Source organism: Trichosurus vulpecula, chromosome 8 (genome assembly GCF_011100635.1).
Source record: "Trichosurus vulpecula isolate mTriVul1 chromosome 8, mTriVul1.pri, whole genome shotgun sequence".
NCBI classification, from domain to species: domain Eukaryota; kingdom Metazoa; phylum Chordata; class Mammalia; order Diprotodontia; family Phalangeridae; genus Trichosurus; species Trichosurus vulpecula.
In genome coordinates, this window is record NC_050580.1 from 261,101,058 (window position 1) to 261,173,146 (window position 72,089).

The 72,089-nt window shown below is 37.6% G+C and overlaps 1 pseudogene; it reads right to left on the reverse strand.

The window, feature by feature from the left end:
- Window positions 1-14,668: 14,668 nt before the first annotated feature.
- Window positions 14,669-32,367, reverse strand: LOC118829921 (annotated as a pseudogene).
- Window positions 32,368-72,089: the final 39,722 nt, after the last annotated feature.

Genomic DNA, 72,089 nt, shown 5'->3' on the forward strand with positions numbered 1-72,089 from the left:
TCAGGTAGTCCAATAATTTTTAAATTATCTCTCCTGGATCTATTTTCCAGGTCAGTGGTTTTTCCAAGGAGATATTTCACATTGTCTTCCATTTTTTCATTCCTTTGGTTCTGTTTTATAATATCTTGATTTCTCATAAAGTCACTAGCTTCCACTTGCTCCAATCTAATTTTTAAAGTATTATTTTCTTCAGTGGTCTTTTGGACCTCCTTTTCCATTTGGCTACTTCTGCCTTTCAAGGCATTCTTCTCCTCATTGGCTTTTTGGAGCTCTTTTGCCATTTGAGTTAATCTATTTTTAAGGTGTTGTTTTCTTCAGTGTATTTTTTAGTATTTTTTTGGGTCTCCTTTACCAAGTCATTGACTTGTTTTTCATGGTTTTCTCGCATCCTTCTCATTTCTCTTCCAAATTTTTCCTCTACTTCTCTAACTTGCTTTTCCAAATCCTTTTTGAGCTCTTCCATGGCCTGGGACCAGTTCATGTTTTTCTTGGAGGCTTTTGTTGTAGGCTCCATGACTTTGTTGTCTTCTTTAGGCTGTATGTTTTGGTCTTCTTTGTGACGAAAGAAAGAATCCAAAGTCTGAGACTGAATCAGTGTGTGCTTTCGCTGCCTGGCCATATTCCCAACCAACTAACTTGACCCTTGAGTTTTTCAGTGGGGTATGACTGCTTGTAGACTAACGAGTTCTATGTTCCACGTTTGGGGGGGAGGTGCCAGCTCTGTCACACCCGTACTTCTCTTTCCCCAAGATCCCCCAGCCTGGGCTGGGCTTAGATCTTCAGCAGGCTGTTGCACTTCTGCTCTGATCCGCCACTTAATTCCTCCCACCAGGTGGGCCTGGGGCCAGAAGCAGCAGCAACTGTAGCTGCCCCACCTCCGCTGCCCCCGGGGCTGGAAGCCGAACCGCAAACTCCTTCCACTCCCGCAACTTTTCCAACTAACCTTCTCTGCAGTCTTTGGTGTTTGTGGGTTGAGAAGACCGGCAACTGCCGCAGGTCACCGACACAGGGCACCAGGGCCAGCTCCGCCCGGCTCCTGGTCTGGTTGTTCCACGCTGCTCAGGCTGGGCTCTGCTCCACTCTGTTCCCAGCTCCCAGCTCCGAGCTCCGTGTGGGATAGACCTCACCCAGAGACCATCCAGGCTGTCCTGGGCTGGCGCCCTGCTTCCCTCAGCTGTTCTGTGGGTTCCGCTGCTCTAGAATTGGTTCAGAGCCATTTTCTATAGGTTTTTGGAGGGACTCGGCAGGGAGCTCAAGCTGGTACCTGCTTTCCAGCTGCCATCTATAGAGGTATATTTTAAAGTTCCTCTGCATGAGAAATAGAGTTTAAATAAATTATACTTCTTAAGGTAAATAGTTAAAAAAGATAGTGTGGAGGTAGGAATGAGGACAGAAATGGCTTATTTTCAGCTCAACAGCAGAATAACTGAAGTTCTCCTTTTCCATTCCTAGAGGAGTATTCATTGATATAGGATCAACAATAATATTGAATATAGTTCATAAAAGAACAATGGTATTGGTGAAACATAACATTGGAGTGGGGAGTGATGTTCAGAATGTGAGTCAATTTGATGAAGTAGGATAAACTATGGGCTTTTAGTCAAAAGTTTAATTATTGGCTTTTACACTGTGCAACTTTGGGGGAGTTATTTAACCTCTACAGATCTCAATTTCCCATCTGCTATGAGAAAAGGATTGTCATGTCTGTACCATCTCTCTGAATGGTGTATCAAGTGAGCTTATAATTACAAAATTCTTTGTGCATAGTGTTATTTCAACATCACTAATTGTTGTGAAAGGTGTACTCTTAACATTTAGATGCCTAAATTTCAGAAAAAGGACTTTTTAAAACAAATCTTAACTTCATTTTCTACCAAAGTAGTTAGAAATTTTGTTTCTACTATATTAAACTTTCATTTCTGTGCTAAAACAATTCATTAAGGCATACTTACAAAACATGCAAGCTACTTGAAAGTTATTTACAGAAATGCAATCCATTAACCTTTGATATGGGAAAATTTATGAAAGTTGTTGGAAGAAATAACCATCTTCTGATAGCATATAATATATTTATGTCTGGATCTGATACTATATGATAAAATTGTGTCTGGATCCAAGAAATTAAAACATCCACATGTAAAGAATTTTAAGGCATTTAAACTTAGAAGTTTAAAACCTACTTAAACTGAGATGCCCATATTTCTGAGGAAAATTTGGCATTGAAATCAATTTTGGCTGATTATGGCAGAGCAACTCTCCTAAACGACAGAAGGCTGGGCAATTTAACAGGGAAAGCTGTTTGTATCCTGTGAGATTCCTGTAAATTAATTTTTTCCTTCTAAGGGAAATGTAATTTAAATGGACGTTCAGTATAAAGATGAAGTTTGCTGTGTTAGCACTGAACCTATGTGTTTAAACAAAAGAATCAACTCCCCACAGCAAATAGGACTCTGCCTGGGTAGGAGCTGACTCAATTGAGGATTTCTTTCCTCATCAGAACAAGAAATACAGTCCCAGAGCCCCATTATTAGGAAATGGATACTCCCACCCAATAAAATTTCCCTCACAATTAAGCTGACCTCTTCACCGCCGTGTCCCTGTTCCCAATAAATTCATTTACCCCAAGCATTGTTCCATCTCATTTTTGCTCTGCCCACAGCATCTTGTATCCTGGTTCAACAGAAAACAAGCTGAAATATGGTACCATTCCCATCTTTGCCTGCTCAGATTTTGACTCTTTTGTGTCCATTTCGGGAAATTCCTTTCTGAATATTCATCTGCCACTTACAGATAACAATGCACCTAATTCTCTGTTACATATTATTTTCATACTGTTCGGATCTAGGACTTTCTTCTGGTTTTCTGACTGATGCATTTCTTTAATATTAAAGTAGATATTATAGAATATTTTTCATCCAAGTATTTCCTTATACTAACTACTGATATTTTACTCTGTTCATACACTTGGCAGAGCCAAATGCAAAATGCATAGCAAATGCATAGCAAAATGCAAAATGCAAAATGGATGCATTTTATCTTGACATCAAAATCATTGCTGGGAAGGAGGATCTTTTCTGCCCACCCAGCTTCCTCCCTTTATTGTGGCAAACACAAACAAATAAGCAAACAATCTGATGACAGTGACCCCATCTGACATCATGGAAAACATTTTGTCCTTATAGTCCCTCACTTCGCTCTGCCATGAAGGAGGTAAATTTCGTCTTCTGTTTTCTGGGAATGTCACTGGATTTTCATTTCCTAATAGTTCCTTTTCGTGATCTTTTCATTTTCATTGCTGTGTATAGTATTCCTCTTATTTTCTTTATTTCATTGTAACAGTTCACAAAAATCTTGCCATTTTTTCCCTATAACCTCATATTTATCATTTCTTACTGCATGTATTTATTGCCATATGGATTTTTCGGCCATTCCCCAAAGGATAGGCACTCACTTTAATTCTAACTCTTTGCCACATTTATTTGTCTGACTTCCTTGGGGTAAAAGACAATTCCTTGGGATTGTTGGATCAAAGGGTATGACTATGTTAGTCACATTTCTTGAATAATGCAAATTGCTATCCAGAACAGTTGAATCAATTCCCAACTTCACTAACAGGGTTTTGGTGTTTCTTTCTTCCCCAAGTACCTGCACCACTGAGTACTCCTGTTTTGTCATATTTACCCTCCCCTTGCCAGTTTTTTTTCCAACTGCCTTATTCACCATTTTACCAGCATGAGATTAAGAACAAAACTTAAAGAGGATTGAGGGTTGGAGTTCAGATTTTCCTGGTGCCTCACTTTCTCTGTGTCTCCATGTTTTCTTCCTCATCTCTTAAAGATTTCCTCACAAACCCCTGCCATGCTAAGGTAAAATGGATGTACCAAGGATGTCTGTTTAGAGATACCCTCTGCAAAGTAATCTTTTCACCAGCAGTACCACTATTTTTCAGATGTTGACAGTTGTGGCTGGTTCAAGAGTCAGGAGGTCTAAGATTGTTCCAGAGCATTTTTGACTTGAAAAGCAGTGCTTAACAGTGTGCTATAAGCCTCAAGAACAGCAGGAACATCTTCCTTTGGCTAGTAATTACTGGAAAGAATTTCAATCTGCCAATTTCAGAGAATCTTAACATGTGAGCTGTTCCCACAGTGCCTTCAATCCTCCTTTTTTAATATTTCTGGAAACTAGATGAACCAATCATTATTTTGTCTAACATGAATCTCAGGGTCTCTCACACTTGGTCATCAAGTAGCTTGTCAATAAAACACACAATCTAGTGTTGTCATCAGCAGCTATATAAGTTCTATTTTGGCTTATCATTGCTGTGGTATTTGAGAAATACCTCTGTGTATTTTCTGAAGACAGCTAAGGAGTGAGGTACTGAGACAGCCAAGGGGAAAATATTCCCCTTACTTATTTGAATTTGTATTTGTCAATCTATTTTTGCTGTGAGATAAAATAAATCACTGGTTTTTGTGATAGAAACATGATTCATAGCTGAGTCCACTCTGCTTAATTAAGATCTGTTATGATCAGGAATATGGTAAAAATCTTTTAACCAACCTTGCAAATCAGTACACATTATTCCTATTTCTTTTTAGACTTATAATTTCTTTATGTTTTCAGTGAAGTAGGAAAATGTGCTTAGTACATAGGGGAATAGATGATGCCCTAAATTTGCTCTGCTATGTCTTCCTAATAGGTCCTTGTAGGAATATTTAATATCCTCTTGGCCTTTTGGGGTATGTGAGGAAGGAAAGAAGGAAGGAAGGAAAGAAGGAAGGAAGGAAGGAAGGAAGGAAGGAAGGAAGGCAAGAAGGAAGGAAAGAAGGAAGGAGGGAAGGAAGGAAAGAAGGAGGGAAGGAAGGAAGAAGGGAAGGAAGGAAGGAAGGAAGGAAGGAAGGAAGGAAGGAAGGAAGGAAGGAAAGAAGGAAGGAAAGAATGAAGGAAAGAAGGAAGGAAGGAAGGAAGGAAAGAAGGAAGGAAGGAAGGAAAGAAGGAAGGAAGGATGGAAGGAAGGAAAGAAGGAGGGAAGGAAGGAGGGAAGGAAGGAAGGAAGGAAGGAAGGAAGGAAGGAAGGAAGGAAGGAAGGAAGGAAGGAGGGAAGGAAGAAAACATAAGGCACCATAATAAACAATATACAAATGTTGTCTCTTGGGACTCTCACAAAAACCTGGGGCAGGGTCTATGCTCTAATTATCCCTACTTAACAGTTGAGGAAACTGAAGCAGGTGGAGGTTAAATGATTTGCCTAGGGTCACACATCTATGAAAGTGCCTGAATCCAGCTTAGAAATCAGGTATCCCTGATTTCAAGAGCAGCACCCCATCCACCACGCCACTTAGCTACCTCTAAAACATTAAGCATGTCATTGCTTCATTACACAGAGTTTGAAAGCTAAAAGAGCCTTAGACATCACCAAATTCTATCTCTGTATTAGGGATAAGGAAATTGGGACACTGAGAGATTGAATTGTTTTCCGGAAGTCACAAATCTTAATTGAAGAATCAAATGCATATACTAGCATTCTAAACGGTGTATTCAAATAATAAATAGAGAGTTCCTTCACACTTGAAGCTTAACTATTATAACATAACAAACTGAGGAAAATGTAATTAGAAATATTTAGTCAAAATTTTTAGAGAATGAGATTTTTTTTTCAAAAATCCTTTCTTCACAAAAGTTGTTTTGTGCTTGCCCAGGCTACTAGACAGACCAGTAAATCAATAGTTGTGATGCTTGGGTTCTATCCTTGACACAGGCATCATATTGCTGTGTGACCTTCATCAACTCACTTAACCTCTCTGTGCCTCAGGGTTCTCATCTATAAAGCAGGCATTGTACCATCTGTTCTCCATCTATCTCAGGGAGATGTCCTGAGGATTAATGAGATACTATCACAAAGTACTTTGAGCTACTCAGAGAAAGTGCTGCATAAATAGGAGGTATTATTGCCAGTCATAAAAATGGAAGGGGACATATTGGTATCCAGATTTTTGAAGTTCTTCAATTTCCTTAAAGTATTAGGTTCTTCTTTTCACCTTAAAAGTCCTGTGCTAATCCAGGCTAACCTGCATTTCTTTTCTCTTCTTTATCTATGGACTTCAGCCCCATCAACTCATCAGTGAACATCTGTTTCTGTTTTTCTACTGCCCATTTCCACACTGTTGGAACCCAATCCTTTTGCAGGCCCTGGAGCACCGGGGGAGCAATCTGGTCAGTAATGAAATGTCTGTGATTCTTATTAAAAAAAGTCTCAAACCGCCTCTCGGTAGTAAACTGTTACAATTACACTTTGTGGAATTGAATTTTTATTCCAACTAATCGGTTATAGAATGACTGGGGCATCACAGGCACTGTGTTTAATTCCAAAGGAATAAGACATGGTTGCTACCCACAAGATGCTTACAGTCTAGTTAATGGGAAAAAACAATATTCATGGACAAATGTAACAGAGCGTAACAAGAGATACAGATCATAAGAAACCGAGAAACAAAATAGTACAGGTCTACATAGACATTCTAGACCAAAGGATCTGAAACTTGAATGGAATTTAGAGCTTGTTAGGTCCAGAAGTTACCAAAGACACAGCCTATAGGATTACAGCTTGCAATATTCCCAAGTGTCACCCCAAACTAGATTAAAATGTAGTTAGAAAATGTGTAACTAAATAAAAATAGAATATAGATATTGTTGATATGTTAATATATAAGAGAATGGAATATAGATATTGTTAATAATATTGATAACATGTTAATTTGTTTTCTAAGTCAACATACAGCCCACGGAGAATGACTGGACCTGTTTACAGCTCATTATTGTACATTACTGTGCATTACTGTTGTAATTTTTCCATTTATCCTTCTGCATTTGTCTTTCTGTCATGTTTTTAAGTTAAACAATCATTAAAGTGAAGAGGTTTATATGAGAAGATGAGTTTGGTTTGAGGTATTTTGAGTTTGACATAATATTCATATAAAGGGGCCCAATAGGACCTTAAAAGTCCTGTGGAACTATTACTTAGATGTGATCCTAAACATCTCTTGTCAATTTGATGAATTCCCTAATTAACTTAATGAGATTGTGGAGCATAAGCCTTTATTTGGTGGCATCTTGAGGGCACTAACCCTTTAATGGTCTTTTAAAGCACATTGTAGACCAACTCAAAATCTTTCAAACTTCATTTTCACGTTTCTCTGTTTAGAATATGGACAAGAATGTGGCAAGGTGGGCCTGATCTTGGGAAGAAGAAAACCTATGTGTATGTAGTCTGTCTCTGCAGGAACATGCATTCTAGAGAAAAAAGGGTATGTTCTGTTGTAGCATGCTCTTTAGAGAAAGAAGATAGTTGTCCACATAGTTCCGGGGCAGTGCCATAATTGGAAAGAAAAAGCAGAGGAGATAGGTTGCAGATCCAATTAAAAGCTTGTTCTGCACGCTCAAAGTGCATTTTCCTTCTGGAGGGGAATCAGATCACAGGGTGACACTATGGGGCCTTGTGGGACAATGCAGTACCTTTTGAGGTAGGGATCTCTCAGAAAACAAAAAGATTGTCCTACAGGCAACCCTTAAGTTCAATCCATCCCCCAGCCCCTTCCCCCAAAAAAGCAAGCTGAAAGGTTGTTGGTAGTTTATATATTTATTTATGGTTTCCTCTGAGTACATCGTGTACCTTCTGTGTCTCTTTATGGGCTTCTATAAGTCCTTTGCATGTTCTATGCATTCTGCAGGGTAAAATAAAAGATGCCTCATAACTGACACCCTTATTATTAATCTTCATACCTATATATGATTTGGCCATTACTTTTGCCTACATTTGTATATTTCACTATAGTATCATCTGAGATACAGAAAAAAAATGAGCCTAACAGAGAAAATGACGTGTCTCGGGTGGTTCCCAAAATAAAACCAGTGTGTGCTTGCAGGCTTGATCTGCATCCTGTACTTCTGGTCCAAGTTTAGATTTGTTTTTGTTCCATGCATTCATTTACTCATTCATTCATTTTTCATGTATTTACTAATTTATTCATTCATTTAATTATTTTCCATTCATTTAGTTATTTTATCCATTTGTTCATCTATTTATTTCTTTCGCTTTCAAAGCCAGGTCATATTTTGACTCCAAGGGTCACAGTTTTGGAGCTTGAAGTTCCCTCAGAGATCATTTAGTCTCATCCCCCTCATTTTACAAATAAGGAAAACAGATCTAGAATATTTAAACAGCACAAATAATAAGTAGCCTGTTGAATATTTGGACCAATATCTTCTGACTTTGTATGCAGTAGTGATCTTTCTATTAAATTACATTGTTTCATATTAAGTGTGCAGGCAAATGATACTTACAGGTCTCTTTCATATAAGTTACTTCTCTATTTACACTTCTACTATAGCCTTTTAAAATCTAAATTTTCATCATTACAATAATCCTTGTTATATTTTATCGCGTTAATTTTGGCCCATTCTTCCAAACTGTTGGGGTCTTTGTGATTCATAACTGTCATTTGACATATTAGCTATCCTTTTTCCTTTGGTATTAGTTACAAATTTAATAAATATATGATTGGGGGAACATACCTTGCTAAAAGAACTTGGAAGATATGTGGTGTCTTGTAGTCGATAAACCCTAAGAAGAGATTAGATTTAGTACCAAACACTTGATCCTTTTCTTGTTGGACTCCAGATATCTTTGAAGGGAAGATCCCCACTGGTAACCTCTCATTAAATTGACATCACTATAAATCTATAGTTTCAGATATCATTTTAAAGTCAGCTATGAATCAGCTTAATTATCACCCAGATCTTAACTCTTAATTCGATAAATGTTCTATTGAAATCCAAATAAGCCAGTTTAGAGCATTTCCATAATCCACCAGGCTAGAATACTTATTTCAACATGATTTTGAAGTACTCAGCTCTAAGTGAACCCATTTTAGCTCCTAATGATTGCCAGTTTCTTTTTCAATGCTCATGAACCTTACTCCATTTAAGAATCTTGACAGATGATTAATTTTGAGTTTATCAGTCTGTGCTATTTTTTTCTTTATGAAAATGAGAGCAACATTTTATCTTAAATATTTATCAAGTGTTTTCTATGTGCATAATCCTCTTCTAAGCATATGAAGATAAAAAACACATCCATTTACTCTATAGAGCCACATCCTTTGTTTACCTAAATAATAAGTAGCCTGTTGAATATTTGGACCTGCATAAGATATATTCAATGATGATAATGATGATGACAATAGCTGCCATTTTTATAGCTCTTCAAGGTCTGCAAAATACTTTCACATTTATTATTTAATTTTATCTTCACAAAAACCCTGTGTGATGAAAGCTATTATTATCCCCATTTTATAGATGAGGAAACTGAGGCTGAGAGTCTAAGTAACTTCCCCTAGGTTATAAGCTAAGAAAGAATCCAAGGTTGAATTTCACTCAATTTCTTGATTCCTAATCCACTGCTCCACATTAGCTGCTTCATAAATAAAGTAAATGAACATCAATCTCCCTAAGCAAATCACCTCACCAACCTCTGGCCAAACTTACACACTAAAATTTTCTGCTTTACCATTTCCTTGAAACTTAGTAATTCTTAAACCCTTACTTTCTAATGCTTCTGTCCTATAATTTACGATTGTTTAAATTTTATAAGTTTCAAAGGTATAAGCGGAAGTAGGAATCCTTTCCTAGCTTAAAGATATTTTTGTTATGTTTGTTTTGTCCCTGATATGTTTAAAAGACTCTTTACTCCTCATTTTAGGAAATGAAAATGCAGCTAAGATTGTTATTTTCATGTAATGTTTAAAATGAGGGAGACTTAAAAGGCCCAGCAGCATAAGACTAAGTAAACTCCATAAAAATCACACAATCACCTTAGATATGAGAGCAAGGATACCCCACTCACAAAAGGCCAAAATATGAGCACAACAGAAATGAAAAGTATATTTCTATGATTCCTTTATGACATGTATTGGGATTTAATATCAATACCCAAGAATCATAGAATTTTTTTTTTATTTTGAAGTACATTAGAGACTACATAACTCAATGCTTTCATTGTTTGTACTTTTAGACGATGGATATGTTTGACCCGGAAGCCTTTTTCTATTTTATTATGGAGGAATATCAGTTATTATGAGTAACTGTAGTGAGCCTCTCTTTGTGTATACATATTTAAAATGATAGAGACTGAGCCTTTTTATTTATATTAAATATTTCCAAATTATATAAGAAAACTTAACATTCCCTTTTTTAAAAATTGACATCAAAATTCTCTCCCTCTCTCTCAACTCTTCCTTTTCCTTGAGAAAGTACATCATGGGCCCTTTGGAATTGCTTTGGATCATTGTTGTGATCAGAGTAGTTACGTTTTTCACAGTTGATCATCCTTATAGTATTGCTGTTGCTATGTACAATATTCTCTTTATTCTGCTTGCTTCACTTCGCAAAAGTTCGTGCAAGTCTGTTTTCCCAAAACTGCTCATCATTTCTTATAGCACAATAGTATCCCGTCACAATTATATACCACAACTTGTTTAGCCATTCCCTAGTTGAAGAGAATTCCCTTGATTTCAAATTCTTTGCCAATGAAAAAGAGCCACTATAAATATTTTTGTCCAAACAGGTCCTTTTCCCCTTTTCTTGGATCTCTTTGGGATACAGACTTAGTAGGGCTATTACTGGATCAAAGAGTGGGCACATTTTTATGACCCTTTGGGCACAGCTCCAAATTGTTCTCCTGAATAGTTGGACTAGTTCCAAACTCCACCGACAGTTTTTTAGTGTTTCATTTTTTTACGTCCTTTACATTATTTGTCATTTTCCTTTTCTGCCATGTTAGCCAGTCTGATGGGTGTGAGGGGGGTACCTTAGTTGTTTTAGTGTGAATTTCTCTAATCAGAAATATTTAGAGTATTTTTATGTTACTATTAAGAGTTGATTTCTTTTTTTCTAAAAGTTACCTTGCTATATACTTTTTTTGATTGTCATACTAATCTTTTTTTAATTAGATTTTTTTTTTAGTTTTAGTTTACAACACTTAGTTTTACATGTTCTTGAGTATCAAATTTTCTTCCCTTCCTTTCCCTCCCCTCCCCCTCCCCCCCAAGATGGCATGCAGTCTGATACAGATTCTACATAAACCTTCACATTAAACTTATTTACAAAATAGTCAAGTTGCAAAGAAGACTCATGACTAATGGAATGGATCATGAGAGAGAAGAAACAAAACCAAAAAAAAGAGGAAAAAAAAAGAGAGCAAATAGTTTGCCTCAATCTGCATTCAGACTCCACACTTCTTTCTCCGGATATAGCTAACTTTTTCCCATCATAAGTCCTTTGGAGATGTCTTTGAGTCTTGTACTACTGAGGATAGCCGAGTCTATCAAAGTTAGTCATCACAGAATCAATATGTCTGTGGTTGTATACAATGTTCTCCTGGTTCTGCTCCCCTCACTCAGCATCATATCATGTAGGTCTTTCAAGGTTATTATGAAATCTGTATCTTCGCCATTTCTTATAGCATAATAGTATTCCATTACATTCATATACCACAACTTGTTCGGCCACTCCCAAATTGATGGCCATCCCCTTGATTTCCAATTCTTTGCCACCACAAAAACAGCAGCTATAAATATTTTTGTACATACAGGTCCCTTTTCCACTTGTGTAATCTCTTTGGGGTATAGCCCTAGAAGTGGTATTGCTGGGTCAAAGGGTATGCACATTTTTATAGCCCTTTGGCCATAGTTCCAAATCGCTTTCCAAAATGGCTGGATCTGTTCACAACTCCACCAGCAGTATAACAGTGTTCCAATTTTCCCACATCATCTCCAGCATTTATCATTTTCCTGTTTTGTCATGTTAGCCAATCTGACAGGAGAGATGTGGCACCTAAGAGTTGTTTTGATTTGTATTTCTGTAATCGATAGAGATTTAGAGCATTTTTTCATATGCATATATGATATCTTTATTCATTTACTGCACTTACTGATATGCTTTCTAGTGTTTTTAATAGGAATGGATGTTGTATTTTTTCTGCATCTATTGAGATAAATCATATGATTTCTGCTACTTTTGTTGTTTATATGATCAATGAAGCTGATAGTTCTCCTAATACCAAACCAGCCTTGCATTCCTGGAATAAATCCTACCTAGTCATAGTATATTATTCTCATGATAATTTGCTGTAATCTTTTTGCTAATATTTTCTTTAATTTTTTGCATCTGTATTCATTAGGGAAATTGGTCTATAATTTTCTTTCTCTGTTTTGACTCTACCTGGTTTGGATATTAGTACCATATTTGTATCATAAAAAGAATTTGGTAGGACTCCTTCTTCACCTATTTTCCCAAATAGTCTATATAGTACTAGAATTAGTTGTTCTTTAAATGTTCGGTACACTTTGCTTGTAAATCCATCTAGCTCTAGTGATTTTTTTCCTAGAGAGTTTATTGATGGCTTTAATGATGGCTAATGTTTAATTTCTTTTTCTGAGATGGGGTTATTTAAGTATTTTACATTCTCTTCTGTTAATCTAGGCAATTTATATTTTTGTAAATATTCATTCATTTCTCTAAGATTGTCAAATTTATGGGCATAAAATTGGGCAAAATAGTTCCTAATTATTGTTTTAATTTCCTTTTCATTAGTTGTGAATTTACCCTTTTCATTTTTGATACTGATAATTTGGTTTCCTTCTTTCTTTTTTTAATGAAATTAACCAAAGATTTATCTATATTATTTTTTTTTCATAAAACCAGCTCTTGGTTTTATTTATTAGTTCAATAGTTTTCTTAATTTCAATTTTATTAATCTCTCCTTTGCTTATCAGAATTTCTAATTTGGTACTTAATTGGGGATTTTTAATTTATTCTTATTCTAGCTTTTTCAGCTGCATGCTCAATTCATCGATCTTCTCTTTCTCCATTTTATTCATGTAAGCATTCGGAGATATAAAACTTCCCTGAGGAACTGCTTTTGCTGCATCCCGTAAGTTTTCATAAGTTGTTGCATTATTGTCATTATCTTGGATGAAGTTATTGATTGTTTCTACGATTTGTTGTTTGATGCACTCATTCTTTAGGATTAGACTATTTAGTTTCCAATTAATTTTTCATCTATTTTTCTGTGGCCCTTTATTACATATAATTTTATTGCATCATGATCTGAAAAGGATACATTTAATATTTCTTCCTTTCTGCATTGGATTGTGATGTTTTTATACTCTAGTATTTGGTCAATTTTTGTGTAGGTACCATTTACCACTGAGAAAAAGGTATATTCCTTTCTATATCCCATTTAGTTTGCTCCAGAGGTCTAACATATATAACTTTTCTAAAATTCCATTCACCTACTTTATTTTTTTATTGTTTATTTTGAGGTTAGATTTATCTAGTTCAGATAGGGGGAGATTGAAGTCCTTCACTACTATAGTTTTGCTATTTCTTCCTGTAACTCCCTTAACTTCTTCTCCAAGAATTTGGATGCTATACCACTTGGTGCATATATGTTTAGTAATGATATTACTTCATTGTCCGCGGTACCTTTTAGCAGGATATAGTTTCCTTCCTTTTCTCTTTTAATTAGACCTATTTTTGCTTCTGCTTTGTCTGAGATTAGGGTTATTACCCCTGTTTTTTGTTTACTACAGCTGAAGCATAATATATTCTACTCCAGCCTTTTACCTTTACCCTTTGTGTTTTCCCCTGTTTCTTTCTGGCTACTTTCAATATATTCTCCATGCTCTGATGATTCTGGAATTTGGCTCGAACATTCCTTGGCATTTTCAATTTGAGATCTCTTTTAGGAGATGATCAGTATATTCTTTTGATGATTATTTTACTCTCTGATTCTAGGACTTCAGGGAAGCTTTCCTTGATGCTTTCTTGCAAAATGCTGTCCAGGCTCTTTTTTCATCATGGCTGTCAGATAGACCAATAAGTCTTAAATTATCTTTCCTGGATCTATTTTCAACTTCACTTGTTTGTCCAATGAGGTATTTTATGTTTTCTTCTATTTTTTTTTCATTCTTTTGATTTTGTTTGACTGATTCTTAGTGTCTCATAGAGTCATTAGCTTCCACTTGTCCAATTATCATTTTTAACAAATTGTTTTCTTCAGTTGGCTTTTGTACCTCCTTTCTCATTTGGCCAATTCTATCTTTTAAAGAGTTGTTTTCTTTAATGTACTTCCCCTCTCCCCCCAATTTTGTCAATTGTATTTTTAAAGTAAGTTTTCCATTTTTCTTCTACCTCTCTAATTTGACTTTTAAAATCCTTCTAGAGCTCTTCCAAGGTTTTTTTGGGCTTTAGACCAGTTCATATTCCCCTTTGAGGTTTCAAATGTGGTATAGTGACAATGATGTCCTCTTGTGAATTTGTGTTTTGATCTTCCCTGTTCCCATAATAAGAATCTATGGTCTTTGATTTTCTATGTTGCTTCTTGCTCATTGTGTTTGCCCTTTTTCCTGGCTTTTAAAGTTGATCTCTGCTTCTGGGGCACAGGAGGCACTGTCCCATACTTCTTGTGCTTGAGGCTAGGGGGTGGTTATTAGCTTTTTGTGCTGGGGCCTCAGGTTCTGGCAGCTGGAGGCTGTAGAGGTTGTAGCTTACCTAATGGTGAGCTGGAGCTGGTGGTGTTGGCTGGTGTGTACAGATGCCACATGGGGTTTTACTGTTTCCCCAGGGTTACATTGAAGCTCACAGGTTGAGATGTGGGGGTGGAGGTGGTCTGGCCACTGGAAGTCACCTCCTCCCCAGTGGCTGCACTACAGCAGGAGTAGGATGGTGGATGCCTGTCCACCACACAAGTGGTAGTTCTCTGGGCTTTTGTCTGCCAGTTGCCTTGTCTCTGCGCAGTCACGTGGGGGTCCTGGTATTGGCTTTTGCCCACTCCACCACCCTGGGGCTCAGGATCTCCTGCTGGTTTGGTGAGGTAGGGCTTGCCGCTGGGTTGCTGGGATGCCTCCCATTCTGCACTGGTCCCCTTCAGCCATAGCAAGAGAGACCTTTTCTGTTAATTCCCCTAACCTCACAAGCTAAAAAAACTGCTGCACCCCATCCTTCTGCTGGCTTCACTGTTCCAGGAGTTTTCCTGGGGCTGTATTTTCTGGGTTTTTTAAAGTTAGTAAGGAAGAGAGACAGCAACTTACTGATTACTTTGCCATCTTAGCTCCTGGCAGTCCTTTTATTCTGTTTTTAAGGTATTATTTTTCATCAGTATTTTTTGTCCTTCCTTTATGAAGATATTGACTCTATTCCAAAGATTTTCTTGCATCACTCTCATTTCTTTTTCTAATTTTTCTTCTACCTCTCTTACCTGATTTTCAAAAATCATTTTTGAGCTCTTCCAGGAATTCTTTTTTGAGAATGAAACCAGTCCATTTTTTCTCTTCGAGGCTTTAAATATAGCAGTTTCAACTTTGTTGTCTTCAGAGTTTGTATTTTGGTCTTTTCTGTCCCCAAAGTTACCACTTTTCTATGGTCAGGATCTTTTATGTTGTTGTTCTTTGTTCATTTTTCCAGCCTGTTTCTTGACTTTTAACTTTATATTAAAGTTGCACTCTGATCCCAGGGTGGAAAGAACACTGTTCCAAGCTTCAGGTTTTTTTGTGAACCTATTTTCATAGCTAGTTCTGGGAGTATGTAGGTTTTGAGTTCTTCCAAGGGGGTATGATAAAATGTGGGGCCTTTTTTACTACTCTCCTGGCCTGTTCTCTTGTCTGTGAGTGCACACACAGTTTCCACCACGGAACTGAGACCAGAGTCCTTGTTCCCCTGAGGCTGCAACATCTGTTGTGCTAGTGTTCCCAGGGATCTGAGTATGAGCTGGGATCTGAGTATGGGCAATAAAACAGAGGTCTGCACACAGTACCAGCAAAGGAACCCCTGTAATCTCCTTCTGAACTGTCGTCTGAACTCTTTACCACTTTTGGGTTGAGCACTAGAAGCTGCCACTGCTGACACTCTCTTGATTCAGTCATCTCCAAGATCTGCTGCTGGTTTGCTATGGCCAGGCTTATGCTGAGGCAGCCTGGGTTGGACTGTGTTCCACTTTCACCCCAGTGTGGCAGAACATTCCTGCCAAGTTTTTAAGTTGTCTTAGACTGGAAAATTGTTTCACCACATGCTTTTGGGGGTTTTGCTACTCCAGAATTCATTTTGAGGAATCATTTAAAGTTGTTGGGAGGGGAATGTTGGGAGACCTCAGCTGAGTTCTTTTTCTACTCTACCATTTTGGCTTCATCCCTGGAAGACCCAAAGTCAATTATGTTGACAGTGATAATCTAAAAACATACTAGTAAACATGATCACAGGGAAATTTAGTTCTACTCGAATTATGAAGAAAAAAAAATATTGAGCTGTGTAGCTATATTCAGTTTCAAAAATTCTTGGAAATTCAAATGTACATGTATTTTTGATCTTTTAAGATATCTCCTAAAATAAGAAGAAAAAAGAGAAATACTAAGTATTCTGGAAAAGTAAAAAGTGATATAACATTTTATGTTATTTTGGGTAAGGATATCATAGACCTTTCCTTTTAATAAATTGCAGTGTTTCTCTGAAAAGAACCTCCATAATGTTTGATATGTGTGAAAAATATACTTGGAAAAGAATCTTAAGTTTCAGTGACTTTGATTTGCAGTGTAACAGGTTAACGTCCATGACCAAATATCTCCTTTGAAACTTGAGAGAATATCAGAAGCTCAATTTTGTAAGAGATCTTAGAAGCCAACTAGTCCAGCCAAAATGTCATAAAAGCCCAGGTAATTCTCCACAAAATGCCCCTATTGACAAGATAAGCAATCTTCAGAACTTATGTCCATTCTGAGTAGTAGGTAATACAGCGGACAGAGGGGTGGGCTTGGAGTCCAGATGACTCACGTTCATGTTCCTACGTTCAGATTTGTCCTCAGACATTCCCTAGCTGTGTGGCCTTAGGTAAGTCACTTAACCTTGTGTGTTTCATTTCCCCATCTGTAAAATGATCTGGAGAAGGAAATGGCAAACCACTTTAGTATCTTTGCCAAGAAAATCCCAAATGGATTCACAAAAAGTGAAACAATTGAAAATTACTCGACAACTGAATGTCCATTCTGCCACTTTTTTCCCTAAAGAAATATGTTATGAGAACATCTCAAATTATTTCCAAGCAATGCCCCAATATAGTAATTTAGTTATAGAGAAATCACCATGTGTGAGCATTATAATGCAATATGAAAACTTTATATTCTAACTGAATTGTTGAGTAAAATTTTTATGTTGATTTATTTAATAGAGAATTGTTTCGCAGAATCTATGTTTTGTGTGCATATTTATTTCATTGTTTCAGAACCAGATTAAAAAAAAAGTAATGAGAGTTTTATTGACCATCCTTTTCTATCCTTTATTGTAATGGTGCTTTCATATATGTGGTAGGCATTTTCTTCTACACAAGAGGCCTTGAAACAAAGAACCCACTTGTAACTCTTATTGGAATCTTATCATCAACTTCTAGACTACAAAGTTGTCCAAGTTGTCACTAGGGGTTTCATGATGCCAATCAATTGCATTTCTGAATTAACAACAAATGGAAAGTTGTCTTTGATAGCTCTTTTATAGCTGGATACAGCTGGAGAAAAATCAACTGCCAAGGGAACTTAATTTTCTTTATCATCAATTTGACATTGGTTAACAGATGGCTTCTGGATAGGATGGTAGTCTTCTTAATGTTTCTCTTTATATAGTGCAGCAAATATCCTTGGTTAATAGCCTGATTATTAAATTTGATTCTTTCCCAACAGCATCCTTCATCCTTATAGAAACTTTACATCTTACGAGCAAAGTCTGTAAAGAACATGGACTTCATTCTTTGAAACAGCAGTCAGTTGGAACAGAAGGAAGTGTACCAAATTGTGTGTAAAAACATTGAATTTGTCACTGACTTCAAATCCTTTTGTTACAATGTTCCCAGAATTCAAAATTTATCTACAATAAAGAGAAGTTAAAAAATATAAAAAATTGTGAAGAGAACAACTACATCAGAAGAAACCACTCTATTTCTTTGAGAATGAATGCAATATTTGAGTACTATTTGAAGAAAACAGGGAAAGAAGTGCCATTTTGACCAAGGAAGAGATGAATTAAAACCACTCATAATGAATATGCCTTAGAAACGCATGCTACCACCTATGGGAAACCTGTAGTGTTTTTATAGGAATACATTTTTGCTTTGCTAGCGTTTTGAGAAATTAGGATTTAAAGAGGAGATGGTGACATCAGCAACAGTGTCATATAACGTTGATGAAAATATATGACCAGTTTAAAGGAGATTAGGCACGATAGCTTTCTTCAAATTTATGAGTTTGTCACATAAGGAGAGATTTGACTTATTCTTGATAGCTGAATAAAGGAGACGGAAGATCAAAGTATATAAGTTACAATGATGTAACTTTGTGTTCAATATCATTAATGGAGATGCCCCAAAGTGGAACGGGTTGCTTCTTTTTTATTATACATTTTATTTATTTAATTTATTTTTGCCAGAACAAATTCTTCTTGAATGTGGTAAATGAAGATCTAGAAAAATATCAGAAATACCTGCACATTCTCTTCCTGCTCCAGACCAAAACCAAACCAAATAAAACAAAACAAAACAAAAAGCAGTCTCCTCAATTACCCTGAGATGCCTTTGAGTGCACTGTTCCCAATTCTAGGTATCTCCCTTGGGATCTGAGAAGACTTCAGTATATCTTACGAAGTCCTGAATACAATTTCCAGAAACTTACATCTACGCAGAGTCAACACCAGTACGTAAAGTTCTTTTTTTTCTTTTTCCCTTCCCTTTTTTTCTTTTTTCTTTTCTTATATTTAATTTATTTATTTCCAACTTTCAACACCTACCTCCACAAGCTTCAAATTCTCTCCTCCTCCCTTCCCCCTTCCCTCCCCAAGACAGCATGCAATCCGACGTGGGCTCCACACACACACTCCTACATTGCACTTACTCCTACATACGCACCCTCCACATTAGCCACATTGCAATTAGAACCAAAAGGGAGAAAACATGAGAAAGAAAACAAAACAAAACAAAATACAAAAGAGTCTGCTTTGCTCTGCATTCTGACTCCACAGTTCTTTCTTTGGATGTGGATGGCACCCTCCATCACGAGTCCCCTGGAAAAGCCCTAGGAAAATCCCTTGCATTGCTGAGAAGAGCCTAGTTCATCAAAATCAGTCCTCGCATACCATGGCTGCCACTGTGTGCAATGTTGTCTTGGTTCTGCTCACTTCACTCAGCATCAGTTCATATAAGTCTTTGCAGGTTTTCCTGAAGTCTGCCTACTCACCATTTCTTATAGCACAATGGTATTCCATTATATTCATATACCACAACTTGTTCAACCATTCTCAATTGATGGGCATCCCCTCAACCTCCAGTTCTTGGCCACTACAAAGAGAGCTGCTATAAACATTTTTGTACATGTGGGTCCTTTCCCCATTTTTATGATCTCTGCATGTCTGCTTTAGTCCCAAGATTTTATGAATAAAAACTCCATGTTAACAAAAATTAAAGAGAAACAACCTGCAATGGATGGCATTGGTTTCTTATTGCTTGAACTGTTAAGAGAAAATACTGACATTCATTCTATGATACTAGGAATTTCAAATTAGATATTCTTTAAATAAAGACATTGCTTTTGAGATAATTTGACTTCATAAAACTTATTACCTTAATCCTGAGTAAACCTAATAAAATAACCATTTCAATGACAGAAACTTTGTTGTTCCTGTAATAAAAGTGGCAAAATATTACTCACTGAAACTCTTATCAGTTATGTGTACACTTTCAGACTAAGTGTCTTTATACTTTGCATTCTATCTCTTTTCGTCAATTAGTTTTTTAATGATAGAATGTCTAGGGAGGAAGAGGAAGGGAAAGACATTTCAAATCACCTGCCTGCTCTCCTGCAAGTGACAAAATGTGTCATCTTATTCCTACTTTAAGTGCCCTAAGTAGAATCCAAAAGTGGGCTCTATGGAATCTGAAAGATTTCAGTATGCTGCTTTTGCCATTTTGACAGAGGAAGAGCTGAATTAAAACTACTCATAATGAATATATCTTAGAAACTCATGCTACCACCTATGGGAAATGAAAATTCTAAGTAATTAAACTAGAATGGGGAAATTACTTTTGCCAAGTATGCAAGGAAATGGAAACCTGTAAACGATTCTTAACACTATTAACACTGTCAGAAAGAAAGTCCACTTGGGGAAAGTTACAAGTTCCTAGAAAATCCTTGAGAAAATATGGATTAAACATGGCAACAAAGAGGCTCAGATGGAAACATTATGAGACTTATTTCAAGCAGGAAATTTAAATAGGGTGAAATTCCCTGTCTATGATAATTAATTGAATTTGAGCTATATATGACAACTTATGGTATTTTAAAATATTCTTTTCTTTGATTCCCCTACATTCAACTCCATTTTCCTCCCTGACCTTTTCATTATATTGAATTTGGTTCCATTTGAGGTAATCCTAGGATGATCAATTTTAAAGGTATAAGTGAACTTAGATGGTATCTAATTCAATCCATTTGAAGAACTGGAGTAGGCTCATGGGGTTTTTGTTGGTTTTGCTTTCTTCTTCCCCACCCCCACCCTGATTAAGAATAAGTAACTAAGTTTAAGTTTCCTATCTACATCTGGTATCCCTCACATTTTCTAGTATTCTGTTGCAATCAGGAAGGATTTTAAAATTCCTTTTAAAGAAAGGCATTCCTAAATATTTTTGATAGGACTGAGGAATAAAGCAAAAAGGAGTAAAGAGAGCTGACTAGATGCCAAGTGCTAGCTAGAAATGATTTTTTTTAAAGGTGTTTTATTTATTTTTAGTTTACCACACACGGTTCTACATAGTTTTGAGTTCCAGTTTTTCTCCCCTCCCTCCCCCCTCCCTCCCCAAGACGGCATGAAGTCTCATATAACTGTCATGTATAACTTCGCATTTAATTAATTTATGCTCTAGTCAAGTCGTGGAGAAGAATTTTGACCAATGGAATGAATCATGAGAAAGAAGAAACAGAACCAAAAAACAAAAAAAAAAAAACAAAAAAAAAACAAAAAAAAAAACAAAAAAAAAACCCCAAAAACAAAAACAAAAGAGAAGCAGAAAAGGCGAGCATGTAGTGTGCCTCAGTCTGTATTCAAACTTCGCAGTTCTTTCTCTGAATGAAGATAGCATTCTCCATCGTGAGTCCCCTGGAGTTGTCCTTGCCCCTTTAGATTGCTGAGAGAAGCGCAGTATGTCAGGGTTGGTCCTCACGGAATCCACATATCTGTGGCTGTGCACAACGTTCTCCTGGCTCTGCTCCGCTCACTCAGCATTATGTCGTGTAGGTTTTTCCAGGTTGTTATGAAGTCTGCGTCATCCCCATTTCTTATGGCACAATGGTATTCCATCACCTTCATATACCACAGCTTGTTCAGCCATTCCCCAATTGATGGGCATCCCTTTGCTTTCCAATTCTTGGCTACCACAAAGAGAGCTGCTATAAATTTTCTTGTACATATGGGTCCTTTTCCCGCTTGCGTGATTTCTTTGGGATACAACCCTAGAAGTGGTATTACTGGGTCAAAGGGTATGAACATTTCTATAGCCCTTTGGGCATAGTTCCACACCGCCCTCCAAAATGGCTGGATCAGCTCACAACTCCACCAGCAATGCAACAATGTTCCAATTTCCCCACATCCTTTCCAGCATTTATCATTCTCCTGATTTGTTATTTTAGCCAATCTGACAGGAGAGATGTGGTATCTAAGAGTTGTTTTGATTTGCATTTCTCTAATCAGCAGCGATCCAGAGCATTTTTTCATATGCCTGTAGATAGCTTTAATTTCTTCCTCTGAAAACTGCCTGTTCATATCCTTTGACCATTTCTCAATTGGGGAATGGCTTGTATTCCTATATATTTGGCTAAGCTCCCTGTATATTTTAGAGATGAGGCCTTAATCAGAGATACTAGTTGCAAAGATTTTCTCCCAATTTTCTGCTTCCCTCCCAATTCTTGTTGCATTGGCTTTTTTTGTACAAAAACATTTCAATTTGACATAATCAAAATTATCCATTTTGCATTTTGTAATGCTCTCTATCTCTTGTTGGGTCATGAATTCTTTACTTTTCCACAAATCTGATAAGTAAACTATTCCTTGCTTTCCCAAATTACTTAGAGTATCAACTTTTACTCCTAAATCATGAACCCATTTTGACTTTATTTTGGTATATGGTGTAAGATATTGGTCTATGCCCAGTTTTTGCCCTGCCATTTTCCAATTTTCCCAACAGTTTTTGTGAAATAGTGAATTATTAGCCCAGAAACTGGCTTCTTTGGGTTTATCAAAGAGTAGATTGCTAAGCTTGTTGATTTCACCTACTTGTGTACCTATCCTATTCCACTGATCCACACCCCTGTTTCTTAACCAGTACCAGGCAGTTTTGATGACTGCTGCTGTGTAGTACAGTTTAATATCTGGTGTGGCTAAACCACCATCTCTAGCATGTCTTTTCATTAATATCCTAGATACTCTAGACCTCTTGTTTTTCCAAATGAATTTTGTTATTATTTTGTTCAGCTCAGTAAAAAAATTTTTTGGTAGTTCGATTGGTATGGCACTGAATAGATAGATTAATTTAGGTAGAATTGTCATTTTTATTATATTAGCTCGGCCTAACCATGAGCAAGTGATATTTCTCCATTTATTTAGATCTGATTTTATTCGCATGAAAAGTGTTTCATAGTTATGTTCATATAGGCCCTGGGTTTGTCTTGGCAAATAGACTCCCAAATATTTTATAGTGCCTTCAGTAACTTTGAATGGAATTTCTCTTTCTATCTCTTGCTGTTGGGCTTTGTCAGTAATGTATAGGAATGCTGAGGATTTATGTGGGTTTATTTTATATCCTGCAACTTTGCTAAAGTTGTTTATTATTTCAAGTAGTTTTTTACTTGATTCTCTAGGATTCTCTAGATAAATCATCATATCATCTGCAAAAAGTGATAATTTAGTTTCTTCTTTTCCTATTCTAATTCCTTCAATTTCTTTTTCTTCTCTTATTGCTACAGCTAATGTTTCTAGAACCAAATTGAATAATAGGGGTGATAATGGACATCCTTGTTTCACCCCTGATCTTATTGGGAATGCATCTAGTTTATCCCCATTACAAATAATGCTTGTTGATGGTTTTAGGTAGATGCTATTTATAATTTTGAGGAAGGTTCCCCTTATTCCTATGCTTTCTAGTGTTTTAATAGGAATGGGTGTTGTACTTTGTCAAAGGCTTTTTCTGCGTCTATTGAGATGATCATATGGTTTCTGCTAGTTTTGTTGTTGATATGGTCAATTATGCTAATAGTTTTCCTAATATTGAACCAGCCTTGCATTCCTGGAATAAATCCTACCTGGTCATGGTGTATTATTCTCGTAATGAGTTGCTGCAATCTTTTTGCTAATATTTTATTTAAAATTTTTGCATCAATATTCATTAGAGAAATTGGTCTATAATTTTCTTTCTCTGTTTTAACTCTACCTGGTTTGGGTATTAGTACCATATTTGTGTCATAAAAAGAATTTGGTAGGACTCCTTCTTCACCTATTTTCCCAAATAGTCTACAAAGTATTGGAATTAGTTGTTCTTTAAATGTTTGATAGAATTCACATGTAAAACCATCTGGCCCTGGAGATTTTTTCCTAGGGAGTTCATTGATGGCCTGCTCAATTTCTTTTTCTGATATGGGGTCATTAAGAAATTTCACTTCCTTCTCTGTTAGTCTGGGCAGTTTATGTTTTTGTAGATATTCATCCATATCTCTAAGGTTGTCAAATTTATGGGCATACAGTTGGGCAAAATAATTCCTAATTATTGTTTTGATTTCCTCTTCATTAGAGGTGACCTCACCCTTTTCATTTTTGATACTGGTAATTTGATTTTCTTCTTTCTTTTTTTTAATCAAATTGGCCAAAGGTTTGTCAATTTTATTGGTTTTTTCATAAAACCAGCTCTTTGTTTTATTTATTAATTCAATAGTTTTCTTGGTTTCAATTTTATTAATCTCTCCTTTGATTTTCAGTATTTCTAATTTGGTATTTAATTGGGGGTTTTCAATTTGCTCTTTTTCTAGCTTTTTCAGCTGTATGCCCAGATCATTGATCTCCTCTTTCCCTATTTTATTCATGTAGGCATTTAGAGATATAAAACTCCCCCTAAGAACTGCTTTTGCTGCATCCCATAAGTTTTGGTATGTTGTTTCATTATTGTCATTCTCTTGAATGAAATTATTAATTGTTTCTCTGATTTGATCTTTGGCCCACTCACTCTTTAGAATTAAATTATTTAGTTTCCAATTAGTTTTTAGCTTATTTTTCCATGGTACTTTATTAAAAATGATTCTTATTGCATCATGATCTGAAAAGGATGCATTGACTACTTCTGCTTTCTGCACTGGATTGTGAGGTTTTTATGCCCTAGTACATGGTCAATTTTTGAGTATGTGCCATGTACTTTTGAGAAGAAAGTATATTCCTTTTTATCCCCGTTCAGTTTTCTCCAGAGGTCTATCATATGTGCCTTTTCTAAAATTCTGTTTACCTCCTTAACTTTTGTCTTATTTATTTTGAGGTTAGATTTATCAAGTTCAGAAAGGGGGAAGTTGAGGTCTCCCAATATTATAGTTTTGCTGTCTATTTCTTCCTGTAACTCCCTTAACCTCTCCTCTAAGAATTTGTATGCCTTACCGCTTGGTGCATATATGTTAAGCAATGATATTGCTTCATTGTTTATGATGCCTTTTAGCAGGATATAATGTCCTTCCTTATCTCTTTTAATTAGATCTATCTTTACTTTTGCTTTGTCTGAGATTAGGATTGCTACACCTGCTTTTTTTACTTTAGCTGAGGCACAATATATTTTACTCCAGCCTTTTACCTTAACCCTATGTGTATCCCCCTGTTTCAGATGCGTTTCTTGTAAACAGCATATTGTAGGATCATGGTTTTTAATCCATTCTGCTATCTGCTTCTGTTTTGTGAGCATGTTCATCCCCTGCACGTTCAGGGTTATGATTTCTATCTGTGTCTTTTTCTCCATCCTAATTCCCCCTGTTTATGTTTTTATTTCTCCCTTTCCCCTTCTCCTCCCCAAGAAAGTTTTGCTTTTGACCGCCGCTTTCCTCAGTTAACCCTCCCTCTTTATTCCCCTCCCTTATCTTACTGGTACCCACTTGCTACTTCTCCTCTTCCTTCTGCCCTCCCCCCTCCCTTTTTCCCCCCTTTCCCTCCCACTTCCCGTAGGACAAGTTAGATTTCTAAATTTATCAGAGTATGTTATTCCCTTCTTGAACTAGATCAGATGACAGTAAAGCTCAAATACTGCTCTTCTCCCTCCCTTCTTTCCCTCTACTATAATATGTTTTTTTGCCACTTCCTTTGGTGTAATTTACCCTTTTCTACAACCTCCTTACCACTTCCCTGATAGCCCTCCCTTTATATCTCTTATTTATATTTATATCTTTACATCAGTTAATTTATACAGGCATTCACAACCTATGTATATCCCTTTCATTTGTCATAATAGTTGTACCATTCACAAGAATGACTTATATATGTATATGCATATATATATACATACATATATACATATATATATATATATATATGTACATAAAAAACATACATAAGATGATATAATCCCACATAAAGATGTAAACAACCTAAGCTTATTGGTTAATGAAGTTTGTGGGGTTTTTCCCCCTGGTTACCTTTTTATGTCTCTCTTGAGGTTTGTATTTGGAGATCAAATTTTCCATTGAGTTCTGGCCTTTTCATCAGGAAGGTCTGGAATTCCCTTATTTCATTGAATGTCCATCGCCTTGCCTGGAAAATTATGCTTAGTTTTGCTGGGTAGTTGATCCTTGGTTGTAGTCCCAGCTCCTTTGCCCTTCGGAATATCATATTCCAATTTCTCCTGTCTTTTAATGTGGAAGCTGAGAGATGCTGCGTGATCCTGACTGTAGTTCCACGATATTTGAATTGCTTCTTTTTGGCTGCTTGCAGTATTTTCTCCTTAAGTTTATAGCTATGAAATTTGGCTATTATATTTCTTGGTGTTTTCAGCTTGGGATCTCTTTCAGGGGGTGATCGGTGAATTCTTTCAATGACTATTTTGCCCTCTGGTTCTAGGACCTCTGGGCAGTTGTCTTTGATAATTTCTTCGAAGATACTGTCAAGGCTCCTTTTTTCATCGTGGATTTCCGGTAGACCAATAACTCTCAAATTGTCTCTCCTGGATCTATTTTCCAGGTCAGTTGTTTTGCCAATCAGATATTTCACATTTTTTTCTATTTTTTCATTCTTTACGTTTTGTTTTATTACTTCTTGATGCCTCATAGATTCATTAGCTTCTACTTGCTCAAGTCTAATTTTAAATGAGTTAGTGTTTACATTTTGCTTTTGAGCCTCCATTTTCAGTTGATTGATTTCACCTCTCAGGGTGTCCTTTTCTCTCTCTAGATTCTGAATCTCCATAGCCATTTCGCCAATCTTATTCTTTAGGGACTTGATTTCGTCAGTGGATTTTTTCTCCCTTTTTTCCATTTTTTCCATATTTTCTTTTAGCTCCCTAATTTGGTTTTTAAAATCCTCTTTTAGCTCTTCCAGCAGTGCTTTTTGGGCTGGAGACCAGATCATATTAGCTTTTGAGGTGTCTGATGTATCTACCGTGTCATTGCTATCTTCTTCTATGTCGATATTTTGATCCTGCCTGTCTCCATAAAAAGAATCTATTGTCCTCGGTTTTTTTGTGTTCTTCTTCATGTTGGTTTGCCTTTTGCTGGCTTTACAATGAATTTCTATCTGTGGATCTCAGGGCTTTCTGTCCCAGCTTTCTTATTCTGGGGGTTGTGAGTCTAGAATTATAACCTTCAGTTTCCTGAGGTGTGGGGGAGGGGTCTGGCTCCCTGGCGTCTCACTCCCTGTGGGTGCTCTCCAGCACTTGTTTTTCAGCAATGGTCTCAACTGTTTGTTGTTTGAGCTGATGACTGGCGCTTCCCCTGGGGGAGCAAGATTACGTCTGGACTCCTGGCTTGGCCCCCTGCCGTCTCTTCCCCTCTGGGACTAATGAGCTTCTAGTATTTGTCCTGTGAAGCCCCGCTACTCTCTCCTCTGTTTCAGTTCTCTTTTTTTTTTTTCCCGAGGAATTCTCTGGGTGAGGGGGGGAGGGGTTAGAGCCATTTACCTGGCAATTGAGTCTTCCGGAAGTTCAAGAAGTGAGTTCCTGGGTTTTGCAAGCGCCAGGGCTGGGTGTTTTCGCGGCTGGTGGCGTTGCGCTGCCTCTCGTCGCTCCCACAGACTGCCATCCTGTGTTGGGAGGCCTGGGGATCTCTGCCGGTTTCGGGCGCCCAGCTTTCTCCCAGCCCGTCTCCCACGTGGATTTCCCGGCCGGCCGCTTCTGCCTTGGTCTGGAGCAGCTCCGCACCGAGCACTCTCCGAGCCTGCAGGTTCATTCCTCCGGCCTTTCAGACTCTCCCGGCTCGGAAATTTGCCCCACGCAGACTGCTCGCGGTTTCTGACTCTCTCAAATCTGCTCAAATTCTCTTTTTTATGGGAATCTGACAGACCTTGTGAGAGAGCTCCGGTAAGACGCTGCCTTCATGCTGCCATCTTGGCTCCGCCCCCTAGAAATGATTTTTTAAAGCATGCTTTTTTTTCTATCTAAAACTTACTGACAATTTTTGGTGAGACATTTAAAATTAAAAAAAATGTTGTATTGGAGAAAATAGCTTTGCCTCTAAGTTCAAAATTTGAAACATTTTACTTGGCTGCAGCAAGAAATCTATGGAGTATCCATACAAAATTTTTATGGTAGTGATTAAATGGCCACCCCAAGAGATGTCATGCTTTACAGACACCACTTACTCACCCAAAAGTGTAAAGCACATAAGATCAAAATTTGCTGTTTTGTCATGTGGCCATGGGGTGGTTTCTTTCACATCTTGGTTTAAGTAAATGCTGGCATTATTTTTGATGAAATTATTCCTATTGTGTGTATGCAAAATGAAAAAAAAAGGAACAAAAGCTGTTTTCAAAGAGAAAAGATTGAAGGCAAAGGAGAAGAATGGAGCTTTGTTAGTTCAAAGGAAAAAAATGCTTGTTTGATCCCTGATTTGTATACACTATAGAACTTGATATATAAAACCAATATACTACTTCTTAATCATGTCCCATTCAAAACCAAGTATTTTCCAATTATTCCTTTAATTTGTCACGTATCCCGAGATTTAACATTTCATTTTCCAGGGCTAAAGCTATTTCATTGGGACTGAATTAGATATACCCATATCATTTGCCTCAAGTGCAATTAGTATGACCACTGTTCAATGTTATCCAGTTTGTAGAATAATGACGAAGAAACTTCAGGGAAAAATAAAGATGCATTAAGCTCAAGATGTAACAATTAGTTCTACTTTCTAATGAAGATGCAAAAAAGCACATCATCAATATAAGGAATTCTTATGCCAGTTCTTATTGCAAATTTTTCAAACAATGCCTCGAACAGAAATTCAATCAGATGTTAAATTTGGATCCAAATAGAACTTGAGGTTTTGTCTTTTTTTCTTTTAAAGGCAATAATCCTTTGGAATAGTTCAGCTGTTGCTAACATGTTACTAATAGTACTCCTGGCTTCACATAATAACCTGGGCTTCTGCTCAAGTGCTGATTAGCCCAGTAAGGGAGGTTCTCCAAATAAACCTAAATCCATTTTCAGTCACGTCTAGTCTTGCACCCTCCATTCTTCTTTTTAGCATTAGAAGACAATAGGTTGAGTTGGCAGATATTGTTTATGGACCCCTGAGGTTGTTTTTACCAGTTCAATCTCAGTTTTATTGAATTTTTGATAACAGGGATAGGATTGGCTGGGATAGCTGAAAGTTCTGTACTGGATGTCTTCTTAGTTTCCTGTTTATCATGTTCAATCAAATCAAGAGAGCCGAAATCTTCACTCGTCTCACCCTTCTCTTTTGTTTTGGTTTTCTTGGGACTCTCTTCTTTATGAGACGAAGATTTCCTTTTGACTCCTGCTATAGGATTTGGTATTTTTGGTGCTGTGTTTTCTGAAGGTCTTGGTTGTTGGTTTACCAGATGTGTTGAGGGAACAACTCTGGAGACGTTGGTGGTGGTGAACTGGCTAGCTGTGTAGCAGTGTGAGGAATGCTTTCGCTTGAAGTACCCCCTGAGCTTTCCTTGGAATTTACTTGTGGCACAGAAACCTCAATTGCTTGAATATTGGTCACAGATGCTGCTGTTACAGCTAGAGCAAGACTGTTTCCGCCCTGAGAGCTGCCAGGACTATTCAATAGACTGGTCTTTCTTTATAGTGCTGGTGGGAGGAAGTACAGAGATGCTGTTATCACCATCCATAGAGAAGTCTAGGCTGCTATCATTCAGAGCTGTCAATCGAACTTCTGATGAATGCTTTTTTTTTTTTTTTTGAAGCTCGTGATTAGGCAGGAGTTGAGGAAGCTGCCTTTCTTTTACACACATTGCTGCAATTTTCATATCCACCTCAAACATCTTGCTTTTTATTGCTTTCCTATAAATTGTATCCATGAAAGACTGAATGTCATGTTAAGGTCAGCACTGAGGTTGTCAGAGTTTGTTTGTGTGTTTGTTTTAATCACTAATTCAATGACCCACATTGTACGAAATTCTCCCTTGTCAGGATTTCCCTTGGGTGCTGGAAATGACTGAGGATTCACATGAACCAGTGTAATAAATTCATTCTCCTCCAAACTTCCAACTGGATTCAGATTTTGGATTCCACCAAGCCTGCCCATTCTAATCACTGCTTTTCTGTTAGTGCACTTACTAGAAGAAACATATAATGCTTGTACTTTTGAAGGAAGTTGGGAGCTTCACAACATTTGGACCATTCAGCCTTACTCAACAAAATTTCCTCTGTGACAACAAGACTTTGTTTAAATTCCTAAACCATGACTACCCATGTAGGAAAGGACACATTGTATGTAGAATTTTGTTGTGGGTATGCTGGTGTAGTTATAGGAATAAGATGGTACCTATGACTGAAGTTTACCCTTGGGTCCCATATGGGCAAATTAAGATTGCATTCTTCAGGTTGTTTTAATAGTGCTGGATTTAGCCGTTCTCATTTAGAAAATACCAAGAAAAAATTATGTGCAAGAGTTGGTGCTATTGCATTTGGATAAAACTGGCAAGTTCTTCCTACTAGCATTGCCCAGGAAACACCACCAAGGAAACCTAATAGATTGGAATAGATATTTAGCCCAAAGTTTTATAGCTTTCAGCATTTACCTGAAGTTGAAAATGTTTGGTACTAGAGGTGAGATTTTGTCAGTTACCCTGCAACCATTAAGACTCGTTATGGATCTAATACCTAAATGTTTTAACAGACAGTCATCATATAGGTTCAAATCTTCAGGAATAGTCTGCAGTGCTAATCTTGCAAACAAAATATCTATCTCTACTCCATGAAAATATAGCTTCATAATTGATAGAAATACCTCTACAACAGCCTTTCTTCCTGAAGCTTCAACTTTTTTATAGAATGAGGTGAAAAAGTCACTTCGATCAGCATGTCTTGGTACAACACCCATGCATCAATATCAACACCTTTTGTATGCATTCCTCATCTGTGGGATCCAAATGTAATTTTTTTTCCTCCAACATTTTCAGTCACAGACTGTGGAATATTTCTTGCTTCCACTTATTTCCTGCATCCATTCTTTTACTGCATTATCTAATTTTCCCCAACTTAAAATCCATTTGAGGTAAAAGCTCTTGGGACTACAGCTCATATTGGTTAGAGTTTTGAATTCAGGTACAGCTGTCTGATGGATCATTAAGTCAGTACCCCACCACTGGAGAGAGAAGCCACAAGCTATTCAAAGGGAATGTGATCCTGAACTGTTATAGGAGGAGGTCTGTATCTGAGCTGCAGTTCCTCTTCCTCTTCAAAAATCCCACAGGGCTTTAGGGTTTCATGTGTGAGTACGCAGTGTGTCTCTTCAGGGACCACTAAACTGATGGGAGATGTAATGCCATAATGCTTCTGTGACAGTTGTGTTTGTTGTAATCCCTCAGTTGGAACTGGAAATGATATGGTCCCTCAAGCCAGCACCAGCCAGTCACTTCTCCCCCTGCTTCCCTCCCCCCACCCCGCCCCCACTGCAGCCCACTCTGGGCTCAATCTGCTGATGTTGCCTGACTCCAGCCCTACTCCTTCGCCCCCGCTCTTTTCTTTACGTGCTTCTTCTTCCTCTTCATCTTAACCTAGCAGTAGGTCACTTTACATAGTATTTAAAGGTTTTCATAGCATGTAACACTCATTTTCTCATTTGAGTCTCACAGCTCATCAGCTCTTGTGATATAAATATTACGTCCATTTTGCACTTGGGGAACTGAGATTCAGTGAAATGATTTCCCCAAGGGTAATAATAGTGATACCTGACATTTATATACTTCTTACTTTGTAGCAGGCACTGTGCTAAGAGCTTTACAATTATTTTCTAATTTGTTCTCACAACTCTGGGAAGGAGGCGCTATCATAAACCCAGTGGTGGGTGGGATTCAGCTGGTTTGTCCCGGTTCCGTAGTACCTAATTTTAAGTTGAGTTTGGTGAACGGTTTCTTGGCTAGGGCGGGGCCTGTACCCACCCCATTAGCTGCAGGGATGGCGCCTCAGCTCTGTGGAGCTCATGGAGAACGAGTTGTTAATTCATTTGAATCCCACCATGGCACTAACCCCATTTTACAAATCAGAAAACTGAGGTGAAGAGAGATTAAGTGATTTGCCCAGGATCATACAGTTAGTAAGTGTCTGAGGCCAGATTTGAACTCTAGTCTTCCTGACTCTAGGCCCAACTCTCTAACTGTCATACCACCTTGATCCCTGTAAGAATCACTGAACCAATTTGAACCCAGGCCTCCCTGCCTGTAGGAAATCTAGTGTTCTCTCGACTCCAAATACTATCCAATTTTTATTGGTAGTTTCCATCTTCTTTTCTTCTTGTGCTTCTCTCAGTGACAATAGGCTACAGAAAAAACTGAGTCTTGTGTAATTGTGTACAATTAATTTAGATTCAGAGAAGGGAAATGTGGGGTGATAAAATAACCAATCAGTCTTTTCAATGTGGTGAATCATTCATTCCCTTCATTGGGAGATCTTTGTGTCATGGCAGAAAGAGGACTGCATGATGTTATCAGAATATCTAGATTTAAATTCTTACTTGACCACTTACTAGCCACTTTGCCATTGCCAATTAACCTCTCTCTCACATTCATACTTTCAATGGTCATCAATTAAGCCCCTAGGGGCAGATAGCTGGTACAATGGTTAGAGCACTGGGCCTGGAATCCAGGAAGAATTCTCCCTGAGTTCAAATCTGGCCTGGGACATTGACAGGCCGTGTGAACCTGCACAAGTCCCTTAATCCTGAATGCCTCGGTTTGCTTATATGTAAAATGAGCTAGAGAAGGAAATGGTAAACCATTCCAGAAAGGGTCAGGAAGAGTCAGACACAACTGTGGAATGACCGAACAATGACAAGAAGCACCTACTATGTACAAAGTACTGCAGTTAGAATGGGAAAGGATTAAGACACAGACTGTGCCTTCACAGAGTTTATAATATAACAAGAGGCATAACACATGGGCATAGACATAAAATGTTCTGCCAAAAGATGTAATTCTCTTCATTTTTTCAAGGATTCATGATTTTATTATTTAGTGTATCTTCTCCATTAAAGCAGATCACAACTCACCTACTCCTTAGTAAATCTTCATAAGTTTCTTTCAAAAAAAAAAGCCTGCCCTTTACCTTTCTGGTGATGTGACTCTGAATTTAGCTAGACTGATTTTCAGATAATAGGCATACCTTAATGGTCCCTGATTAAAACTTTTAAAATTGGGCAGCATCTGAAAAAACTTGCTGTTCTTACCCCAGAAGAATGAAAATCGTTTGTGAGGAAGAACTCATTTATGTTATTATTTTATCTTTATTAAACTAAATGATTCCATGTACATAGAAGGAATTTTATTCAATTGAATTTGAAAAGCTAAGGTCATCTTTATGCCATCATGAGGGTGGATGACTTTAGTGGGATAAAGAAATAAACGTTTAAGGGCCTATAAGAAGTCTGGCACTGTATTAAGCACTTTGCAAATATTAGCTCATTTAATTCTCACAACTCTGAGGGATAGGTGCTATTACTATCCTCATTTTACCACTGAAGAAACTGAGGCAGATCAAAGTTAAGTTGCTTGGCTAGGGTCACATAACTACTAAGTGTCTAAGAGTGACTTCAAACTCAGGGCTCCCTGACTCGATGCCCAGCTCTCTATCCACTGGACCACCCAACCACCCAGCCCTTTTGGAGGAAATTTACAACAGTGCCAAAACTATGATGCAGCATTGATATATATATATATATATATATATATATATATATATATATATATATATATATATATGTGTGTGTGTGTGTGTGTGTGTGTGTGTGTGTGTGTGTGTGTGTGTGTGTGTATACATATACATATATATACACATATACACACATGTACATGTATATATGTGTATATATGCATATACATACATACACACATTACATGCACATACACACATATTTGTATATACACACACATATATAAATCAATGATGAAAAAGACTCCACAGATTTTTTGAAGTCCTTCTTACTCCAACCTTAATTCAATGAGAATTTATTAAATGTCCATTATGTGCCACACAGAATATGCTACATGTTGGAAACACAAAAACAAAATGAGAGATTCCTTCCCTCAAGTAACTTTGTATTTGATCAAATAAAATGATATATGAATAGATGCAATATTTATAAATAAAAAGAAAGTAATTTGGTAAGTGAGGCCCTAGCAATCAGGGAAAATAATGAGGGCCGGTTGTATTAGGTGACAATTCCTGAGTCTTGAAGGAGCTCAGGAATCAGAGGAAGTAGAGATAAGAAGCCTGAAATTCCAGGCATGGGGCATATGTAAAAAGACACAGAAGTAGTGGATTGAATGTTGAGAACAGAGAAGAGAAGGAGGAAGTGTAAGAGAAGGAAAAGAGGGTGGGGGGGTGGGAATTTAAGGAATGAGATTATGTTGGGAAACAGAAAATGACGGGGAAAATTATGGGAAAAGGCCAAAAACAAATTAATGAAGCAAAAACATACTCTAGGCACTCTCATTTACAAACACAGGTAGAAAATGAATAGGATAGAATTTCATGGAGAAAACACAAAATTAACAAATGTAAAACTAAACATTTAGGTGGTTAATTTATATCATATGGGGAATCACTTTCAAATCAACTAACAATCTACATTTTAGAAGTGGCCATAAAATTAAAGGTAAATGAAAGATTATATCTTTTTTATCTTCAGATTGGAGGCAAATTTGTAAATGGACATAGGATGGAGATATTTATAAAAGCAAAAATATTAATTTGTTGTTAAATAGATTAATTTAAAAGCTTTAACACATTTAAATCTAATGCAGCTAGAATTAGGAGTGATTGTGAAAACAAATATGGTGCCCAATGTGTCAAATAAAAGTCTGAAATTATACATGTATAACATTGCTTAAAAAAACTACTAAAACCATTGTGAAGCAATAAGGTAACATATCCTATGAACTAACAGTTTGCAAAAGAAGAAATACAGTCAATAGCCATCTGAAAAAAAATCCAGCATCATTAATCATGAAATGAGGGCTTTTATTTTTGTTGGCAGATGACTTTGAATAATAGTTTCTGGTCATTTTCTTAATTTCTTTTCAATTTGTTGTGATTGGCCCTTTCTCATTTTTTATTTGACCATTTTTTTCTTTCTTTTATTTTTTGATTAAATTAACTCTTTATCTATAGTTTTTCTCAAAGACACATTTTATTGATTCATTTTCATCTTGAATTATTTATTTTCATCCCTTGTTTTTATAATTACTCCTTTGTGCTTATTTTAATTAAATTTTGTTTTCTAATTTTAAACTGTATTCAACTAAATGATATTCTCTGTTTTTAGTGTAAGTTTTCAGAGTTATTAAGTTGCCTCTAAGGACTCCTCTGGCTGTATCTCAGAAATTGTGATAGGTTATATTACTGCTGTCATTATCTTTAATGGATTTTTTATTGTTTCTATAATTTGATCTTTGACCCAAGTATTATTTAGGAAATAATTTTTAGCTTTCATTTAAGTTTGTACTTTTTAATCAAATTTTCCTTGTTGATTGTTTTATTGTGTCTATAAAAACAATATTTAAACTTGCTGCCTTTTAGAATATATTTAAAATTCTCCCTGCTTTCTTTCTATCATGTCCTCACTCTTTGATCATCTCCACCCCACTAGACCCTAGCATTCTGCCTATGGCTTTCCCATGCTCCTGATACGTGAATCTTTTTTCTTCTCTAGCTCTTTGAAAACAGAGACCCCCTTCCTCCTCCTCTTCCTCCTCCTCCTCCTCTTCCTCCTCCTCTTCCTCCTCCTCCTCCTCTTCCTCCTCCTCTTCCTCCTCCTCCTCCTCTTCCTTCTTCTGCTGCGATGAATTTAATGCCAGCACATACTAAGCATCTAATAAATTCTATCTTCCTATCTATTTGAGCTATTTATTTTTTGTTATTCTAGGAGAATAACTTCAATGAGAATGAGAGAGACAGACAGAGAGAGAGAGAGAGAGAGACAGAGACAGAGACAGAGAGACAGAGAGAGACAGAGATACAGAGACACAGAGAGAGAATAGCTTAAGCTGCTTTTTAGTATTTAAGATCCCTGTGAAAAAATATCTCACTTTAAATCTAAAAGGAAACTTCAACGATTTGTCTGGTTTGCGAATTCTTGGACCAAGGTTTCCTGCTCAGCTTCCCAATGAATAAGCCCAAGGCTACAACTGAAGGGTAATACCGTTAGGCCAATACTACCATTGAGATACCTCTCTGCACTTGTCTATGTCTAATCAAATATGTTCAGGTATCTTCTGCTAACTGGAAAAGACGAAGAGTAAGCTAGGGAACCAAACTGTATCTCTATAGTGCTAGTCTTCTGAGGTATAGTACAAGCTCTATGTTCCTGTCTAGGGTAGGTAGAGAAGAAGTCTATCCATCTGTATCTATCTATCTGTCTGTCTGTCTGTCTGTCTGTCTGTCTGTCTGTCTGTCTGTCTGTCTGTGTCTGTCTGTCTGTGTCTGTCTGTCTATCTATCTATCTATCTGTCTGTCTGTCTGTCTGTCTGTCTGTCTGTCTGTCTGTGTCTGTCTGTCTTTCTGTCCATCTCTCATCTCTCGGTGCATCCATCTTTCACTTATTCCTGGTCAATGTCTGTCTGTCTGTCTGTCTGTGTCTGTCTGTCTGTCTGCCTGTCTGTCTGTGTCTGTCTGTCTTTCTGTCTATCTCTCATCTCTCGGTGCATCCATCTTTCACTTATTCCTGCTCAATGTTTGTAAATAGCAATAATGTCATGTTTCCTGATATTAGATTCTGTCTCCTCTATATTTCCATGAAATCCATCCTTCCTGTTTGCTGTGTTCTGCTTATGTCAGTAACTTCCTTCGAAATCCTCTTTGTGATCTGTTATATTCATTATTAGAGTAGTACTGTTGCCTTCCTATTGAAATCATTCTGCTTTTCAGTTAACTTGTCCTTTAAGAGTTTAGTTTTTATTCCATTAAGTGCACATATAAACACACACTCACACCAACACCACACATGTTTGATATTTTTTCCTACATAGCCCTTAAGGATGAAATAATGATGTAATTGTCGTTTATCTCCCTTAGGACATTCACCTTGTATTCAACTTTGAAAACATTACTGCAGCGAATGACATTCCAGGATCAGCTGAAGCAAAGCAGATTTCACTCTGCACTCTCATTCAAAATTACTAATTTATTTGTTCAACAAATATTTATTAAGTGTCAAACACTGTGTTTGGTGCTGCAGGTACAAAGAAGATGCAGCTGTTGACCTCAAAGAGCCTATAGTCTATTTCTTGAAAGAAAACAAGATGAGCATATGGCATTAAATGCAAAAGTAAGTACAAAGTTATTGCTAGGGAAGGGCACAAGCAACTGGCATGATCAAGATAGACAGGCAGCAGCAAATAACACTTGAAATGATCAGATCTTCAAGGGAAGCTTAGTTTTCAAGATGTTCAACATACAGAAGGGAGGAGAGAGTGCATTCCAGGTGTGGGATGCACATATTACAAAGGATAGACCAGAGAATGTCATGTAAGGGTAATTAGTAGGCAAATTTGACTGGCACATGAAGAACATTGCTGTACAATAAAGCTGAAAAACTGATGAACCCGATTGGGGAAGGACCTTAACTGAGAATTAGGTAAATTTTTATTATGTCCTATAGTCCAAAAGGAGCCATTAGAGCAGGCCTGCACCACATACGGCCACAGGCCACTTGCAGCCCTGCAAAGGATTTCGGGCAGCTGCCGTGTGACCCGCAGCAACCAACCATTGTCAGGCCTGCTAGGGCTACTTGAGCAGGGAATTGGCATGATCAGAACAGTGATTGAGGAATGGATATCTGTTTGGCAGCTGGGTAGAACATGGATTAGAAAAGGTAGTGATGCTTCAGAGAAACCACTAAGCAGCAAGTTATTGCAGTGGTCCAGGTAAAAGGTGATAAGCACCTGAAACAGCTGGGTGACTGTGTGAGTGGGGAGAATGTAAATTGTGGAGGTAGCATCAGTAAGACTTGTTAACGAACATGTTCTTCTATCTTAGGTGTTTTTCCTCAGAGTGAATCCTATTGACTTATGTTTTCAAATCTATTCCATAATCTTTCCCTTTGCATAAGGTACTTACTGTTGACCTGGGTTTTTCTTTAACCATCACTTGTAATAGCATGTGCTTTATCAACAGTAATTTTTTCCCCTTATTTCACTATTGTTAAGTCAATCCCAACCCTCTCATATAAACAAATACATACCCTCACTTTCTTCATATTATACTGGATAGAGAGTACCATAACAAACATAATTCCAAAGTTTCTATTATTTCTAGTGGAAGATTTTTACTGCATTAACTGCCCTGCCTTTTACCCAATCACAGAAAGGGGTTTTATTTTGTGTATCTATTCTTTTCCACTCAAATTTTATTTTTTTGGTTCAGATGTGATGCCACCACTCAATCAAAGTTTCCCTCTCTTCTCAACCTCTCTCCTACCCCAACTCCCCAAAAGAAATCAAGATTAATATTTTGTTTCCTTTCTATGGGACACAAAGTTGTTTTCTTATCAAAATTTGGATATTAATTTCTTGAAATCTAGTTCAAAATGAGACACTAAAACAAACAAAAAGTCCCAAACAACAGCCTTTCTGGACACAAAATTTTGCTTATAATTTAAATCAACCACATCCATTCATTCAGTTTATTTGCTTTTTAAGAAAAAAAGTTCTCGTTTGATTTGTATATCTGAGGCCCACAGAGATTTGGGTTATTTTTGTCCAGAATAGCAGTTTTCTTCATTGATTCTTCTCCCTTTCAGAGAATAAAATCTTCATTAAAAGAAGCCAGTAATTTATCAGCTGCTCTTCTTTTGCAGAGGTAGTATCTGATACTCAGCAGGGCTGGGGAACGTGCGTGACTTAGAGGTCACATGTGGGTGAGCCCCTTTAACTGAATCCAAACTTCATAGAACAAATCCCCTTGATAAAAGGATTTATTCTGTAAAATTTGGTCTCAGCCAATAGGCCCCACCCAAGAACCTAGAAGGCCACATGTGGCCTTGAGGCCACAGGCTCCCCACCCCTGCACTACAGTATCTGGCTTGAGTTAGCAATTTGTAAAATTAATGAAAGTTATTTAAAAATTAACAAAAGCAATTTCCAACAGCTTAATGCCAAAAAACCTTATGAAATAAAAGAAATGAATGAGCATTTACCAATATATAAAATATTAATATTGTCAAAAGAGGAAAGAAATAACCTAAACAAACCCATCTCCGAAGAAGAAATTAAACATACCTTTAGTGAGCTATCATATAAAAAGGGACTAGGACCAGGTATGTTCAGTCCTTTTCAGTTGTGTCTGATGTCTCATCATCCCATCTGGAGCTTTCTTGGCAAAGCTACTGGAGTGGTTTGTTGTTTCCTTCTCCTGATCATTTTACAGATGAGAAAACTGAGGCAAACAGGCCTAAGTGACTTACCCAGGGTCACACAGCTAGTGTCCAGGTATGGATTTGAACTCATGAAGGCATGTCTTCCTGATCCCAAGTCCAGTGCTCCTTCTACTGTGCCACCTCACTGCTTCCAAGACCAGGTATATTTGAAAGCAAATTTCATCAGAAATAAAAAAAAATAAATCATTCTTCTGTATTAACTTTTTTTTAAAAAAATGGAGGAAAATGTCTCTTCTTTCAGTGAGTCACATATGGTTCTGATCTTCAAGATAGTAAAGGACAAAGAAAAGAAAGAACCGTATGTTAATATTATTTATTAATACAGGTTGTAATGCAGATAGAAAAATGATAAATAAAACCTTGGACAATATAATCTAGAATTTTTTTTTGAAAAAGACTACTTATGAGCAAGTAGAATTTGTAAGGTGAATTCACAATTTGTACTCTCTTCGACATGATGGTATAGTGAGAAATTCTTGTCTGTGGAGTCATAAGACCTAAATTCAAATCCTACCTCTGATAGTTATTTGTATGACGGTGGGAAAGTCTTTTAATCTCCCCGACTTTCATTTTCCTCATCTACAAAATCATCTAAGATCCCAGAAATCAACATATTTTCTTATGTTCCTAATATGTGCTGGGCACTGTCCTAAGTATTGGGGATACAAAAACTAAAATCCAAATCTTTACCCTTGTGGGGACTGCATTTTATATGGAAAAGAAGAAGCATATAAATAAGCATATTCAAGATATTTGAATGCGGACCTGGCCAGGCAAGGCAATAACCATTGGGAAGGGGAGGCAGGTGGGGCTCTGAAAAAGACCTCTTACTGAAGGTGGCATTTGATTATATCAAGTCACAGAGACTTTGGCATAAAAATACTATAGACATAGATGCCAAAAAGCACTAATATTATGGGAAGTGAAGGATTCTTCCTCAAAGTTATTGAAGGCATTTATGTGACATGAAATATCATTATATTTAATGGAGAAACATTAGAAACCATCTGACTAAGAAGAGTGGTAAAGCAAACCTAACCTCAGGAAGACATTTACTTTCATAATGATTATTTAACACTACTTTATAAATACCAAGTTTAGCAACAATCCAAGAAGGAAGTAATAAAGAAACACCCATTAAAAACCATTTTAAAGACACTATTTGCAGATGATATGAGTGTGTATATATTACATACATATGGTGTGTATATGTATGATCCAAGAGACAATCAAGACGAGTTGATAAAAGGCTTCAGTAAAGAAGATATAAGAAAATCTTACAAAATTTGATGGTATTAATATAATTTCATCGCTGAGTTTTATGGCACTATATTCTCTTGGTTCCCCTCCTGTCAGACTTCTCAGACTTTTTTACTAAGATGATAATCTGTGTCCTACTACTTATTTGGTTTTGGCCCTTTTCTCTTCTTTTCCTACATTTTCCTTCAAAGAACTCACTGAGTCCCATGGGTTTAGTTATCATCTTTGCAGATGACCCCCAGATTTACATATCCAACCCTAAGATCTTTCTTGTATCACTTCAAGCATTTGATGGACCTTAGTGATAATTTGATCCTGCAAAAATTGGAGGAACATACAAGGAAAATTCTATGTGGGATGTAACTCTCAATAATAGGTGAGAATTAGTTGCTGGGTTGGAAAATTATGGGAATCCTAAGAGACAGTAATCACTCCCTGGTAGTTGTGATAAGGAAAAAAAAAGATGGAATCTAGGAAGAGTGAAGCATTCATGCTAGATTTGAGGAAAGCAAATTTCACAAAAAAAAATCAGAGAAAGTTAAGGTAAAACCTTGTGGATTTCAATTCTTCTGGGGAAGTAAAGATAGATAAGAACTGCTCGATAATGAAATTCTGGACACAAAAGAAATGATTACACTGAGAAGACAAAATTGCAGCTGTCTGATGGAATCCAAATGAATACATATATCTTTCATACACTGTTTGTGATGTCTGCCTTTGCTTCAGTCATCTAAACTTTTGTTTCTTTTTGAAGCAGAGGCAGGTATTGATTGCAACCATATGCATGTAGGTGTATATGTAAATAAATTCTATGCACACTGTAAATATGGATAATGGTGCTACCGTGATAATGTCAGGAGTGCTAAAGCTCAAAACGAACTGAGATTGGCTAGGAAAGCTAAGTTCCCGAACACTAGGTGTTTTTTTTCTGTCTTTAATATATTTTGGAGAAAAAATGAGGATCAAAGAACGAAAAGAATGTTTACCAGGGCAGATGACTGTGATTATTAACAACAGAGAGAATCTAACCATATCACTTGTAATTTTGTTTCTTTTTTTGTGTCAAAAAGTGATTCACTGTGAAAATGTCAAAATAAAAAATGGCTAACAGGGATTTGATACCCAAGATGTATAAGAAAATAGTGAGAGAGCCTAGTTGCTTTTGATGAATTTAAGCCCTTAGGCCATGGGAATAATTTCTTTCACTTCAAAAAACAAAACAAAAACCAAACAACTTGTCAATGATCACACTGCTCAGCCATTCTCAGTAGTGTTTGAAATATTATGAGAAATGGAAGTGGTGTGATAATTTTGAAGAAGGACAAATGTCCTAATTCTCAGAAATGGGAAGAGGAAAAAATGCCCCAACTATAGATTATAAGGCAATTTGACTATAGTCCTGGGAAAATTATAGAATAGATCCTGTAAAAGATATGAACAGCTAAAGATGGAATTGATGAATACAAAGAGCCTTCATAGCTTCATCAAAAACAGATCATGCCAGACTAAACATTTTACAGAGAAATAGATGAGAATAAATGGACTCAAGAAATAATGATTAAAGATTTAATGTCAACATGGTAAAAGGCCTCTAACGGAGTTCCCCAGGGTTCTGGGTTAGATGCTATATTGTTTAACATTTCTATCAATTCATTAGAGTCATTTTGCTCATCAAATTGCAGATGACAGTAAGCTGGAAGTAATACCTGTACAATAGTATAGTCAGGATCCAAAAAAAGTCTTAATTCCTTAGGCAGCATGTTAACTTAGAAAATCACAAATTAACATTACCTATGTTGCATTGTATTTTTATTTTTTTTGTGAGCATTTCCCAATTACATTTTAATCTGGTCCCCACTAAAGGACTGCTGGTGGGCCACCAGATTGACACCTCTGAGGTAGGGCATTGGGTTGAATCTTATAAATAATCTTTCAGCCCTCTTCTGGAGTGATTTTTTTTTTTAATTTCTGGATATCACAGTTGAAAAGGACATTGATGAGCTGAAAAGCAAACAGAGAAGAGTTACCAGTATTGTGAAAGGCCATAAATTCATTTTGTATGAAAACTGGCTAATAAAACAGGATTTAATATAGCACAATGAAACTGCATTTAGCATAGAAAACAAACTGAGATGCTGATGACATAAAGAGAAAAAAAATCAAATAAACAAAATAAAACAAAAAAATCTCTCAGCATTTTTCATCCAAAATCTGCTTTTTCCCAACTTTCCAATCTAATAAAACTTGGAAGGTTGATGGGAAGAGTTTGTGACATCAGGACTGAGATCTGTCTAGAGCTGACAAAAGTAGCAGCAGCAACAGTGGAGGAAGCAGCCTCACAAGTTTTCAGGCCAGAGATAGTAAGGAAGTTGGACAATTGATAAGAAATAGATCTCAGGGGAACCTTTGCTGGTGCTGATTGACAACTCTATTGCACATACAGTTTGAGGTTGCAGTTTCAGGGCAGAAAAGAGGGCTGGTATTTGTTAAAAGGGGGCAGAGGCCCTGTTCACAGTTCCAAGGAGGAGATAGTGCTAGTGCATATGTTTTCTGGGAAACAGGGGGCCTTCCTGAGAAAAGACCAGAGTGCCGACCAGAAGAGCAGCGATTATACTTCTCCCAGGATCTCACCACCTTGGAAGAACAAAAATCTTGCAGACTCCCAGAACTAGCTCTGAAAACAGTAGTATGAATAAGCTGGAAGCTTGGGATAGTACCTCCCCACCCATAGATGAGCAGAGTTCAACTTTAACATAAAGTTCAAAGCCAAGAAATAGATTGGAAACAAACAAGAGGACTTGACCATTAAAAAGCTACTATGCTGGTAGGGAAGACCAAGACATAAAATCAGAAGACATAATGTGGAAACAGCTACAAGCAAAGCCTCAAAGAAAAATACTAATTGAACCCAAACTCAACAGAATTTCCTGGAAGATTAAAGAAAGATATAAAAGTGGTAGAGGAAAAATTGGAAAATAAATGAATATTATGCAAGAAGATTATGAAAAGAGAATTAACAGTTTGCTAAAAGAGGCATAAAAACTAAAGAAAATAACAGATTGCATGACATCTTGTGGAGAGGGGAGAGGAAGGAGGTGGAGAAAATTTAAAACTCAAAAGCTTGTGGAACTGAATGTTGAAAAATAAAGATAAATAAATTAAGTTTTAAAAAAGAAAATAAAATAGCACTATTAAAAATAGCCTAATGGCAAAAGACACACAAAAAACCACTGAAGAAAATAATTCCATAAAATTAGAATTGGGTGGTGGAAACTAATGACACCATGAGAGGCATCAAGAAACAATAAAACAGAAGGAGAGGAGCCAAGATGGCAAAGGAAAGTCAGGGACTCATTCAAGTTCTTCCAAATTCCCCTCCAAATAACTTTAAAATAATACCAAAAAGCAAAACCAACAAAAGGATGAGGTGAAACAATTTTCTAGCTCAACAACTTAGAAGGTTGACAGGAAATGTCTCTCTCACTGGGGTGAGAGTAGAGCAAAGTCCAGGGCAGGCCACTCTCAGCAAGCCAGCAACAGGCTTTGGGGGAACTGAATCAGCAGCAAAGCAGTGGCTTCCAGAGTTCTCATCCTACAGATGGTAAAGGGGTAAGACAACTAGTCAGAAAGAAATTGGAGTTGACCCTTTGCTTGAACTGGGAGCAGGACTCTGTTGCATTATTTATACTTGGTTCTGGGACATAGTCCTAGGAAAAGAAGTAGCACTAGCACGTCGGAGTGTGCAACTGCAGGGGGGTGCAGACCCAATCACAGTTCCAGGGTGGAAAAGAGTGCTTGTGGTCACTCACAGTGCAGAGCACAGGCCAGGAGAGCAGTAACCACATCTCCCCTTTGGTCATATTACCTTGGAAGATTAGCTGAAAATTTGTAGATCCCCAGTACTACCTCTGAGAACAGCAGCATGAAAAACTTGAAGCTTGGGACAGTGACTCCTCCAACACAGGAACAGAACTCAACTTCAACATAAAGTTATAAGTCAAGAAATGGATTAGAAACAGACCAAGTAGTGGTATTGTTAGGCAAAAGGGTATAGGTAATCCAGTAACTCTTTGGGCATAATTCCAGATTGCTCTCCAAAATGGTTGGATCATTTTACAATTCTACCAACAATGAATCAGTGTCCCATTTTTTCCACATTGTCTCATTTGAGAAAAGGCTGTTAGATTTGGAAATTAAGAGTTCACTGGTAATTTTGGAGAGAGTGGTTTAAATTGAATAATGAAATTATTGTAGAGAGTATTGTTGAGAGACTGTAGAGAATAAGAAAAGAATGAGAGAAGGAAAAGTGGAGGAATTTGTATTGTATTGTATTGTATTGTATTGTATTGTATTGTATTGTATTGTATTGTATTGTATTATTCAAATTTAGCCACAAAATACAGCAGAGATATGGGATAATAGTTAATGAAGGAAGAAGGATGAAGTGAAGGTTCTTTGAGGAGGTAAGAGACACGGGAGTAGGGAAACAGCCAGTAGATAGGGAGAAATTTGTTAGGTGAGACAGTAGGGATGATCGGGGGACCATCTATTGGAGAAGATGGGAAGGAACAGGCTTGTGCACATAGAGGGGGTTGGTTTTGGCAAGGAAAAGGGCCACTTCATCATGTAAGATGGGGGTTAAGGAGATAGTGGTAAAATACATCTGGATGATACAAGATGAGGAAGACAGGGGAGTTGAAGCTCTTGGTGAATAGCTTCAATTTTTCAGTGAAATAATATTCATGAATGGAAATTACTTTGAGAACACTGTATTTATCACTGAGCCCTAGTTAATGAGGTCCTATTGGTGAATGTGAATGGACAGATTAATCCTTGGTAGATTTTGACTTCACTGAATTCCCAGAGGTCCCTAGTTACTGATTCAGAAAGAAAATAAAATCTTCCATTAAGATTTTGACCCTATGCAGTGGTTTAACAGAGCAGTCATATGAAGTGAAGATGTGAGATCTGGACATAAGTGGAATAGAGCATATCATACAATCCACAGTACTCTTCTGGTAGGTAAACCTATAATCCTTCTCATAATATTAGAACATTATCATTTCCTTCTATAAATGCTGAAAAATAGCCAAGGGTCTGTCCATCCCACATCAATGTGTAATAGTCATAAAATTGCTTAGAGTAATACAAATTTGTCAAACCCCAGAGGGCAGGAATCCCCAGGAATTTTCAGTTGTGATGGCATAAGTAAGGTTGTCCAGCAACCAATATTTGCAGGTTAATTATGTGGCTGAAAGTAAGAACCAGAGTCCATTCTAGTCATCTTGTCGATCCTTAGTTGCAAGATCTGGGTGAGTGACTAATCCAATAACCATGGGTCAGAACTGGTATGCAGAGTCCAAATTAAGAGAACACAGGGTGTGGAAGATCCAGGGTAGAGAGCATTAAGTTCCCGAGTACTCTCTAGGGGGGGCAGCAGACAAAAGGGAGGCCTGGTCTGTGAGTTGAGTCAGAATCAAACAAATTGAGCAATGATTGGCAAAGGCAAAGACTATGTTAAGGTCAAAAGCAAGAACTGAAAGCTCTTCATGGAGGGTGGGTTGTGCCAATTCATTTCTCCTATTTTCTAAGCAGCAGTTCAATGCTTCCCAGCCTGTTCCTTACATTGTAGAGGTTGTCATCCAGGCTCTCCCATCTCCGCGTCTGTTACTTGATGTGTAAGATGAGGAACTGAATTATATGGTCTTTAAGGTATTTTGCTGTTGTTGTTAGTTTGCTTTATTGTGATTTTTTTTTGCCAGTTCTAACCTTGCAATTCTGCGGGTTGCATGGGATTTAGGTAGTGTTAACATAGTATATTTGACTTGTGTACCTTGAAATAGAAATCAAGGAAATATTTTGGGATTAAATAAAGGGCATTTGAAAACTTGAGCTGGTTATCTACTCTTTAATATCCTCAGGTCTCCTGCTATTCAACTCATTTCCAAGTGGAAGGACTTAAGTGTACAGAGATATGAAGAGAAACCCTGGCACCCTGTGGGGGCAGGAGGAAAGTAAATCTCTATATGTCTATTTTAAAGCTTCATAGATGTTTGTAAATTCCATAAATGGAAACGTCCTTGATATCCAAATCATTATGACATTAAGGAAGAAATGATCCTATTAATTATAAGTAAATTAATAAGAAATAGTACTTGGCACTTCTTACACTATATGAAATGTCATGGACATTATAGTATGGCATACAGAAAATAGCTTGTTAAGGAAATTGGATATAAATTAAGAGCCATTAGAGCAGAAACATTTTTATAGTTTCCTCCAAAAATTGTAGTTATTAATAAAATTTTCAACTTCAAATCCATGCAAATGAGCATACATTGTAATTGAAAGAGGAAGAAAAGATTATTCTGTATTTAGTTATCTTATTAACTCTAAGCATAGTTTCATATTCAGGACTATCACCAGGGAAGAAAGAATATATATAAGCGATATTTGCAAGATATTTGGGGATGTGTGCGTGTGTGTGTGTGTATGTGTTGAAGGCAGGGAGGATAGGAAAAGAAGCAGAGAGAGGAAAGACCCAATAAATGCCAGCAAAGACCTAAGATAATAGCCTGAAGACTGAAGAATGGTAGGAAGGAGCTGAATTTAGTACTACCTATAAGTGGATTCTGTATCCAGACATGCAGGTTAATTCATTTATTCCTTAAGTGCATTCTATGTGAGACACTATTGTGGAAAATAAACACAAAGTAGGGCATAGGCCTTGCTCACAAGGAATTTATACTGTTGGTGATAGAACATGCATTCATAAAACATGCTAACACACAAATGGAGACTAACACTGCATATCCATGACACGGTGAATAGCAGTTATATTATAGGCCTATGAATCAATTTGAAAATGGCCAGAAGCTTTATTGACTATTTACTTTCTCTACAATATAATTATTTAAGTTTTTTTTCTGTTAAGTTTTTGTTTACCTAGTAATAACTTCACTTCTCCCCTGGCTGTCTCACCATGGACAGGCAAAGCATGCATTGCTTGCCCTAAATTCCTGCCTCTTAATCCTGTGTGCAAGACCAGTTAAGAAGGATTTCATTTTGAAACTGATAAAGTCTATAGTTCAGGGACATAGGCCACACTGTCTGGCACATAGTGAGGACTTGATTAATATGCTTGTTGACTTGACCTGTTGATTTGACTTGACTACAGCAGTCCAACTGTCGCAGGTAGCCTGGGTAAAGAAAACAAACAAATATGCCAGTACTTTTCTATCAGGCCCTTGGAACAGTACATCAGCAATGTGTGGTAGTCACAAAATTACTTGGAACTATGCAGGTTTGCCAAACCCTGGAGGATAGAAATCTCTAGGACTTGTCCATCGAGATGTGATAGGTTCAAGGTTTGCAGTTTAAGGGGGTTTGTTGCTGTGGCCTGCAATGTCCTCAGGAGTCTGGGATCTGGGTGTCATATAACTGGACTGCTAACACGGGGAGTGTAGTAAATTGAATACACTCACCGCTGATGGAGCTGGTGGTTGACACCTCTTTCTTTTTGTTCTTTTTGCAAACTCGCCTTTTTTCTCTAACTCTTTCCTGTAGTCACTTACTGGATCTTTAAATCGAATCACATTTGAGGATAACCAGCTTGTTTGTCAGAGTGGTTATCACGGTAGCCGTAATGCTAATGACATACATGTATAGAATCCTAGATTTACAACTTAGAAATTACTGAGTTCAAACCCCTCATTTTACAGGTGAGGAAACAGTAACAAAAATAATATGTGGCTTCCGAGCGTCACACAATCTGTAAGTACCTGAGCCAGGATTTGACTTTGAGTCTGCCAGACACCTCTTTATTCACTTCTGGCACCTAATAAATGAAACTATACCCCACCAATAACCCATATTTCAAAGATCTATAATGTTATGTGTCTGTTACAAATCAGCAAAATATCTTGATTCATCACCTTAGAGAATTCTCTTGGATGGTGAAATGTTAAGACAGACATTCACCATCATGCAACTGGTATTCGTCAGAGAGAGGACCTGAAGCCAGGGCTCTAATTTTGATTCAGTATACCACACTGTATCTGATTTGAATGACACTATTTCAGACTTTAAAGTTCAAAAATATTAGCTCTTATTCTTTGGCAGGCTTTAATATGATTTTCCTTTTAAGTAATTCTAATTTACATTTTTTTAACATTATACATCTTCCCTTGGTCTTTGCCGCTGAAAAGAAATCTAAAAACATACTTTATGTTTTTGTTCTTGTCCTTTGTTGTTTAACAAATGTTTTATTGTGGGTCTCTTTGTAGCCGTATGTTTAAATTTGTGAAACTTCAGCATAAAGTAAATCTCCAAGAGAACCTTTAGAAAGCAATGTCTCAGCAAAGCTACTTCCCTATTAATTTCCTCATGATGAAACGGAAGATGAAACATTAAAAATAGACCTGTTTTAAAATAACAAAAATTATTTCTGTACCTCATACTTAGGTGCTAATTAGGCATTAAGCAGTAGTGTGTTGAATATGGATTTACGTAGATGACCACATACCAAGAATTGACAATTTACCTCTATGTTCTTATTAAGCAAAGGTGTAAGATATGTAAGACTCCTGAATATCTCAGCCAGGCTTCTTACTTTTCAGTCTTTCCTTTTAAAAAGGTTGAAGGATGTACAGCACAACCACTCACGTATTTGGGGTGATATGGACATGGCTAATGGCATCTTCATAGTCTGACTCCTCTTTGGGGTAGCCAGTAGAGCGTCGGACTTGAAGTCAGGAAGATCCGAGTTTGATTCTTGCCTCTGACCCTAGTAAAACTAGTAAAAGCTTTGTGGCCTTTACAGGTCAATCTTCCTATGAGACTCTCTTTTCTCACCTATAAAATGGGGATTATAATTATGCCTTTCTCACAGGGTTGTTGTGAAGATCGAATGAGGTGACATATGTAAATTGCTTCACAAATCTTACTAGCTGTACAAACATGGACTATTATTATAAATACCACAAAGCTGCTTTGGAAAGAAGACCGCATGCTTCTAATAAACAGGGAATGTACAAAGGCCAATCCACAAAGCCACAGTCATTCTAAGTCATTTTTTTCCTACTACATGTTAACTGCTCTAGCTGATGAGTGTGAAACTTAATTTGTGTTAATCAGTTTGAGGTGAGGAGAGCACAAAATTAATTTGACACATCAATTTTGTGCTTTAATAAAAATACTGAACATATTCTGCTCTCAAGCAATGAACAGCATGTTCACCTTGTAGGTCAGGAAACAGGATGGTGTCCTTCCATTAACTACATCAAGCATATTTTTTCAGGAGGCTGTAATCTTAAAGCTTATGCTTTTCCCCCTTCTATTAGTCTCAAAAAGGTGGTAGGCTTGAAAGGTAAACATGGAAGTGCCTCCTCTACTTAATTCAGTGTAGTATGGAAAAAAAAGAAACAAAAAAATTACACTAGACTTGAACCCAGAAGAAGAACTGAATGCAAATTCCACCATACCTTTGAAGTTTACTATTTATATGACATTGGGCAAGTCACCAAGCTTTTCTGTGCCTCAGATTCCTCACATGTAAAATGAGATTGTGCTAAATGGCCTTAAAAATGTTGTCCAGTTCTAACTTTATGATTACTCTCTGAAGAATTAGATGGTCTCTAATGAAAATTGAAAAGATAAAATCCTGCTTTAGCTAAGCCTGTCTGAAATAACATTTAAAGTGCTGTAAGTCTTCTTACCCATCTCCCCACTCCCCTTAAACATACTCTGGTATCCTCTGACACTGACACTAGCCTTCTTTTTTTTTTTTTTTTCCTTTTTGGCAGGGCAGTTGGGGTTAAGTGACTTGCCCAAGGTCACACAGCTAGTACATGTGTCAATTGTCTGAGGCCGGATTTGAACTCAGGTCCTCCTGACTCCAGGGCCGGTGCTCTACTGACTGCGCCACCTAGCTGCCCCGACACTAGCCTTCTTACTGGTCCTTGCACAAGGTACTCACTCTATTTCCCATACGTTCCAACTCAAGGCATTTTAATTGGCTTTCCAACATGCCCAGAATTCTCTCTCCACTCTGTCTCCATCTCTCTCACCTCCTTCCAGTCCCAGATAAAATCACACCTTTGATAAGAAGCCTGTCCTTAATTAATTCTTAGTCTCCTTTAATTCTTCTGTATTTCCTTTGTTATCTCCAAACTATATCTATTCATATGTACATAAACACACACAAATATATACACACGCACATATACATATATGTAATAATCTTGTTTGTGCATAATTACTGGCATGTTTTCTCTCCCATTAGACTGGGAACTTCTTGAGGACGGGGGCTCTGTTCGCATTCTTTATATCCCCAGCATTGAACACAGTATCTGACACTTCATAAGTACTTATAAATGTTTGTTGATTGAATGAAAATGTATTTTTTGTTGTTTCACAGGGAAATGATGGGTTTGTCCCAAAGCAGGACATAAGGAAATAATAGAGGATATTAAAAAAAAGGGTCAGATACTCCATGGAAGCTTCACTCCTACTTGTGGTAAAATCTAGACTTGATTCTAAAAAATCTTACAGGGTCTAGAAGCTAAAAAATACGTATTGCAGGAAACTACTCATATTTCTTCTTTACTCACTGTTGGCTTCTTTGTGCCTGGAGGGAGGAGGGGATGTCATCAGGGTTGGAGAGAGGGAATTGGGTAATAATGTGCTGGTCTCTATCAGTTCTGTCACCTTGATGAATGATGGTTTCCTGAGTCAGGAATGTCATTCTCTAAACCCATTAAAGTAGAAAAGAAGGTCAGATTGTCCCAAGGTGGTTCCCACGTTCAAAACCACTTTCTGCCACTCCACGTGTGATTGGCTGGGTCAGAGGTAAAAGGCAAGGAGTATCTCCTTCAGGATGATTCTGTACAGGCTCTTTGTGTGATTAATGATCATCACCATCAGAGTCAGGACCCTATCAGAGATGCAGGTGTTCTGGGAAAAAAAAACCAGCCCTTCATGGTATTGCTACTTTGGATGGGAATATTATTATTATTATTATTGTGTGTGTGTGTGTGTGTGTGTGTGTGTGTGTGTGTGTGTGATTTTCTTGGTAATGGGAAATCTCAGTGAAGAAACTTCTTATACCATGCTGATTGGCAAATGTTCTGCAACTTGAAGTCAGAATATTGTTTGAGGCAACTCTGGTGACTTGACTAACATCTAACTGTATGTTGGAAATTGGACTCGAACCCAGGATGCTCTAATTACAGGATCATCTCTCTACTTATTCTGTCTTTCCGTCTTTGTCATTATTCTTCTGATTTCTACCCTGTTGAGAATACTAAGAAGGCATCGATGGTCACTGTTCATTATTACATACCTGACACATGCATTTGACAAGTTGCTGAACTGCCTGAGATCATGGATAGGAAGCTATACATGTATCAGTAAGATGCCATTATAGAGAAACCTTGGATCACAGATTTAATATTCAAAGGCACCTGAGAAGTCATCTATGCTGTTTCCTTCACTTACGTGTGAGGAAACTGAGGCACAGAGGGGATAAATAATTTGTCCAAGATTATCCAGTACTCCATACCTCTTCCATTCTCTTCCAATCCCTGTCCTTCCCCTTCTTTTTCTCTCCTTTCCTTCTCCCTTCCACCTTGCTCCACCCTGCTTTAAACTTGAACTCTGAACTTTTTTTCTTTCACTGTAACACTACCTACTCCCACCCTAGGGTGTTCATATAGAAAACTCCCACAAGAATGTCTCTCAGAGGGATAAAATAACACTATCTATCTGGGATTATCATTGCTAGAATTCACAGTTTTTCTACTTTCTTTGCCTTCAGGGAAAAATGGAAATAACTAGTTATGATACACTATCTCGGGCCTCTTTTTACATTCCCATTTCCCCCCCTTTTCTGTCAATTCCTGATTTCCCTGTGCTTCTCTCCTCGGTAATGGCATATGGTGCTTTCATGGAGACAGAGGGAAGTACTTTGGGTAGCATCAAATCCTCCTTGGTACAGTATGAGGTAACAGTTATAGCCCAGTGAGTAATCTATTGTGTAACTTTAACTCTGGTGGATGAAGGTTCACTACATGAGGGCAACGCCCTTGATTCTCAGCTAGTATCAGTTCTTGTGGATCTTAATCATCCGGAAACTCCCACCACCAGTCACGGAAGCACGTCTAAGGCAAACACGACAAGGGTCAACATGACAAAGTTTACCTCTCCCCCTGATACCCATTCTAGTTGAAATCCCGGACTATTAGTTTGATTTCCCTGCACTAGTTTCCCAGCTTCCTGATTTTCACACATCTTTTTGTCTATTTGTATCACCACAACTGCCTCCTTATGTGACCTATGGGACAGGGCATCTGCATCCACATTAGACTTCCCTGAATGATAATGAATTCTGAATTCATGGTTGGATAGCGCCATCTCTGGCAAGCACCATCCAACTCAGAACATGCCAAAAATAGGTCAGCACGACGTTATCTGACTATACTAAAAAACTGGGCTTTGCATACATGTTCTTGGGACTTAAAATTCACTCAAAAACAATTTGTATATAGGACGATAAATCTCACTGTCTGCAAGTTTTCTGCTAGCAAATGCTATAGGTTTCTGGTAACTGTCTGTCCCTTTCTTGGTCTAACACTGCTCCTAAACCTTCAAGGCTATTGTCAATATACAGCAGAAAGACATTTCCTGGGGATGCATATACCAACCACACCGGTGTATACATGAGGAACTTAACCAAATCCTTCAAAAACTATTCATTCTTCTTGGCCCCCAAATCTCCAAATGATTTTAAGGGGATTGGATATGACTGACTTTACTTGCATTTCTGCTTTTGTTTCATTTTAGCCATATATACCCTGAAGAGATATCATTATGCAATTTAATAAGAATAATAATAATGTAGTTCTTCAAATTTAAAAAAAATTAAATTAAGGTCTATTTTCTCTCCCTCCCATGCCTTCCCAAAAGGAAAACAAAAACAAAAAGCAAAAATAAAACAAAATCCACATTTCCCACATGTTGCATTGTTTCATGTATATGTGTGGGTATACATCATTATCCTGTTCAGAAACCAGTTGTCTATACACATCTGTATCTTCCTAGTATGAGTATTATGTACAACTGAGAGATTCCATGAGTATGTCATTAACTATAAAGTTTTACATGTTTTCTGCGTGCACTTACTGCTTAGTGTTTAAGTCTTTCAAATCTGTTTGTCTTTACAATGCTGTTTTATCAACCAGACCAGTCTCTAACCTGTGGGCCAAAGCCGAACAAAACAGTCTAAAGACAGGAAAGACAGGAATCAAACAAACAGAAGCTTAATTAACTTCACAGTGAGGACAACGGCCTGCAAGCAAGGACACATGGGCCAGAGCCCTGCCTCTAGTGGGGGCCCTGAGGCAGTGTGGGGAGATCTCAGTACTTGTGACAATGGCTGCCCAGTGAGTTGTGGTCCCGACAATGAGGGGTAGCAGCAACAATGTGGCAAGCTTGATTCATAGTAGGACTTTATGACCAGAACATGGGCACTACGGATGCTCGTCCAAGCTCAGAGAGCACCTGAGGCGGATCTAAAACTATTCTGGGATTTTGCGTGGCTGAGACATTCAGAGGGTGAGTGCAAAAGATTGTTGTTATGCCAAGCTCAGGGCACAGGCTGCTTGCTGGGCCCTAGCTCGGGAAAACAGGGCGTCTCCTAATATCTTGACATTTTTATGTAAATCGTGCTCCTTTTTCTACTTAGTTCACTCTTCTTATGTACCTTCACAAATATGTTAGTATACTACTTTCTTCTAAAGATTTTAGCTCTTAAAGAAGCGTTGGGTATTCCCAGAAAAAAGCAGTGACATTTCATTGGGATTAGTTCTCAGGTCCTAGTGTGATACTGTGTAATGAAAAACACTTGGCACTTGCCAACTGGCACCTTCAAACAATCATCTTCAACCTTTCATTGGATTTTTTTCATAATCTTCCAAAATGATCCACAGAGAACAAAGTCATTCAGATATACTTATATCTATGATGCTCTGAGTCTAAATCATTCACATATCCTACCACATCCTACCACATGAATATGCCACTGAAAAGTGTTAAGATCCCTGAGAATCCTTGGGAATACCTACTAAAACTGCTACCTTCCTTCTGGGAAGATGATGGATGTCTTTTTTGCATTACTCAGCATGGACATGTGATACTAATCCTTGTATGGATATAATACTAAAAATCACTGGTCGTCTATCAGAAAAACCACAGCTTCCCCAAGTCATTATATGATCTAATGATAAAGCACAATTCTTATGTACAAACACCAGTAGTCTATGCACATCTGTATCTTCCTGATCTTTATCTGTGTAGTATGGGTATGACATACAGACTGAGAGACTCCATGAAGATATCATTAACTAAAAAGCATTTTTAGATGGTTTCCGAGGCCATCCAGTTCTGAGAGGATAAGCTTCTAGGAATATTCTTGAAATGGTAAGCGGTCACTCAGGTGTATTTTGTGCATCGCTCCTCAGGCACACCTTGCATTCCACTGCCGCAATGAGAACATCCAAATACACAATTTGAGTTTCTCTCTAAAATGAACTTCCCAAGGCAAGGGAGAATTCTCCAAGTTAATCTCCCTTTCTGCCTCTGTAGAGCCAACACGATACCCACAGAGGCCACGGCTGCTATGAGTATGCTGGCATAGTTCTGAATCGCAAAATAAAACAGACTGTCTCCATGGAAGGCAGAACCAAACCATTCATTCAGACACCAGAAAGCCAGATCCACCATAGCAGCAAGGAAACCTATCCACATTATCAATGCAGGGAGCACCAACATCCCGAGCCTTCCCTCTGCTGGGGCCTCCCCACAAACAAGGGCAAAATCACTCCCTCTCTCACTCACGCTGCTGCTCTGCCTGCACCTGCCTCTCTCTCTCTCCCAGCTCTGACTGCTCCACTCATTCTGCGAGCTCCTCCCACCACAGACTCATGTGACTCAGGCTTCCATGTGACTCAGGCAGGTCACATGGGCCTATTAATGGAGGGGAAAGATCTTCCCATTTTCATTAATGTAACACCTTCTAAGTTTAGGATTCAACTGCATTCAAAAACATGAAGTCAAATTAAGGTTCCCTAAAGAATGGAGTTTGCACACTATATGTCTCTATCCTTGTCCTTTGCCACTGCTGTTATTCCAGTGGCATACCTTCAAAAGGCACATAGTGTACAAAAAGTATACGGAATCTCTCTTTCTTTCTTCTCTCTCTCCAGTGTGTGTAAAGGAAAACTAAATCCCTAATACATCCAAAATAAACATCCAATAAGTCCCCCCAAAAGTAACATCGATTGTCCCCCATACATATGGGACCCCAGAAATCTACACCATGTTTCAGATATTTTGTAGTTCAGCATTCAGTCAAAACCACAAATCACAAGTGTCAGCAATTTTTTAAAAAAATTTTAGTTCATCATGGAGTCAGAATGCAGAGTGAAACAGACTAATTTCTCTTTTGTTTTGTTTTGTTTTTCTTTCTCATGGTTTCTCCCATTCATTGCAATTCTTCTACGCAACATGACTAATGTGAAAATGTGTTTAATAGGAATGTATGTGTAGAGCCCATATCAGATTGCATGACACCTTGGGGAAGGAAGGAAGGAGGGGGGGAAGAAAATTTAAAATTTATGGAAGTAAATGTTGAAAACTGAAAATTAATAAATTAAATATTTTTAAAAATAAAATAAATAAACATTTTAGCTCATAAGGCTAAATGGGAAGAGTCAAAGAAGAAAACATTTGATTTAAAAAGAAAACAACACCTATAACATGAAGCAAATACAGGGAAAAGTAAGGATTCTTTCATTTAAACAGTAGATAGATTCTCCAACAAGTTGCCACATTCCCAACAGGAGAGGACCTATGTACAGAGAAGATATGTGAACAAAAAACATACATAGAAGGCTTGTATGGAGACATATACCAGGGGATCGCATATGGCTGACACATTTGAGATGCTCTGAGGACATCTTTAGGAATGCCCTTGAACTACTCTGTTGCTCTTAACCTCTCCTCTCTACTTGGTGAATTATACCTTCTATACTCTCTATCACAGTGTTTTTCCTAGTCTCGTGGTCTTTGAGCTTCTCTATGTTAAAAACTTCCCAGCGTTGACTCAGTTTTTTTTGAAGTACTATCATCTTTCTGCTACTGTCTGCTAGGGTGTGTTGGCTAGTTAATACTGCCCACAAAAACATTCTTTAAGGCCATTTGGTCTTTCAGGAAGGAAAAGTGAAAGGAACAAGCATTTTTCAAGGGCTTACTATTTGCCAGGTACTTTGCTAAATGTTTTATTATCTCATTTGATCCTTACAACAGCCACCTCACAACACTGGGTGGTGGGTGCTAATATTATCCCCATCTTACCACTGAAGAAACTGAGGCAAATAGAAGTTAAATGACTTGTCCAAGGTTACACAGCTAATACGTGTCTGAAGTTAGACTTGAACTCAAGTCTTCCTGGTTCCAGGCCCAGAGCTCTATCCACTGTGCCACTCACTTGACTCTAGCCAATTATTTGATTCATGTGTAGAGAATTCTTTTTGACTCTTGCCAAATTCTTAATCAATACATTCATCCCCAGTATCTTTTCAGAACTATATTTCTCCTCATGGACTTCCTGTTGGTCATCTCCAAGGGATGTCTTGCTTGCATCTCAATTCAATATGCCTCAAATTCAATTCTCCCCTCTCCCTAATTTCTCTTTTTCTGTTCAGGACACCCCTGTTTTTCTATCCACAACATGTCTGAAACCTCAGTCATCACCAACTCTTCTCTCTCCGTCAACTTGAACATTATCCAAATAGTTGTCCAATCCTTTATGTTCTATGTCCACAATATATCTCACCTCCATCCTTTTTTCTCTCCTCTTATACAGATACTAGTCAAGTTTAGAAATATCACCTCTTATTTGAAGGCCAATAAAAGCCTTCTAAACAGTCTCCCTGCATTCTAAAAGATCTCCTTCTTCGTATCTGTTCTCTACATAGAAGGAGATAGTCCTGAATGTTTTACTTTTCCATGCATATTTGTTATTAAGGTTTTATTCTTTCTTTTTTTCTTTTTCCTAGTGAGGTGGCATAGAAGAGAGAGAGAAAGAAAATTGTGATTTTTAGTTGGACACACAAAGGTTAGTAAAATAATAACAAAATGATAGTCCTAAAGCACAGATAGAACTATGTCCCATACGTTCTCCAGAATCATTAGAGGCTTCCTTTTGCCTCGAACATAAAAGGTCAGCATCATTGTTTGACTTTTGGTGTTGTCCCATTCTGACTCCAAGCTCTACACCAGGTTTGTGTCCTTGTTGTTGTCGTTTTGCACATGCCTTTATCTTGGGACATTCCTCTTACCCAAGCCAAACTGACCTTCTTGCTGTTCCCTATCCACTCTTGCCTTGGTATCCCTAGAATACACTTGGATTTCACTTCTGCCTCATCGAATCCCTAGTTTTCTTAAAAGTGCAGCTCAAGTGCTACCTTCTATGGGAAGTCTATCCAGATTTGCTCTCCATATCACTAAAGAAACTGATACCAAGGAAGGATGTGACTTGCTTCTATGTACATAGGCCATAAGTGGCAGATGAAGGGTTTGAACCCAAATCTTCTGACTCAATGTCCAATGTATTTTGCAGTGCATCGGATATACTGCATTTGGGGGGGGACCTTAAACCTGGCTATTTGGTACTCTATTGATTTTTTTCCCTTTAATGGTAGAAAATCAGAAGATAGCTTTAAAATCGCTGCTTTCAATTTACTTTAGGAGCTGTAGCAAAAATGAGAAAAAATATATTAAAAACATAGCAGCTACTGATATGAAACTGGGTAAACCAGATGGCTGAATTAAATTTTAAAAGGACACCACAGACTTCATTTTTACATCAATAAACTTGAACTTAATATTGATTTCTACCTGCTCACTGGTGAAATGGATTAGTGTTAAGACAGCCAACATGAAAGAGTGCCAAGGCTTCTGAGGAGGCTAGATGGCACAGTGGGTAGAGTGCTAGGTCTGGAGTCAGGAAGACCTCATTTCAAACCTGGTCTCAGACACTCAGCTGTGCCACCTTGGGCAAGTCAATTAACCTCTGCTTGCCTTACTTTCCTCATCTTTAGAATGGAATAGCATCTATCTCCTAGTGTTATTGTGAAGATCCGATGACAAAATATATGCAAATTACTTAGTACATTGTCTGGTACATAGTAGACACTATATAAGAGTTGTTTCTTTTAAACTTATTTAAACATGTATTTTACATCATTTTTAGACTTGAACACACGATAAACTAGGAAATGTATCACTTTTGACTAGCTTGTTGGCACTGATAAAATATTTCTTGGAATCTGTTCCTAGCATGTACTGACCATTGAAGAGCAGTCTTTTTTTCTCTCCTATAAGATGCCAAACTTTTATTTAGTGCTTGAGATAATAGGGAAAGAAGATAGCCAGATGCACAGTTGGATGAGCAGACAGACAGACAGACTGATGGAGAGATAGATCCATTTTTATGCCCTATAGCAATACTGATAAAATGTCTGAATATAAAAAAGGCCTTTACTTTTCTGGAAAGCTTGAATAAAAATGCTTTGAAATTCCTGAAAACCAATGATTACAAATCTTTTCCAAGAAGCTGTGCAATAAATATTAGTCTGCATACATACAGACATATATACATATATACATACATATTCACTATATGTTCACGTACAGATAAATTGTTGAATTAGAAGAGAAGCTAAGAAATCTTCCTTGAGAGGATACCCTTCAAGAGCTAAATACTTAGATTTTATGTATGATGAACTGTAGCACTACAAAATTGTAATTTTCCATTAAAATACTCAAAGGAACAATGGGATAGTCTATTCTAATCTTTGCTAATGTACAATCATTCACTTTAATGCAAGAATCATTTGATCTAGGATTGCTGTAGCAAATTCTAGGATCCCTGCTTTCATTTCTCTCTCTCTCTCTCTCTCTCTCTCTCTCTCTCTCTCTCTCTCTCTCTCTCTCTCTCCCTCTCTATCTCCCTCTCTCCCTCTCTCTCCTCTCTCATCATAAACTGTTTGCAATTTCTTTGGGCAGTGAGCCATCCTGGTGCGGTATATAATTTGTTTTGTTCAGCAGTTTCTTATCATGCATAGATGAAATGCCTTTTTTATCACTCATTCAAATTATTGTTTTCCTCTGGTGATAGTTTTTTGCAGCTTCTGTGTTTACTTTATTACTCGTGACTAAGGCATGTTTTCTTAGCAGGAACTTGGCAGAGACTTGTATTAAGTGTCATTTCATCATCATTCGACACCGTAGTCATAGACTAAAATCCTCACATATGGAAGAAAAAAGAGTGAAGGAAGCACAAACAGGTTAACTAGTTTAAACAAAATAATCCCCTGCATCTCCACAACCTCTATTTCACATGCAAATGATTTCAGACATTTACAACCTATATTAACATATTTAATTTACTTGATTGTGGTTTTTGTCCTTGAAATTTCATTTGCCTTGTCTGGCAAAGAGAAGAAATAAAATGACATAAGGAGCTTTAGAAAAATGTATTTTGGTCATGTCCTTGATCAAGGGCATAAAATTCCCATGAAATATCAAATTCAACTCTGCAGACCTAAGCAGGTGAAGAAGCTATAGCCAAACTTTTGGAAATACCTCTAAAGCCTTTGAGACCCTGGTATCACTCAATAGAATTGAAAAAAAAAATAAATCTAGACAAAAAGAAAAAGAAATAAAATGTGCCAAAAACACAACTTAATATTTTCTTTGCTCAGTTGATCCCAGGGGATCAATGGCTCTGTGCATTTCTCAGTATTAGAGAAAGTTAGCTTTAGGCATCTTATATCACATCCCCTGCCTTCAGAATGTGCTCCTTTTGAAATAACTCCAGTTAGATGAGAATCCTGTTTATGAAAATCTTTACCCAAAAGCCTATACTTCTCAAGATTCAGGCTTATGGAACCATGTTTCCTTTCAGACATCAAAGTAGGCTAGGTTATGTTGCTTATATTCTCTATCACAGAATATTAGGCCCTTTGAATTTGGATTAAACATTAAAGGTTATCTAGTTTAACCTTCTTATTTTAGAGATGAAGAAACTATACAATTAATCAAATAACTTACGATGTACAGCTAGGGGGTGAAATGGATAGAGCACAGGGCCTGGAATCAGGAAAACTCATCTTCCTGAGTTCAAACGTGGCCTCAGTCGTTTACCAGCTGGGTGACCCTGGGCAAGTCACTCAACCCTGTTTTCTTCAGTTCCTCATCTGTAAAATGAGCAGGAGAAGAAAATGGCAAACCACTCCAATATCTTTGCCATGAAAACCCCAAATGGGGTCACAAAAAGTTGGACACAACCAAAAAAAGATTGAACAGCGACAAAAATCCAATGTCACAAAACTAGTAAGTATCAGAGTCAGTACTTAAACATAGATTCTCTTACTCCAAACCCAGTGCTCTTTTTCCTACTCTGGGCTACCCAAAGAAGCCCTCAATACACACATTGAAAGAAAAAAATATTAAGAATGCTTTGTAAATGATTAGATTCTACATAAATATCAACTAATATTTCTATTAATAATAACAAAAAATAATGACCCACCACCCCTAACATTAGGAGATTCATTTGTTAGGAACCATTAATCTCCATTTGTATCTACTTTCATAATGATTCTGACCCAGATTGCTTTTGTTTGTTCTTTTCCTTTTAATCTGAGCTAGTGGATTTAGTAATCTTTCTAAAGAAATATAGTCATGCTTTTTCATTTTGCTCTTTCAGCCTCAAGTTAAAAAAATATCAAAATAATTACTTTTGTATTTCCATAGCATTTATTTCTTTATAGTACTTTCCACACCCCCTTAAAAAAAGAAAAAATACTTAAAACAACAAAAAGAAACCTCACCTGACGACTGTACCACCAAAGCGATTTTCACAGTGCCAATGGTGGCTATGAGTATGCTGGAGTAGTTCTGAATCGCAAAATAGAACAGACTCTCTACATGGAAGACAAAACCAAAACATTTATTCCCACACCAGAAAGCCAAATCCATCACAGCAACGAGGAAATCCATTCTCAATAACAAGGCAGAGGGAGCCGTCATCCCAAAGCCTTCCCACAAACAAAAACTCTTAGCTAGCCGCTTGCCTGCTTCCTCTCAATCCCTCCACTCTGTTCTGAACAACTTCATCCATTCTCCTCCACCCTTCCTGTTCAGCAATCTCCTCCTACCACAGACTTCACATGACTTAGGCTTCCAAGTGACTTAAGCAGGTCCCATGGGCCTATTAATGGATGGGAAGATCTTCAAATTTACATTACCATTACAATGACCTTGTCTGACAATAAGCAAAACACTGTTCCATTGTAGTCCAGAGGACAGGAGTATGTTTGGATCATCAGATGCTAGAGAGCTGGAAGGGACCTTAGAAGGTATGTGGTCTAATCCTCTTATTTGACAGATGAGGGAACTGGAGTCAAAAGAATTTGTGAGTAGTTTGGTCTCAGATTCCATTATTATCTTGTCAAATGCCCAGAATTTAATTTCGTTTTAGACATCTTGTAATTTAATTTATGTATATTGTCTTTAGGTTTTGTCTATTTCATTTTGTATATATTCATAGAAATCTCCCTGTGTTTCTTTGAATTACTCATACTTGTTGCTTCTAAGCTATAATGTCCTGTCACATTTACATACTAGAGTTTGTTTTGCTATTTTCAAATCCATTGCCACCCACCGTGTATCTAGCTCTTTGCTACTCATAAAAATTCAGCTTCTGTTTTTTAAAGTTAGCAGTCTAACATCAAAGCTTTGCCAAAAACCCTGTTGACAGAAGAATATGATTGGGAGATTAGCTTTTAGATCAAGGATTCTTAAACTTTCTTGTGTCATGTGCCATTTTGGAAGTCCAGTGAAATGTATGGACACCTTCACTGAATAATAAATTTAAATGCTTAAAATAAAACATATGGGAATACAGAAGAAAATAATTATAGTTAAATAGACATGTAACTTTTGTTTTCTCTATCCAGATTTCCCTGGAATCTATCCAAAAAGATCTATGGGCAACAAGTTAAAAACTCATGTTTTAGAAGGTCTTAAATTTGAAAATAATTGATACCTATTTCAACTTGTCTTTTGTTACAGCCTTGGTTCAGAGAAAAGAGGCATTGTAATGTGGTGGATATATAATGTTCAGCTTGGAATCGGGTTTAAATTCACCCTCTTGAAATTTTTTAGTTGTATAACCCTTGGAAAAATCATTCAATTTCTGTTATTCAGAGAACTCCATAGGTTTGGTTGACTAATTCCAGGACAGGCTTTGTTCTGCCTTGGTGGAGGGACTTTCCACACCCAAACCCTTCTTTGTTGTTTGGTTCTTTCAGTAGTGTCAGACTCTTTACAACCTCACTTGGGTTTTTTGTTTTTCTGTTTGTTGTCTTTCGCAAAAACAACAGAGTAATTTGCCGTTCCCTTTTCCAGCTCATTTTACAAATGAGGAAATGGAAGCAAACAGGGTTAAGTGACTTACCCAGGGTGCCATAATAAGTTAAGTTCCTGGTGTGGGATTTGAACTTGGGTCTTCCTGACTACAGCCTGGTTCCTTCAGGGCAGCACCCTATCTACTGTGACACCTTAGCTGCCCTGAGTCACATAGCTGAAATCACAGATTTTTCATTTTTGCAAAAATCAGGGGATCAGAGGGTCCTCAGAGAGGACTGTTACCTTAAGAGAAAACTGACAAAGTAAAGCCAAATTAGTCTTCAGACCATAAGACAGGATTTGAGATATGAATTATCTAATGGTGTCTCAGTTACTATAATGCAACTTCAGGGGCAAAATGTTTTCACTTCAGCTCAATTCTATTCAATAAATTTTTTTAAGCACCTACTATGTGCCAGACTACTATGCTAATCCATTACTGGAAAATTGCTCATATTTCAATGTTTAGCTGCTTTTTCTTTTTGCTTCTTCCTACTTCACACATGCTTCTTCCTATTTCACATGTACTAATAGTCGCTTAGCCTCTAATTAATCTCCTCCCAAGAAATATTATCCAGAATGTAGTGTGCAAATGATCAGAGTCTTGTAGGTTTGGAAGGGGCCTCCAGAGTCAACCTGCTGACTTCAGGAAGATCTTTACCTAAACTAGCTCAGACAGATGGCAGGGACTGTAGTCTCCTCTGGTAGTCTCTTCTTGTGTTTAACTGCCCTTATAGTCTGAAAGTTATGTCTAACCTAGATCTCTCTCGCTGCATCTTAAGCTGATTTAATCTTGTTCTATCCACTGTGGAGAAAGGGAACATCTGGTCACCAACCTCCCCTTTACTAATGCTCCTTACATTGGGGGACTGTTAATAAATCACTACTCAGTTTTCTTTTCTGCAAGCTAAATAATTTTCACATCTTCAACCTTACCTTTCCTCCTATGTCCCATTTGCCAACTCTTTCATCATTTTTGTGGCTCTCCTCTGGTCTCTCTTCTCATCAGGCACGTCTTTCTTAAAATGCAGAGCTGCAAAATGGACACAGTCAACTGAAAAGAGCTTCAATGTTGCTGAATATGTAGAAAGAAGTGTAACAGGTGCCGTTGGGATGGTGGTTTAAAGAAAACAAGGTTCGAAATCAGAGACGGAAGCCCAAATTCTGACTGTGGCACCATTTATTCTATCTAGACCTCCATTCCTTCATCTGTAAAATGAATACATTTATTTTCAATCTGTGTGTTGTGAGGCTTGGGGGGAGAAGGATATGTTCTTTGGGAACACATCTTTGGGAATCAAATCTACCACAAATAAAGCACCCTTTTGATCTCTCTTCCTCCCTACTTTCCCTGATGTTCCTCCCCAAACAACCTTCAGCAGTAACAGCAACCAATATGGTGATAACTTTGCACTTCCTAGAATGGCAGATTCTTTGGCTAGTGACTAAGAGAGGCAGTGGTCACAGGAAGCTGCTTGTCACAGTAGGAGGAGAGAGTCACACTTAAGATGAGAGCATTGGACAGCATTTCAGTGTTGCTGCAGATATTCCCATCCTGTTTTAAAATGGGCAACCTGAAGTTAGCATCAGCACTAGATCTTGGTGCAATGGGGTATCAAACCTGGAGTCCGGAAGAATCATCTTCTGAGTTCAAATGTGACTTCAGGCATTTACCGTGTGGCTCTGCACAAGTCACTTAGCCCTCTTTGCTTCAGTTTCCTCATTTGTAAAATGATTCTGAGAAGCAAATGGCAAACCACTCCAGTATCTTTGAGAAGGAAAATCCCAAAGGGAATCACAAAGAGTCGGACACGACTGAAAACAACTGAACAACCAATCCGATAGTCACATGACAGGAGACTGGAACCTTCTTGATTCCCAGTTTATAACGGATTTTGCGTCCATTGCCCCCAGACTGGGAGAGTTGTCACATCCCTGGTTTCCAAATCTTCAGCTGAAGACCGAAGGCTATTTACGGCTGAAAACCTGAGGAAAACATTGCCTGATTAATTTGTTGCATTGACCATGCTCCTTTGTTCCCAGACAGGAAGATGTATGGGAAACTAAAGGAACTCGAGCTCCATATCCCTAAGAATATTTGAAACCTGCTAGGCAGAGTGTAGGGGAGGCTGTGTACACATAATAGCAAAGCAGATATGATCAAATCTGCCCCACCCCTAATTTAGCCTGATACTTTAATCAGGTGAGCATGTTTCAACGAAAAGACCTTGAGATAAATAGGAAAAGTCTTTGAAAGTCATTTGATGAAGTAAAATGATGCCATACAAGAGATCTGTTCTAATTGTTCTGGAATTTTATTCTACTCTGTGAATCCTATATAAAAGCATCACCCTGGTAGAAGTGAAAAGCTTTTTCAAAAATTGGAGTGTGTGGCTTTCCAAAACCTTTTTTGAGAAGGAACTGTTGGGAGGGAAGGTAGAGGAAAGGAAGGAGAAGCTTTCACCTCAGCTTTAGTCCAATCTCGTTTCCCCACCTTTTCCACCTTTGGCTGGAAATGAACCTTACATATTCTGGATGATGTTGACCTGGAGCTTGTTGGAGTTTATATCTTCCTATCAGTTTCCTAAACGGCATGTCCAGATCAGCTGGCAGCAACATCTGCATTATCAGGTGCCAAGGACAGACTGAAGACATGGGTCTATAAAGAACCCAGAGAACAGGCTACACTTGTTCCTAAGAGAAAATTCTTGAATGCTCCCCAAATGAGATATATGACCTTTTACTAACCAGGAGCCATTAGTTAGTTATCAATTGTTGCATGTACTCACCAAGCCCGCTTTTTTCTAAACACGGTAGGTACTCATGGGAGAGTGTGTCACAGGCTTTGTGAGCATGTTTTATAGTAACCATTCTTATTCTACACCTTAGTAAATACTCCTTTCTTAAAAGCTGCCTAAGGCTGGCTGACTAAACTCTTTTGATAGTCTTGGGGGCAGAGTGCTCTTGTTGAGCCAACGGTATTAGAAAATAAGTTCTGTCCTTCAGGGTTGCTCCTAGAACCCTAATTGGGAGATGTAGCCAGCTTTATCTTAAGAATCTAACTAGTTAGTGAGGATGGGTGTTGTGATGGCAATGCCATAGAGCTTGCATATCTAGAGATTTCAAAAAAGGAATTAATAATAAGGTCCATTCTAGAAAGGTATTCAATGTACAAAGCAGATCAGTTACAGGACAACTGTTTTCTCATCCACTGCAAGAGAAATGCTTTAAACACAAATGACTCATAAGTGCCTATTGACAAATAGTAATCCATCACTTCTCTTATGTTCTCCTGGAAGGTTGATACTTAAAGAAACAAATAAAATTCTTTGAGGCATTCATGAACAGACTATTTTGCTCTCACTTTAACTACACTGCCTGTGTAACTCATACACACAGATTCCCTGGCAAGTTGTACCCAGCAGTGGATTTTCTTGTTATTTCAGACATGTTATCTTAATGGCTGTGGTCATCTTCACTAAGTTGTTGCATAGATCATCTCTTGCTGACTAACCGTTACCCAGGAGTTTAGGATGCCACCATGTGTCATTGTATAAGATGTTGCTTAAGGAGGGTGTGGGGTAGGGGCATCGCTCTACCCCCACCCTGAACACACACCTCTTTTTGGAAGTCTAAGGGAGAGATTGAAGGACCTGACATTTTTTCACAAGTGGAAAAAGAGAAAAATCAGTGATTTGCTTTGAAGTCTATTTAATCAGTGGCTTGATTTATTTCAGGGGTTAATACTATTTCACAAATTCCCATCATGGAACAAAGGGACTGAGTCAAGAATGCTTTTCAGGGAGAATCCTGAGCAAGTGTCACCAGAAGTGATCAGATCACAGGTTCTGCTTAACGTGATATTAAAGAAGCCTTTGAAGGCTCCTATAGGCCCATATTCCTGTATGCTTCTTGGGTTGTGTTACAATGGAGATTTCTACCCTCCACTCAGTATATGAAGTGGTGCTGAGGACTTACCACCGACACTTTCTCAAGGTTTGGAAAACTGGATTTAACAATGCTTGCTGCTTGATTCATGTCAGTTATTATATGCCTTGTATTCTATTTTAAGTAAATGTCATTTTACATTCTAGTAAATTCCTATATTTGTAGTCTGTGTGACTAAGGGCAAGAGAACAACAACCCTACAAGGTAGATTGCAAAAAAAAAGGAAGCCATTATCACCGGTGTTGCCATTTTGTAGATGAGGAAATTAAAACTCAGAAAGCCTGGGTCCTTCAGAGGAAGGCTTTCTAAGGTTTGAATTACTGCGCATCTGCATCCCCTAAAATCATAGCTCAAAATTACTACCAATAATTCAGAGGTTTCCTGGAGCTGGCTTGTACCAGATTGAGAGAAAATTAATAAATTTCCAGTGTGAGCATTTGCACCTCAGAAGTTGGGAAATGCCACAAATTGAGGCTTGATTTATTGTTTTGATGATTGTCTAGACTTAAAAAATCTATGGAGAAAATGTTAATAATGAAGATTAAATTTAAAAGAATGTCGTATGTATTAGTTTTTCCCCTGGGAGCCAGCATAACTGGGTACATTTATCTTCAGTATTCAAGGACATATGATAATTAGCTCAAAGACATTTTTGAGAAACATAGCAACAAAATATTTTCCCCATAAACCTGAGGCAACCTCTCCCAAGTAATGGCTATGTCACTATACTTGGAATCAGGAAAATCCAAATTCAAATCCCACCTCAGATACTTATGGCCTGTGTGGTCAAGAACAAGTCACTTCATCACTCAGAGCTTCAGTTTCCTTATTTGTAATACTGGGGTATTGGACTGATGCCCTCGAAATAAATCCTTCTAAGGGAGTACGACTGGAGGAGTGGACACAAAGAGAATATGCATGGCATGACATCCATGTTGAGAGAGAACTTAGCTCTCTAAGGCCATACAGACTCCAGTGTTTACTAATGATATCTTTACGTTGCTCCCATTTGGGCCTACTCTGGTCTTGAAGCATACAGACTTGATAGTACTCAAGTAGATGTGGCTCTTCTAGATCATTTCCAACAGACTGTCTCTAGCTTCTGGCTTAGCTGGAATCTTTAGCTATCTCTTCCTCAAGGCAAGAGTAAATTCCAAATATGCTTTCTTTTCTCTTAGCATGAAGCCCATTGCCTTTGCCTTGAGCTAGCAAAAAGACAGCCCTCAGATTTTTCTGTCTTATTCCCTTCTGAGTCTTGGATAAACCTCTAATTTTCCATAGCCGATTTTAGTCCCATCTTCAAGCATCATAGATCCGCTGACTTAACTTTTTTTTTTCTTTGGAGCCTTTTTTCTTAGCGCAGAAGCTTAGATCCTTCCATCATAGCCTTTGGGAAACATTCCATATGCTAGGTTCCCACAGTTATTGATCACAGTGCTTACCTTGTAGTCAGCATTAATAAAGTTCTGACTAATAATTTCAGAATTACCTTCAAGTATTTGAAGGCCTGTCTTACGGAAGACAGTTTAGACTTGCTTTATATGTTCCCGCTTGGGAGAATTGGGAACAATAGCCAAAAGTAAATTTGGGTAGACATTACGAAGTGGGAAATTTAGTCTAGATATAAGGGAAGTTTCTTAATTAGAGCTTTTCCAAGTAGAATAGCTTGCCTTGGGATGTAGCAGGCTCCCCATCCTTTGAGGTAATAAAACTAAATCTGGATTTCCATTTGCCAGATGTTCTGTAAAGGAGAGTTTTATTTTTCTTTAGCAAATGTTATAGTAGATGGCTCTGAGGTCCCTGCTAATTTTGAAATTATATGGATCCTATTTTACCTCCCCCTTTATCTTCTATAATCAATCTATCAAGCACTTTTCCCCCATAGAATCATAGATTTACAGCTAGGAAAATGAGGAGTCTTCTAATCCAAGCGAGAATGGAACTTGAGATATCTTCCTTCTAATCCATAGCTCTTTCCAATATGGCAGACTGCCTCACTCCTCCTTTGAAATGTCTCTTTTATCTGATCTAGCTCTCCATTCCCACTTGCACTCCGAAAGTAATCCAGGTCCTCAGCACAAGGAAACACGAGGTGATAGAAAGAGGCTTGAGATTGGAGTCAGAGGACCTAGTTTTATGACCTAATTCTTTCTACTTACTACATGTTCGTGCCAAATCTCTGAATTTCAAGCTCTTCAGATTTTGGACTGTGTGACTTCAAAGTGTCCTTGCAGTTTTATGGACCTCTGGCTTGGCTTATATAACATCCTGGTCTCCATCTTGTTAGCCAATGCCAAATTACACAAGGGGTATTATAATATTTTTTTTTTCTCAACAAACACAGATTATTCCTTCTAGCATCTTGTGCTTGATTATTTGTGAGGCATGGTCTTTGCTCTCATGTTTCTTACATTTTTAATGAAATAGAAAAAATATCATATACAAAAGAGAATATGATTAAATATATATAATATGGCTTTAATAATTACTTGAAAGGCAGCTGGGTGGCTCAGTGAGTAGAGCACTGGCCCTGGAGTCAAAAGGCCATGAGTTCCAATTAGGCCTCAGACACTTGACACACTTACTAGCTGTATGACCTTGGGCAAATCACTTAACCCCAATTGCCTTGCCTGCCCCACCCCCAAAAAATTTATTTGAAATATAGATTAACCTAAAGTCTTAAAGTTAGGTTCACAGTTTAATAACTGAAGCTGCATTAATTTGTTGTTTTTATGTTATATAGAGGTTGGTTGTATGGCCATAAAATCTTCCTATGGGTTTGGGACTAAGAGTGGTAGACTGATCACCCATAGTACAACTTAGTCCACCTTAGCAAAGAACGGGCTACAATTTAAGGGAATCTTAGATTGAATGACAAATAGATAACATTGTGATGTCATCTATTCTGTGGGTGTGTTCCACAATAACTCTATAATATCCCCAATATTAATTCTATAATTCAATGCCTATGACTGCATTTGGAAAAGTGAAGTCCATGCTTCTTTGGAATATTGGTATTTACCAGTGCTTCTTAAACTGTTGGTCATGACCCCATACGGGCTCGCAAAAAATTTGGAAACAGCTTCTGAACACACAAAGACCAAAAATTAATCGAAAATCAAATGTGTAACGAATCTGAGGCATTCCTAGCAGTGCTTGCCAGTATGGCATCATGCAACTTCACTGCAGCCTTGGTTCTGAACACAAAGCACATGCACTTTGCACTGTGCATGCCCTCGGGCTATGCAACACCAGGGCATGCTGCTGCAGCATGAAACAGGGTCATGAGTGGAAAAAGTATAAGAAGCTCTGATTTAGACTACATTATCGTAAGTAAAAGAATCGGAAAACTTGAAGTCTCATACAAAATGAATTCCATCTCAACTATGGCATGTAAAATTAGTCATATGATTTAAAAAGCAGGATGTCTTCACTTGAGGCCTATGAATTTATTGTATGTTTTAATATTTTTTTCTTAATGCATTTCAATGTGATTGGCTTTCTTCGAAATTCTGTGTTGTTTATATATACTTAAATCTTTATTGTGGGGAGTTCATAGGGCTCAATAGACCACTAAAGGGTAAGGAAAAAAAATAAGAATGCCTAATTTGGACCTTAAAGGGACTTCTTATAAACTCTATAATTTTATAATCTTTACTTCCCTGAAAAGTTTAGGTTAACCATCACTGTGGGTTCAGTTGAATAATTCCCTATTCAACTAGATGTTAATACTTCTTAACCCCCACTTCTTTGATTACTTTATATGTACTTTGTATATTATATATACGTATATATACATATACGTACGAACACATGCATTCACATCTTACATTTATGTTATTTATTCTCATGATATATGCTTATAACACATAATATTTTGGTTATACATACTTGTATTTGCATGTTTCCCCTTAGAGGTAAACCCCTTTGAGGAAAGGGATTTTTTTAAAGTTTTCTGTATATCCTCAACCATAGTATGGTTTCTGGCACATGGTTGGAGCTTAAATGTTCGTTGAATTAAATTGAATAGAGTTGAAATACCATCTAGTTCAACACCTTCCTTTTAGAGATTAAAATTCAGAATAAGCTTAAAAATGAAAATAACTTCCCAAAGTATATACAGCAAGTAACAGTACAGGAACTTAAAACCTATGTCTTTAATGCTCTATCTAGCACCTTTTCCACTGCTTTAGGTGACCATCAATGCAAGTGGAATAAAAATGATGATGATTGTGATTGAATCATGAAAAGTAGCTCTTTGATCCATGGGTATAAAAGTTAGCAGACGATTGAAAATAAAAGAATAATAAAAAGTTTGTTCCAGGTCTATTTCTATTAGAATCTCAGTGAAAAAAGATGCTATTGGATGATAATGATGGGATGCCAGGACTTGGACCCTGAAAAGGAAAAGACCCTATCTCTGAGAGCAACCCAGGCCCTGAGCTTTCCCATCCAGCAGTTCACCTGAGGCGGCTGGTCCATCCCCTCCTCCATACTCAATAATCCTTTTAACAGCCCTCTCACTGTGGCTCTCAGACCACTTCACTCCTTTCAGGTTCTTCATCTGGACCACCCCAGGCTATTTACCACTCCTTAATCCCATCCAGATATTCTCACAGTCTTTTTTGTGTATGAGTATCAGTTCCATCATCAAATTTGCAGACTCACTAGGAACTCTGCCTGCTGGCTTTGGTGATACAATAGCAGATTTACTAGGAATCTTGCCTGCCAAACTGGCGTTATAATAAACCTCCCTTCTTTGATTGAAAGAAGGCTTGAGTGGTCAGATTCTTTCAAGGCAGACTCCCTGTAACCTTACAGCGTCAATGAGACATAGAATGCTAGCTAGCATTACAAAGTGCTTTAAGATTTTTACAATGCTCTTTCAATACATTATCTCCCTCATTAGATCATCAGACAAAATTTATGAAGTTGATTTCCTTATTGTGCACATTTTACAGATGTGGAAAATGATGGTTAAAGACATTAAATGACTTGTCCAGAGTCCCTTAACTAGTAAATGTCTGAGCAGGATTAAAACTTCGATTTCCCTGACTCTAAATCCTGTACTCTATTATACCACGTTATACGTGGTGATGCTTCTGTTTCAAAAATGGACAATTCTGATGAACT